This window comes from Panthera tigris, chromosome B3 (assembly GCF_018350195.1).
Source record: "Panthera tigris isolate Pti1 chromosome B3, P.tigris_Pti1_mat1.1, whole genome shotgun sequence".
Taxonomy (NCBI): Eukaryota; Metazoa; Chordata; class Mammalia; order Carnivora; family Felidae; genus Panthera; species Panthera tigris.
The window spans coordinates 57,189,929-57,262,017 of record NC_056665.1 but is presented as its reverse complement, the minus strand read 5'-3'; the positions used below and the strand labels follow the sequence as shown (position 1 = coordinate 57,262,017).

Here is a 72,089-nt window from a genome sequence, read left to right as displayed (position 1 = left end):
GAGAATGAGCCACATGTAATCCAAAATCTTCTGGAATGCAAGTGGGGATCTCAGAATCCCTACTCTGGCTGGGACCCCCACCTGCACCTCCCAGCAGCCTCCTGCATCGTCTGGGGCACTGACCTCAGGCATGCTCTTGTGTTTTTGCAGGTCTGCCTTCTAAAGCATCTTCTTCATGGAGGGAACATTCTGGTAAGGAGTGCTGGCCCACTGAAAATTGCTGTCTGATGTCCATTTTGAACAACACTTTACATTTACTCCGTGTATAGCTCTTTCCCCAGCAAGTTTCCCTGTGGGATATGAAAGAGCCCTGCACTGCCAACTCGGGAGTAGATGCTTTGATTTGTGAAGTCAGACAACATTCATCCAAACAATATTCACTTTTAAGGAGTGAGCAGCAGTACATCGTGAACATTCATGTTGTTCTCAGCAAGGAGTTACCTTGCCAGGGTGACAGAAGGGAAGGCTTACGGGCTGGTAGGCGAGAGCGGAACGCATTGATCTCTAGCTTTAACATTTTCAAACACAGTCATGCAGAATTAGGATGAAAAGGAGACACAGGTATAAGTGAGGAACAGGACATTCCATTTTGGGTCTCTGTATATGTGTTTCTTAAAATGTAGCTACATGGGGCGCCTGGGTGGCTCAGTCGGTTGGGCGGCCGACTTCGGCTCAGGTCATGATCTCGCGGTCCGTGAGTTTGAGCCCCGCGTCGGGCTCTGTGCTGATAGCTCAGAGCCTGGAGCCTGTTTCAGATTCTGTGTCTCCCTCTCTCTGACCCTCCCCCGTTCATGCTCTGTCTCTCTCTGTCTCAAAAATAAATAAACGTTAAAAAAAAAATTTAAAAAAATGTAGCTACAATGTTAGGGGAAAATGCATATATGAATCATCCATGTTAAAGAATGCTAAGTGTGGACCATTGGTTTCTTCCACAGTGGGATGTTTAAATTTATGATCCGCTAACCTTCAGAGAAGCTATGAAATGTGTCTCTGTTTACTTAGGGAAAAAGTGTGGTTGAGAACTCAGACTTCAGAGCCAGACTGCCTGGGTGGGAATTTCAGCTCTTCTAATTATTGGACAAATTACCCAACTTCTCTAACCCTCACTTTTCCTGCCGCAAAGTGGGGATAATAGTAACTACCTGATGGAGTTATGAGGAATAATGACACAATACATGTGAAACTCTCCTAACTAGTGCCTGCCGTACAGTTAGCGCTAAGAAGTCATAGCCATCACCAGTGTTGTTTTCTTTTTATTATTATTTTCAGTTATGTCTATAACCAAATGAAGTTCAGATTCACCGCTCTAGACTTAATGAAACGAAATATTAATGATGGGATTCTGTAACGTCTCCAAATTAGCAGTTGAACAAGCTAGCCTGGTAGCCAAGAGGGAAAACAATCATACCAACACTTAGTGATTTAGAGTTTACAAAAGCCTTTTGGCTATAGCTTCCTCAAATTGATCCCCATGGTTACGGTGAGATAGAGAGCATTACCCCTATTTTATATATGAAATTATTGGGCTCAGGGAAGGTGACGTGCCCAAGGCTGCACAGGGAGTTAACTGCAAAACTCAGGTCTGTTCCAATTCCAACGCAGACGTGCTTTCCTTTACCTTACACTGCCTTCCACATGCAAGAGATAAACCTTCTTATAATTAGACTATTGGCTGCATATTATAAATAGTGTAACTAATTTATCAGGGAAAGCTGAGGGATTTAACAACACCACCACAGGTCCCTGAAGCAGTATCAAGTGAACCTGTACGTGACTGCCATTCAAGCACTGTTCATGTTTGCTCTCCTCTCTCTCATTAGCTCTGAATTCCACGGAATGCTCTGTGCTGAGCCAACTGAACATGGATTGCTGTCTGGAGAGCTTTTGGAAATACATGCCTAGAGACAGTGCTCAGAGATTCATCAAAAATGGGGGACAGATGACAAACTGCAGATTCAAAGGGTTTAGTTAGGTCTTTATAACCCAAGTATGCAGCAATATGAGGCCTTGAATGGGTTGCTGTGGCCCAGCCCCCCAACTTGACCTTCAGGGTAGTCATGGAACCTGCTGCTGCCTGTAGGATTTAACCACTCCTCCCCCAAATTCCACCATATGTCCTCTGTGTTATTTTGCTTATATTTGCTGCCCAGGAAATATTCTTCATACCATCAACTATTTGAATGTTACCCATCTTTCAGATCTACCTTAAAGTTTATCTTCCCAGACAGAGCCCACATTTATAATACCTGTTTTGGGGCACCTAAAGAAAGGATTTTCTAAATTACTTAGTTTTCCTGCTGCACATTTTCTTTTTATATGTATGGACCCTTCCCTTCCCACAGAACCATTTTTTCTTGAGGTCCAGGAACACATTCTTCACTTCTTTGTACTTCTCACAGAATCCTGAATAATGCCCTATAATTACTAGAAGCACAGTAGACACTCAATTATCAATTGATTACATTAAAAGATCAATTTATACATACATACCAGCTATGTACCTGATTAAAATTGCTCAAAGCAAGCCAATGCATAAATCAGCAAAAAACAAAAACAAGTGAAAATATTGTTAAAAGCTCCTATAATGGAATAGTATTTTTTTCTCCCAAGGCTTCACTGATTTTGCTAGCACCCAAGATCTGAATCTTGGCCCTTTTTGAGGGTCTAAACGTGCCCAGGGTTTATTTACCTGTAACCCCTACCTCCAAGGGCCATCATTTAAAAGGAAAGCTAAGGAAAGGGCCAAAAAAGATATGTAATTGTCACTGTTATAACTTTTTCAGATTCCTCTTCTGGAAGTAATTGTTGATGGTTACGGTGAGAAAGGAGACTAGAGAAGTTGCTAACTAGGGGGAGGGAGTCCAATCAGAGGTTCATCCAGTTGGTGGGGAAGGTGGGACAGAGGCATCCCATGGAGACCACTGGTCCTCAGGAAGAGGACTTGATGGAGGATAAGCTTTCATATACTAGGGGTGAGAGGAAGTTGAGATAGCTTCTCAATAATGAGAGAAAACTGGGTCTGGGCAGTGGCTGCTCTCTGTGCTAAGGGGAGGGAAGTTTTGCCTGACTTGAAGCTTCTGACATGAACACAAATCACACTCCCAGACCTGGGAGTATCTGGGGTTTCAAGCTTTCTGAAATTGGTATATTCTTTCTTTCCCATTAGATTGTACTTACTTCATGGGTAGGGACTGTATTTCCTGTTTCTTTTTTTTTTAAACAGAGAGCTTTATTTTTTATTTTTATTTTTTATTTGTTAATGTTTGTTTATTTTCGAGAGAGAGCGAGAGAGAGCATGAGTGGGGGAGGAGCAGAGAGAGAGGGACATAGACAGAGGATCTAAAGCGAGCTCTGTGCTGATAGCAGAGAGCTCAATGCTGGGCTCGAACTCATGAGTCCTAAGATCATGACCTGAACTGAAGTTGGGTGCTTAACCGACTGAGCCACCCAGGCAGCCCTAGGGACTGTATTTTTTATGCCTCACTTTTTGCCTCACCTGGACCACTGTGTGTGTGTGTGTGTATCTGTGTGTGCATATACATACACTGCCATAATTTTGATCGGCATATGAGTATAACGCCTCAAAGGTCATTGCTAGGAGCCATTTCTGTCAACGACAATGCGTTGTAGGTGGCTGCACGTATAGTGGAGATTGGCATCTAAAACACAAAACTTCAGGCAACAGAGAATATTATTTCATAGTTGTATGCTTACAATGAAGCTGTACAGTAAAAATCAAAGGCAGCAGGACCAGCACACCTCAGCATTCCTGCTGGTCCCCTACATGACTGTTTTACATACTGGATCACAACCCATTAGTGAGTCATGAAATCAATTTAGAGGGCTATATCCATATTTAAAGAAAGAAAGACAATAGCATATTCATTTAAAATATATGCTTAAAATTAAATAGAAAATATCAGAACACATTGCACATTCTTAAGAGTATTACTTTGGGAACCTTTGTTCATATAAAAATATGTCCTGACTCATGATAAAAAAACATGTTTCTTAATATAGGTCATGGTCAAAAAGAGTTTAAAGCCCACTTCCCTAAAGCGTTGTGAAGCTTTCCTTGATTTAATTGGGTAATACAGGATGAGGGATATGCTCTAATGGATTGTGAATGCCTACTTTCACCTTGTAGAAAAAAGCATAAAAACTACTAAGCAAAAGAGAAAGTACTCTCTTAGAAGAAAAAAGTGGAAGTGCGAGGGGTCCAAGGCACGTCCTGGGAGAAGCTGTAGGAAAATAGATGGAAACACACAAATAAGCAATTAGCCTATGGGTCTAGCCATTACAGGGTTGCTTATAATAGCAAACTATGGTAAGCAGCTTAAATGACCCTCATACAGAGGCTTGGATAAACAAATGAGAGTAGGTATTTATAATCACACATTATACATGAAGATATGGGTCTACATTTACTGGCTTGGAGAGATGGGAGTGATATACTGTTGAGTAAAAAAATGAGTAGATTATAAAAATAGTACAGTTGATAATGGTCCTACTTATATAAAATTACACAATAGCATGTGTGTTTGTGGAAAAGTAAATAATTGTGTGGTAAGATGTTTGTGAAAATATTAAAGATGTTTCTCTCTTCAGGTGGAGTTTCAATGTATTGTCCTTAATGTCCGTTTTTTTAAAGTTTATATATTTTGAGAGAGACAAAGACAGTGTCAGTGGGGAGGGGCAGAGAGAGAGGGAGTGAGAGAATCCCAATCGGGGTCTGTGCTGACTGTGCAGAGGGCTTGAACCCATGAAACTGTGAGATGATGACCTGAGCTGAAACCAAGAGTTGGATGCTTAACTGACTGAGCCACCAGGCATCTCCTTAATTTTTCTTTTTTGTTTTATTTAACAAGTATCAATTTTATAATTATACATACATATATGTTTTGGAAAAATACAAAAGAAGACAGGTGTAATGGAGCATACATAATGTGCAGTGGGAGCATATAGAGGTGACTGCTGGAAAAGAATTGGGGAGGCGAGATCTCATGAACCGAGTCTTGCAGGAGGAGATATGTTTGCCAGGCCTAATGAGGGAGGGTAACCTTGCACAAACAGGGGAGTGGAGGTGTGAGAGAGGGTGACATAGTCAGTGTGTGTGGCTGACTGGGAATCATAGCTAGAGGATAATTTTCACAGAGGCTGTGAGCTAAGAGAAGAAACTTGGATAAATCATGGAAAACTGCAATAAAGATTTTAAGCAGAGGAGTACCAGAGGACGGTGTTAAAGTCCCGCCCCCTTCCCACTGCCATCTCCATTCTCTACATGCCGATGGCACCTGCCACTCTGAGGCTCTCTCAGGCTACAAGAGAGTGTTTGGCCCACGTACAGAACAGGTCAGACTTCCAGGGAGTTAACTTCTCAGAAGCTGACCTTAGCTAAAAATTTAAAAAATGAGTTGGTGGATAAACACCCTAGCCTTCTTGCTCCTGGGGTGAAGCAACTCAAACATGTTCTATATGGTGCCTTCCATCGCTGGTGGAATGGAGCCCCAGTGCCCATGCCAGTAATTTGTTCCTTAACAGTACCCATTCTGGCTCTGTTTTTTTCCCCTGGCTCACATTCCCTGGCTCATGCTGGTGCTTCTTGGAATCTCTACTTAAATAAAATACTCCTTCTCAAATCTTTCGCTCAGAGTAAACTTGTGTGGTAATTCAACCGAAGGCACCATCTTGTGTTGTATATATCTCTTTCTGTATGACCATTAAAATAGCTAGTGGTTGTTTCTGTGTGGTAGAATATTAAGTGGTTTTTCTGTTTCACTTTTAATCTTTTTTTTCTTGTAACAAGAGTAAAATCAAAAGTTATTCTTTTTAAAGAAATATTTCTATATAGTATGGATCTCATTGAGGCAGCCAGTGAATTAGTTGAGGTGAGAGATAACAAAAATAAAAACTTAACACCATGAAAGTAGGAATAGAGGTGAAGGTTTAGATTTGAGAATTCTAGAGACGGAAATGGGAAAGATGTCCCAAAAGGGTCAAAACCCCACATACTTTGAGGAACAAATAATTTAGCAAATACTGATGACAAAAAAGAAGAAACGTGTTAATGGAAGAGATAATTTTAGTTTGGACAAACTAATTTAGTCATTTTGAAATGATTCAGGTGGGGGGCAGCTGGGTGGCTCAGTTGCTTGAGTGTCTGACTTTGGCTCAGGTCATGATCTCACAGTTCGTAAGTTCAAGTCCTGTATCAGGCTCTCTGTTGTCCACGCGGAGCCTGCTTCAGATCCTCTATCCCCCTCTCTCTGCCCCTCCCCTGCTCATGACCTCTGTCTCTCTCTCTCAAAAATAAATGATAAAATAAAATAAATAAAAAATAAAATGATTCAGGTGGAAAAAATGATTCAGTCGACTAGGAATGAGAAATATGATTCTGGATAGAAACTTGAGAGACATAGAATTGAGAGGTACAGGTGGATTCATGATAGAACAATCCCTGAGGCATTTAAGATTGTCTTGAGAAGTGTACACAGTGAAAAAGAAGAAACATGAGAACACCACTCTGGGGATATCAATGTTGGCGTTCTGGGAAAAAAAGATGAGCAACCATTAAAGAAGACTGACAAGAAGTGGTCAGAGCTGTAGGAAAAGAGCCAGGGATGAGAGGTGGCATAAAAATTAAAGGAGAGGGGCTCCCGGGTGGCTCACTTAAGCATCTGATTCTTGACTTTGGCTCAGGTCACGATCTCACAGTTTGTGGGTTTGATCCCTGTGTCGAACTCTGTACCAAGTATAGCGTCTGCATGGGGTTCTCTCTCTCTTCTTCTTTCTGGCCCTCCTCAACTTGTGCATGCTCCCTCCCTCTCTCTCTCCTTCAAAAATAAAGAAATAAACATTAAAAAAAAATAGAGGAGAAGCGGAAACACCCTCCTCTGACAGATGACTTAGCCAGGGCAAATGCGAGACTGACCTGCCCCAAGCTGCCTACTCTGTCTTCTCCTTCCCCATCATCACTGGTTCTGTTTCATCTGTTTCCACATAGGCTTGGTCCCTCTTGGTTCACCTTGGTTGGATAATTCCAAAAGCAAAGGAAGGCGAGGCATTCTAATAGAACAAATTTCATGCTATTTTAAAAAAGATATTTTTTTCCAATTACTGAAAAATAGACACAACAAGCATCCCTGAGCTTCATATCATCTCTACATAGTTTTTAAGTAATTAAACAGGGAGACTGTTAGACTGAGGGAGTTCTAATGAGGCCTTGGTAATATAGCCTGAGTAAGCACACCAAAAATCCAGCCAGCATCATGCACTTAAGAACAGTCACTCACAAACAGCCAGCTGGGCTTTCCCAGATAAGGCAACTGATGAAGCTATTGCCAGTCAAACAATTTCCTTGCTTCTCCCAGGTCTTCTCTACAGAAACCTTTCCCTTAGCTCCGCTGGTGGAGCACTCCTCACCACTTTCAGTTTGGTGGCTACCCAATTCGCATCAGTGCATGCTCAAATCAGCTCTTGACAATTTTAATTGCCTCAGTTTATCTTTTAACACTAGGATGAGGAAGGAATGAGCATATCTGTTTAAAGTAACTGAGCATTAAATAATTTCTATTTTTGAATCACCGTGTCTCTACATGGTTGACTACAAGTGGACTCATCAGCATGAAAGGCACCCTTCCAAACCTCCGAGTGGGATATCCTTCTGTGGTTGTCCAGCTCACCTTGTGGCTCTACAATGGTCTTCAGTCCATTACCCTCCAGAATAGCTCACCCCCCAGAAGCTCCCAAGCCCTGTACTCTTCTTACAGGCAATCCTAACTCCAGCCTACTTTGGTTTACAGCTGAGACTCAGTCACAGTTAATGTGGGGAGTAAAGGCAGCCTCTGAGCCTCGGGGAGGAAAGTTAGAGAGGCAAAGAGGCAGAGATGGCTTAAGGCTTTCCCTCTACTTGAAGTAGAAAATTGCTCTTAGTATTTAAGACTCCCCAACTCCTGAAGGTGTATATTTAGTCCAATATAGCTTAAAAACTACAAAACCAGATGAAACAGTTTTGAATTAATATAACCTGGGTGACTTTAAGAAATTATTTTACTCAGAACACTCAGAAAAATAAATCATTTAAAAAAGTGTAAGGAACCAGGGTTTTCTAAATTTGAAGTTGCTCCTAATGATTTAACTGGGCTGGAGGGAAAACGGAGTTTTCCTGTCACCTATAGATTGTTCAGCCAGGAAAGGTAAAAAGACACACACACACAGAAAGAACAAAGTCTGATGTTCATGAGAAATGATGGTCTTTCCTAAAACGAAGTTCCAGCTGAAATGTAAGAAGTCAGCCAGAGGCAATGAGTCCAAGAGTTTTTGAAGAAGGCATCAGAGAGGAGTGATAGAGATGCAAATTTCTGGCTGCCTGTACAGCTTCAACTCAGCAGAGATCTAGAGTGAAGAGAAACTATTTCTGCAGGACTTTCATGCCTATCCATCTGGAATTAAAAAAAAAAAAAGTTGGCAGGAAAGACAGAGCCAGCCCAATGTGGTGGCTAGTTTGAGCCATGGCCAGAGAAAGTTCAGCTAACTCTATCTTCCCTGTTCAAATGCACCAAAGTTTCTCCTTGCACCTTAAACCCACCTCCATCTTCTTCTGGTAAGTCAAGTCAAGTCCTCAGACAGGATCACCAACCACTCCTTGGTCTGTGAAGCTAGGCGTTAACTAAGGGATTCTCTTAACCACTAGACAGTGTGCAAAGTAGATAAAAAATGCACCATTCTCTCTCTCTTCGCTTATATGTTTGAAATAAACACCCTGTCGTTTTTCTTTTAAGGATTTTATTGCAAAACACTACAGAAAAACAGCTGGGGAGTAACAAAAATAACCACACTGGTAAAGTTAATCTTCAAGAAATCTTCAAATCCTTATTGTCTTTGTCCCTGTTCTGCAATGGAAAGCAGAGGGAGCTAGCCAGCTTTGAGCCGTCAAATACATGCTAAGTTGTGCTGTTAAGAATCGGTGTCATTAAACTCTACCTGCTAGACAGATGGTTCCCATCCAGCGTTCTGCACCATTGCAACTACTGATTATTGGCTCTAATGTCCACCAGCAACGTGGCCTCGCCTGTTGTTTGTCAGCTGTTGGGGACCTGCTGCTTTGCCAGAATCTCAAAGTAGCAATCCAGGCATGCTCTGGAGTGGAGTCGAAGGTTAGAGCACTGTCTCCAATGTGAAGACAGCCCCAGGGAGGAGGTGGGAAGCGAATCTGTTCAGCCCTAGAAGGAAAAATTTAAATATATACTCACATACGTGTGTGTGTGCACACGCGCTTATGTGTGTGTGCAGTAAGAGGACAGAAAAGAAAGAAAACTGCAGTTTTTCTGTTTTCTTCTCCTGGACTTTCTCCTAGTCCGAGGTCACACCTGGGGCCATTTGCAAATGTCTGTTAATATGTCAGCCTACATTCCAGGAACTCTGACCCGTGCTTCTGTCCAACTGCTATTTCCTTTGGGTTCTTACAAATATCATAACCCTACAGCCCAGTTTTATTTACATGTCAAGTGACTTCCTGGTGCTGTGACCTCTGGTCTTCCTCACTGAGAGAAAAATTGTGTGGAGTCCTATGGTTAAGCCATCAACGTTAGCTAGCGCTTATTGAGCACTTACTGTATACCAGCCATTCTGTGAAGCATTTCATCCATAATAATCTAATGAAGTAGATTTTGCTTTCTCTGTTTTATAAGGGTTAACTGCCTGAAAGTAGCTGACAGTTGGCCAAAGTAAAATTTAGACACAGGAATTCTGAGGCCACAGTTCTGTTCTTCAGCCCTACACTCATGCCCTTCTGCATGTGATCTGTTCTGAGTTTCAGTTTGCCCACCTGTCTGGCATTTCCCTCCCTCCCCGGCCCTTGAGGATCTGCTGACTCCAGCCCGGGCCCTGTTTGGTGCGTTCTCTTTATTTTTTCCTGTAATATATCCACTACATGGCTATTTTTCTTGGCATCAGTTTCTAGTGTTCTAAGTCAATATTTTAGTCAAATACCACACACTGCCCGTGCTTTAAAAAGTGCCTCCATAGCCAGTCATGCTAGTCTTTCTATCTGTAAAGTGGGACAAGGGTGGCACTCACCTGCCTACCTCCGGTGGATACTACGAAGATTGAAAGATGAAATGCATGTCACGCTCAGCACAGTGCCTGACACAATATGAGTGCTAACTAGTTTTACTCTTTGCTTACTGGAATAGCCCAGAGGTAATATTATATTCATTTGGCGGCTGGAAAAGATGGAGCACAATGGCTAAATGACTCGGCATGAGGAAAGCCGGGTAGCCGGCAAGGCTGGTAGAGCCTTAGGATTCATCTCCTCCCTCAGCCCCCTGAGGGAGGCTCCCTGCAGGGGCTCCCTGCAGACCTCATCAACTTCCCATGATGTTGGGTATCCCACTGCCTTTCCGTTTATGGTTTTGGGGTCACTCCATATTCTCAGTTAATTCCAAGAGCAGAGATCATTTGTATTCCATCGAGGATGCTTTCACCCTAAGATCATTTAAGGGCCATTGGACTTGGGAGTGGGATAGCAGAGAGAGGGGAGCGACGGAGGCTCGCTTCTGGCTCCCGGGATGGAATATCATCATCAAATAGGGCAACAAAGATTCTAAATGCGGGAAATGTTTGGGGATGTTCAGTCAGCTGTGGGGTTCACTTGGGTGAGACGGGAACCCAGCTGCACAGGAAGTAAAACAGCAAGAGGGAAACCTAGAAGGCTCCAGTCGCTCTGTGTGACAGGCCATTCCAGGATGAGGGACAGCTGTAATGGACAAGAATTATAGGGGAGGAGCATTGTGGAGCAGAGTGGAAAAGAGCAAGGTGAAGTGCACTTCTTCCCTCCCTTCTGCGAGTGTACCCTGGGGAAAAAGCTCTAACTGAATTTAAATAGTGCTTGTTCCTAGAAGCGGCTTGGAATCAGGAGGGTTTTGCCCTAGGAGACCCTTTGTTTTTACCTTAAAAATAACTAGCAGCATTTCCATGCAAGGAAGAAAACGTGATACTGCTTCATATAAGATTCTCTAAGGGGTAGGATACTTTTTTTTAAAGATGAAAAAAAGCAAATTGCTTTCTTATTTACATTTCTGCTGTCACCCATTCACCCAGCAGTAGCTTAAATGTAAGAGGAACTCAGAATAATAGAACAAAAATCTGATGGCAATGCCTGATTAAAAATGCAAATTTGAACTTGCCAGCGATCTTCTAGGTAAGCAGAGTAAACACAGGGAAGGAGAAAAGGCAGCTAGATAATTGAAATGATCGTGTGTGCTGAAGGAGGTAAGAAACGTGGAGTCTGGTCTCTGAAGAATAAGGAAAGACCGAGTAAGCCCTAGTGAATCTGGGGGAGGAGGGGGAAGTTCCCCATAAGGATGCTTAGCAGAGTTTAGTTTTATTTCCATGGATTGAGTCAGCGATGCTTGGAGGAAATCCAATCAGCAAATTTTAACCGAACCCCCGCTACGTGGTATTTCTAGGGTAATAATGATGTATAAAGAAGGTAAGATAACCTTGCAGTATAACAACTAAACACACAAACAGTTAAGATAGAGAATGCACACAGCTTGCAGAAAAGAAAACTGTAGCATATTCACGCAAAATAATGGTACACAAGAAAAGCGCTGGGGGACCCTAAGAGAGAAGTGGGGCAGTCAGGAAGTCTTTTGGGAAAGGATGGTGATGATGTTGAGTGGGATAGAAATGAACGATGGGGAAGACGGCGGCTGAGGTGACAGAAAATTGCTTTCATAGACTCAGAACCAACGTTAGTGGCGACAACAGTGTCAGAAAACCCTGTCGTGTCCCTCATTAGTGTGACTCCATGTGTCTCCCCTGCCCAAACCCTCCACCGTCTAGGTCTGCCCGTGGAATAGGGGAACTGGCTGCGGGGCAAAGGCATGCTCCTTGGAGTGCCCGCGGCTTCCCTGACTTGGCCTGAGACTGCACTGCTGGGATGGAGGGAGGAGCCACTTATCCTCTGTGAGGTGACATTGAAGATAGTGTGCAAACACCTAATGCTGTGACAGGCTGGGCAAGTACAGAGGGAACAGGCTCAGGCCTGAGCAAAATGCCCCATCATCGGGTGGTTCAGCAACTGGTCTGCAAATCAAAGGTAATTACCAAGACGCTCTTTTATGTGTGTGTGTTAGTGGGGAGGTCAGCTAGGGACAGCTTCTTAATAAAAACAAAAACAAAACAAAGATTAGGAAATTGTCTACAAATGATAGATATGTCATTCAATATATTCCATCTTATGACCCAGGTTTCAGTTCCCAATCGTCTCACGCTTTACAGTCTAACAAGGAGGCTCTCAATACCGGAATCACGGAAGGAGGTTATTACCAGTATTAGGAATCAGGGTGGCCCTCAGAGATTCTTATTTAGTTGGACTCTTGTGGGACCCAGAGAACAATCCTGATATGCTTCCAGTGAGGACTAGGAACTGGGACTGATTTAGCCAAACTGGGATTCTCATTCTCCTTTAATTAGGCTCCAAGTTTTCCCTCTCTATGCTTGGTCTTGTGATTTTCAGTCTGTTAGGGATGTTCTCCTTTGATTTGTCTGTTGAAATCCTTATTTAAAAAAAAAACATTGATAAAGGTAGTAGGTTCCCAGTTCATCTTACTAGTTGGATCCACTTCCTAGGGGGTCTCAGATCATTCAGGGTCTGTGAACCTGGATTGGTTTGGGCCCTCCAGGGGTTGAAGCGCGCAGTGCTAGAGGACGCCAGGAGAGGGCAGCAGAGAGCTGGGAAGCCCTTTGATAGAGGCCAGAGGAAGCAGGCAGAGCGGGAGAACCAGAAGCAGGTGAAGGAGGAAATACTTGATCCTTTATGAGGCGCAGGGTATGCCGGTTGTCTGTGCTCCATAAATTAACCAAAGACCAGAGTCGTTATTCAGACGAGAAACTGAAATCAATAGGGGATGCAATAGGGAGTGGCAGTTTTAAACCAGGAAGAGATGAAAATAGGCTCTGAGATATTGCAGGCAGCCTACAAAGCCATGGCAGCCTGTGGGGTGATGGTGGATCCATGGCTGCTCATGAGACCCAGGGCCCTGGTGGGTTTAGGTCTAGATACAAATCCAAATCAAGAGAAAAAGACTTTATTTAAAGGCTGAGCATACCCTTAACAGCCTTGGGTTGCACGTAAGCCAGACAGAGAAGACAATTTGGGGATAAAGATTCCAGGGAACTGGAGAAGTCCTGACATTTAAGAAGGGCATAGAGATCCCTGCAAGGCCAGTACTCACACCCTAAGGAAAGAATCTTTAGAAGGGCAGGACAGGATAGGGGTATTATGTGGATAGAGGCATACGAGGAGAATTTAATGTTCAGGGCAGGACCAGGGCAGGTAAGCTTGAGCAACACATTTAGGGAAGGTGTTTCACAGTCAGTTCTGCAAGGGCTAGAAGATGCACAAGATTTTGTTATTGGTAATGCCAGTTTGAATCCACCTTAGGCCCAAACGTCCAGAATGTAGTTTAGCACCTTATTCCTTAAAGTGTGGTCTGCAGACCAGCAGCATTGACATCGCTTGGGAGCTTATTAGAATTTAGAATTTCAGATCCCACCTCAGACCTGAATCAGAATTTGCATTTTAACAAGACTTTAACAAGATTTAACAAGGTGATTCCTATGCATATTATGCATATATTAAAGTTTGAGAAATACCAATCTAGCAGAAGTCCAGGCAGGGCTGGGTGGCATTGATGCCTATAGAAGATTAATAAGGGCATCCTGTAATAAGGAAGTGAGGGGGAATGCCTGCATTTGAATGAGAGGAGGTGCACCTCTTAGGTGCATGTTAGGTAATGGTATAGTGGTACTTTCTTTGGGCTTATTTTTCTTAAACCCAATAGATTCCTTATAGTTACACGCAAAGTCAACCAAGCAATATCTTTTTTCAGGACAAATAGTATCCTCTTGCAGACTGAAAAAGCATGTGAATCAAAGTTGAAGACATTGCTGAGATGGGCAAGAGGTTTCCAGAAGATTTTTGCTATATATAGCCCAGGGACTAAATGCCCAGAGACTAGGTTTGTTTTTAATTATTTTTTTTAAGGTAACTAAAAGCCATTTGACTTTTAGACAAGGAATCACTAATACAAATATTACAAGAGGGTTTATGTTTGTGTTAGATTCTTATTGCCACTGTAACAAATTGCCACAAATTCGGTCACTTAACACAACATAAATGTATTCTCTTACAATTCTGGAGGTCAGAAGCCCAAACTCATTCTTACGGGGCCACAGTCAAGGTTTCAGCAGGGCTGGTTTTTTCTGGAGGATCCAGAGGAGAATCTGTTCTTAGTCTCTTCCAGCCTCCAGAGACCGCCACTGGCATCCATTGCTCTCTCTGGCTTATAACCCTTTCCTCCATCTTTGAAGCCAGCAGCATAGCATCTTGCTTCTGTCGTTATCACGTTGCCTTCCTCTTCTGTGTCAAACCTTTCTCTGTTTCCCTCTTATAAGTACACTTGTAGTGACATTTAGGTCCCACACAGATAACGAAGGATCATCTCCTCATCTCAATATCCTTAGCTGAGTCACATCTGCAAGGCCACTTTTTTTTTCTTTCATAGAAAGTAACATTCCCGGGTTCCAGGGATCAGGGTCTGGATATTTTGGGGGTCCATTATTCAGCTTACCACAGTGTTTAAATCAGGATGTCAATTAACAGATGACATAAAATATGCTTTTCAATTGACTAGAGCAGACTACCCTCTTTCTTGGTATTGAAAAGTCAAATTCACGTCAGAAGATGACTTGGAAAACAGAGAACGAATGCACAAGTGAGCCACGGTGAGCCTTGAGGAAGCACTCCTGACCCCCAGCATCCTCTCACTGCACCAGATCGCTCAAGTGAAGCACAGCCACTCTCCTCTGCTCTGGCCTAGCTTACACGGCCATTAGGTGCTCTCATTGAATATCATCTCATTATGATATTCATGTTCTACACTGGTCCCCTCCTGCACCTGGCAAATTCTTTCTTTGGCAAATTTGTTTCTATAATATTATAGAAAAAGCCTCAGGTTTGGGGGCTCATGAACCATTTAAGAGTATCGTCTACTCTGGTCTAGGGAAGATAGCAGCTCTGGCAGAAAAACAGATACTACAGGTAAAACGCTAGTGGCATTATCTTTGGAGATTTTGGAACGTTGGAACTTAGAAATTACCTAGTTTGACCCCTCATTTATTGATGAGAGAAAAGTCCCAGGGAGACAGTAGCATGTCCAGGGCCATACTTTGATTTGTTACTTAGCTGCCATGTGCAAGAGTTACGAAGAGAAATAGAATGTGAAAGAAGGAAATAAAGGGTGGAAAGCATGGATCTAATGGAAGGAAGCCCCAACATGTCCACTGGAAACCAGGCTTTCAGAATTTCTGAATTCAGACTCCTGTGCTCCCCAGTTCACAGACAAGCCTAGAAACCTGGTGCTATCAGTCCATCATTGATAAGGTAGGAATCGCAGCATTTGTTCTCCAGCACAAATCAGAAAAGTGGATCTCTCTTTTTCAAACTAGAGAACGAGCTTGCTTACCTCCCCAGAGGCAAGCTCTCATGGCTAGGTAGCAAGTTGCCCAGCCCTCCGGGAAGCAGCAAAATTGCAATAGGCCAGTCCTTTCTACGCCCATGGGCATCCTACAAGGACATGTATGGGAGCTGGTGGATGTGATTGCTATAGCAACATGGATCAGGGTGGAAAAAGCCCTTCTTCCTTCACACCAAACACCTATGTGCCTGAGATGAAAGGAGAACTGAACTGTTCTCTAAGCAGTCTGAGGCTGAAAAAATGATGCCATCAACTCTCTCCATATGCACCATACATATATCTGTACCATATGCCTTGGAAGCCCAAAGTTTGTTACCATAGATCAAACACAGTCAAAATCTTTTTCGCAGCTCTCAGAATAATATTCTTGGGTACAATATGATCATGGTGGCAAAAAGCTGTGAAGTTCTGAGTTGTCTTTCTCATGTTAATTAAAGTCATAATCTAGTGATCTGAGGTCTATGCATATATTTCAAAATATCTCAGATAGAAAGGGACTCCTTAGGATCTGTTTTTCTGAGTGACTCAAAGATTTATAGTCTTTTCATAGTAACAGCAAGGACATCCAGGTAGCCTAACAAAAACCACCATCAAATATGAAAATGTAAGTTATTTACCCTTGTTGGGGGTTGAAAATACAGGCTTCCCCTGTTTCATTTTGGGGCTCCTGTTGGTTAGCTAGCCTGCTTTCCACTGTGATTGGGAGGCCCTCTCTCAAGTTACAAGACTAGCTAACAGGTCTCCTCCGCAAAGATGATGAATGATAACTGCTCAGAAGGACAGTGGACCTTGCCTCAGTTTCTCACAGATGCTGGAATACGAGGGCTGTCAGCAGCCCCTCGGTCTTCACATGACTGCCCTGCATGTGATCCCTCCCATCTGCTCACCTGCTCACCATCCTACCCCAGCCATGGCTTGTCCCAGCTCAAAGTGGCCCCACTCCCTGGTGACCCCCAAACAGTCTCCCAAGGGGTGGTAAACTCAGATGTCCTGTTCTCTCCTCCCCCAATCTAGTATCTTGCAATAAATTCTACACCTGGTTTCCCTTTGGGTCTTCTGCTTTCATTGTAATTGCCACTTCTGTAGGTCAAGCAGACTAAAGTTTGCTAGTTTACTGTCGTTTTGCCTACCTGCTGTAGGAGTCCCAATTCTGCTGGAGGCCATGTGGATTTCTCAGATTCAGGGAAGCCTCAAAATTAGAAAGCATAGAAAAAGAAAGCTTAAGATATTTATCTAAAGACAAAGAAAAAAATTACTGGGAGGCCATATGTCACAATATTAACAGCAGTTATTGCTGAGTGTTGATCCTTTCCCACATGATTCTCTGCATTTTTCAAATTTATTTGATCACAAACAATAAATCAGAAAGACAATGACACATGCTGTCTGTGAGAATAACTGCTTCTCCCTGCAACTGTAAGGTAGAGTGTGGAGAGATAAACCATAGGGACCTCTTTGGTCATTACAATGGGTCACAATCAGGTGAGATGAGTAACGGAAGAAAATTGCTCAGATACCATTTTGAAGAAAGCATGAAAGTAAACTAAATTTGATTTGGTAAATAAGATCTACTTAGGGTTACTGTATATTACTTCACACAGGCATGTCTAAATGGGTCCTCTCTCACCCTCTGGACTAATTACATTTGATTAAAGACTCCCTTAAAAGCTCTTCTTTCACAGTGAATTTTAAATGACCACTAACCTCCACTGACTGATGCTATGGGATCACCCATGAATTGATTAGGTGGTGGTGCATTGTGCCTTTGGGATACCAGTTCCATGGATCCCCTGAAACCCTGACTCCATAAATCAGTGGGAAGGGATGGTAGTTACAATATTCTGCTGCTATTTCTGTGCTATAGCTCCTCTGTGCGATATAGTCACCATTTTGTCTCATCCCAAATTGGTGCATTCTCTGCTCATCTGGTTTTTCTTTACACTTCTCAAAGGTATCTTGCTCTTATCTGTTTGCTCAATTTTAGGCCATTATCTTCCCTGGGTTTTATTCCAGAGGGTTTTTATTTTACAGTTTTATGCCTACAGGATGGGATGGCGGGAGAAGTAGGGATGCCAAAAGGCAAATGGGTTGAACTATTAGAAATGTCAAGAAAAAAGAGAGAAGAGTAGATCTTCAAAGTTTTCATTACAAGAAAAAAAATGTAACTAACTAATACAATGTTAGTGTCAATTATATCTCAATTACAAAAGAGAAAAATAGATGTCAGGTGAAGTCTGTGGCTGACTACTCAGAATTTGTTTTTGAACGATATTGAAGACATATTGTGAACAGAATGGTTTTGATTTCAGAATAATCTTTCCCAGCAATCAACAATGAAGAGTGTTATATATAGTTTTAATATGCATTTGATATATACTATAAATATGTAAATACATTTATAAATATAAATATATTTATATACAAATTTATTTGTTAAATAGATTATTTATATATTTTTATATGATATTCATATATGTAAATATATAAACCTACATAAAACACATAGATTTATATAGGTTTAATGAGGTATAAATGAGGAATATACATATATTTCAAAATACTCCAGACAGAAAGGGACTCAAGATTTTGCTGAATAACTCAAAAGACATAAAAGCCTTGTCACAATAACAACAAGGACATCCAGGTAGCCTAACAAAAACCATACCCAAAAATGAAAATGTAAGTTCTTTCACCTTACATATATAAAATCCAAATGTATGTATATATGTATAATCCAAATGCATTTCAAAGTAAACAAAAGCTTCAGTCTAACAGGCTCTGCTATAAAGATGGTCACTTGTTTGGTATGTAGATCTGAATCCAAATTTAGCCTTCTCTCTCTTAGGTTTCTCAGTCTATTTGTGACTCACACAGAGCCCACGAAGAAAGAATGGAGAGGCGGGGAAAAGAAACCAAGGTTCACATCAGGAAAGCTCATAGAAACAGAAGTTTCAACTAAAGAATCCCAAAGGAAAATAGGTTATAGGAAAGACTCTTCACTTAATAAGCGTGATCTTCTGGGAAGAGGAGAAAATTTAATTTTATTTCATTGGAAGAATGGAATTATTTTAGAGGATTCGGTTGTTAGATAAGCAGACTGTGTAGTACCCATGCCTATGTTTGGATCCTGCCTCCTCTACAAACTAGTTGTATGTCCCTGGGCAAAGGTACCTAACGGACTGCGGTATTTTTCATCAGGAAAGTGGGCTGGTTATAGTAGTACTGACTCGTTATTATTATTATTATTTATTATTTATTATTATTTTCAGTAGGCTCCACGCCCAGTGTGGGGCTTGAACTCACAACCCTAAGATCAAGACCTGGATGCTCCACTGACTGAGCCGCCCAGGTGTCTCTTGACTTTATTATTATTAGGAGTCAAGAATAAATGTAAAATGCTTAGAACAGTGCCTGGTTCATACTAAGGTTGCAATAAATGCTAGATCGTATTATTTTTGTACCCTTTATCTTTAACTGACATTTTGTTAAAACTTTCATAAGGAAGGTTACGTGTTGGTATTAGACATTTTGTCTGAAGATCAAGTTTTTAAAAACTTGTCCTAGCTTTATAGCTTCCACTCAGATGTACTTGGATTTTAAGAATTCAAGGTGTTCTGGCTGTCATTGCCTCCAAATATCCAGCTCTTGCTATAGGAATAATAATAGTAATAGCAAATATTTACTGAGACCATTTTAGTCCCAGGAAGATTCTAAGTGCTTTACATGGATTAATGCTTTTGTTTTTCATAACAAACCTATAGCATTATCCCCATTTGACAGATAAAGAAATTGAGGTTCATAAAGGTTGAAGTATCTTGTCAGAGGTTTCCCAGCTAGGAAATGCCAGAGCCTTTGGCCAAACATGGCAGGGTGGCTCCAGAGAACACCTTCACACCTTCTGCTGTAACCACAACTAAACAACATCAAAGTGACTACCTTCGGTTTTGATTTGGCCAATATAAAAGGTCCAGCCGTATTAGGAGGTTGATAACTAACCAGAATTTTTGAACTACTGGCTCATTGATGATGACTCTAAGAGATTAGTAGAATTGATCAAAAGTGTGATTCTTTTCAATAATAAAATTAAGTAGAGACACCAACATTTCTCTGATAGTGGTTTTTGCTGATTTGTCTCCATGTGATTTATCTGTGAGCTGCTGTCTTTCAGTATTGATGGCTTCACACATAAGAGGGAATGTATCTCCCATTTCCAAAACCCCTTGATGCCTACTATATAGCCTTGGATGAAAATTTCTAACATTGGAACCTTCTTTATTTCTTCCATTCCTTGTTTCTCCACACTCAATTCGTTGCTGAATCTTCAGATTCATTTTCTTATTTTGTGTAGGAGAGATTTGCTAACTTGCAGGACCTAGGTAGAAAAACTGGCTGGAGTTGTGTCATTGTCAAAGATGTAAAGAAGGCCAGGTGTTAGAAATGAAAGCCTTTCTAAAGGACAAATCTCTCGGGATTTCCTTGCTTGAGTACATTTGCCTGGGGCCTCCCACTCTTGGTGGTAGAACTTCTGGAGTGAAGCCCAGCCTCAGAAGGAAGATGTGTGGTATGTTGACTACCAGAAATTGATAGCTCAATTTGTCCCAAGGGTTAACTCTAAGCTCTATAGGGCTTCATTTTTTCTATTCTTTTTAAAAGGTTGTTTTTATTAGCTTGGATTCTTTGCCCTTAAATGATCCATTTTCCTAGTGTACTCTTTTATGCAAAACTTACTTATTAAAACTTCTTTCATCTTTTTTGTTTTATTGTCTTATCTTTCTTACTGTATCTTATCTAGTCTGAATTTTTAGTTTGCTATTTTATCTTGTTTATTTTATACTGTTATCTTCTGTTATCTAAATTGTTTGTGTTTGCTTTGCACTTACGGTTTTAGTTTTATTTACACTTTATTTTATCTTCAGGGCAAGAGAAAGGCATGAGGTGGATAGCTGGAGGACAGTCCCTAACCTATGGGAAAGCCATTGGATTCCTTTGTCCTTCTAACTAACTAGTCCTTTAAATTCTCCACTCTTCTTTCTTCTTTCTTTCCAACAATGAAATTCTGACATAAAATATGTGAAGGCAATTATGTCTTTTCTCCTAGTTTACCCTATCTTTCCAGGATAATGATATTTATTTTTAGAGCCAGTGGTTTTGAGTTAGAAATGTGCTATCTCTTGGGGCATATGGGTGGCTCAGTCAGTTAAGCATCCTTTGGGATTCTCTCTGTCTCTCTCTCTCTCTGACTCTCTCTCTCTCTCTCCCTCCCTCTCTTTGCCTTACCCCCCACTGGCACTGTCTCTCTCTCTCTCAAAATAAACAAACAAACAAACAAAAAAGAAATGTGCCATCTCTTTAGAAACTTCCTGATTCCTTCCTGATCCAAAACCCAAAATTTAGTTTCTATTTTTTTTTTTTTTAACAACTGCTGGGTATTGAGGAAGCATTGCATACAAATCATGAGCTGCTGAGAAAAACACAGGTGGGGTAGGTCCTTCTCACACCATGTTTGATCCTCCTCTAAGATTGCAGCTGTTCTCTCCCTTCTCTCCCATGTCCCAACCCTATTAAAAACTCTAAGACTCGTGAAGCACTCTGATCACTGGATAAATGGTCTCCCCAGCGTGAGTCTCCTTCCCCATGTTTCTTCCTCGTGAAACGCTTTCATGTTGCTTTTCTTGAAATATATCCCACTTGGCAAATGCCTCCACAAGTGCCCCATGACCCACGCAAGGAGCCCAGACTCCTCATCCTGGAGTTCAAGGCCTTCAGATTATCTCCAGCCTGCTTTCCCAAATATATCTCTAGTTCTCTCACTCACATTAGACTAATGAACCAAACAATGGTTCATTAGTCTTCATTTATGGCTTAAATGTCTCCATGGATGTTTTTGTGCTCACACTCTTTATTAATGTATTTTTGTCCATTTGAGAATGTTAATATACCCTCCCTTAAAACCCCTTTCCAACCCCTTTCTACGCTAGGTGAAAATAGTCAACTTTTCTATGATGTTCCCTGGAGAAACACTATTTTATAGGATTAATAAGGGTTTTGGCCCTACATGGCTCTCGTTCAAATTCTGACTGTACTATGTGTTAATTATTTGACCTGGCAACTTATTTAAGTTTTTGAGCCTTGTTTCCACATCACACACACACACACACACACACACACACACACACTCACACACACGGAGTTTCAATTCCTGAAGCTAAAATTCTCATTCTATATAGTCAAGTTTCCTATGTTTTCTGATTCTCTCTAGATCTAAGAGGCTTTTTACATATGAAAATACACCTCTGTTTGAGAAATGCCCAAGTCATCCTAGACAGACCGTCTTGAAAAACAAGTCAATTTGCATAACCATCTTTATACTGTTGAGGCCTATTTGTATCTGGAGTAATTTCAAACTGTGCAAATATACTGACACGCAGTATACTAAGTAACTAAAATTAGTTAAAGACATTAAAGTAATCACCTAAAAAGCCCTTGGAAGTGTTGTTAGTTGAGCAGGAAATTCCAACACGTGCAGGGAAATTAAGGGGCAAGGGGCTTCTTATGGAAGATGAAGAGAGGGTAACAATTTGTTAGCTTGGCAATAAACACATCCATCAGCGCAAGGAAGGCAAGGGTAACTTTTACCTGATTATTCCAATTTTATGATGGGGCTATTTTGTCAAAGGAATTTAACCAATGGGGACAAATCCACATGAGGACAGGTGTACCTGGGGCAGCACAATATGCCTAAAAGTATAAAGGCAGAATGAAATTTGAAACACAACTAGAAGGAAAGAGAATGGCGTTTTAAGTGAGGAGTAGTCAGGGATGAAAGCTGTTTTTATTTATTTATTTTTTTAATGTTTGTTTATTTTTGAGAGAGAGAGAGAGAGAGAGAGAGAGAAGCAGAGAGAGAGGGAGACACACACACAGAATCTGAAGCAGGCTCCAGGCTCTGAGCTGTCAACACAGAGCCCGACACAGGGCTCAAACTCAGGACCCTGGAGATCATGACCTAAGCCAAAGTCTGACACTTAACTGACTGAGCCACCTAGGCACCCCTGAAAACTGGTTTTCAAGTGAAAAGATACCTCTCTCTGATCTTTCTTGGTTAGTATCACTTTAGTTGAATAAAAATAGACTGGAATGGGTAGTACATATGCCAAAAAATATTTACTCCTCACAGGATGTATTAAAAATGTGGAGATTTCTCTATCTCCTCTCCTCCTTCATAAGAATTGAGAGACCCAATGGACTTGCAGCTTCCTTAGTAAAGGGAACATAGAGGAAGTTACTTTGAGCTGAGTGGAGGAGGAGGAAATAAGGCAAAATGCCAGAGTGTCAGCGACTGTGGCTTTGTGGCCACAAATGTGGAAAGCCCATTGTTATATTTGAAGCATTTAAAGGGGTACCTGGGTGACTCAGTCAGTTAAGCGTCTGACTTCAGCTCAGGTCATGATATCACAGTTCATGGGTTCAAGTCTTGTGTCCCACTCTGTGCTGACAGCTCTGAGCCTGGAACCTGCTTCGGATTCTGTGTCTCCCTCTCTCTCTGCCTCTACCCCGCTCACGGGGGCTATCTCTCAAAAATAAATAAACATTAAAAATATCACCAATTATAGTATTTAGATACTATATGTGTATATGTGTACATGTATTTAGATACTATATATGTATATATATATATGTATATATATATATATTCAGAGTAATTATAAGTGTTACTTGTATGCAACACTTATATATATGGGATGCTATAGTAATTTTGGTTTTATAATACTAAATATTATCTATATACTATATATATGTAAATTATTGAGTGTCTAGCATATGCTAGTTTATTAATGTTATCTAAAGAACTTAAAGCAACTCTGAAAGGTAGATATTTTCGTTTCAGTGATATAGCAATTGTACCTCAGGGTGCTGTGACTTAATCAAGCCAGCTCAAAGTGGCAGAGTCCCGGGGCAGTGTCACTAGTCTGCAATCTCTCTGACTAAAACAAACAAACAAAAAACATGCAGTTTGTACAACAGTGAATCATCCAGAAGAGTTTAACTAGTGTAAAATTTATGTATACATAAATACTATGTATACCAGACTATTTTGTGATTCTTACTACTTGATATTTTAGGTTTCATTATCCTTATGTGGATCAAAATATTATCGGTTTATAAATTGTCTTTTATTTGTTGACTGAAACTATGCATTCTTTAATTAATGTTTTCTTTGTGAACCTAGTTCGTGCAAATGCTGGAGTCACCAGGATGCTCTATTTCCACCACCAAAGTTCCTGGCTCCTACCGGCACCTGTTGACGGCAACAGCCAAGGGGTCAGGTATTGTTTTCATTTTGGCTTCTGAAACTTTACCTAACAAGAAGCACAAAAAATGGCCAAAACAATAATAAACAATGCAGTCATTGGCCCTTGTGTTAAGCAGTGCTGAATCTTAACGACTGGGTTGAAGGCCAGAGTGTCTTGCCTGGGGACAGGTATGATGCTGGCTCAGCAGTCTCTGGCTGGCTCTGGAAGTAACCATCGGTTAATCAGGAACCAGATAGGTGATAGAAAGGGCTGTAAAAAGGAGGGCCAGCATCAGGGAAAGAAAGCTTGGGGAAGCAAAGAAGTGAAGGAGAGCAAAGACTTTGGGGAGAATAACACACTGTGTGGTAGGACCCAAGAGATTACCTTGTTCTGTGTGCAAACTGTCACGGACATACCACAGCTCCCGTGCATCCTCAAACTGGCAGGACAGTGACACGCACCTCTGAATACACTGCATGTTTTCCGAGCCTGATTTTCCTCATCTTCGTCAAATTATTTTGTGAGTAGGGACACACCCTTTATATACATACCTATGGCATGAATATATGCTACAGACTCTAAGATTGAATAATTCATCATTTTTAGGATTGGTATCATTAATTCTAATGTTTGTCTTTGATAGAACAAACATCCTTCATCTTCATTATACTGAAGTTCTCCCAACCTCTCTCAGAAACACATATCCATTTATGTTTTCAATTTACTTTGTGCTATTTTTCAAAAAGTCAGGTCAAGACCTAATTTCTAAAGCAATCTTAACAGTGCTTTATTGTTCACCAGTGACTTATATGATTAAGGAATCTATCAGGATTTTTGTTGTTGTTGTTCTTTCTATAGCATCTCCTTTGCCAATATCTCATTCTCTGTGGTTTGCAGTTCAGCATCTTGAATAAAAAATCATATAACAAATGGGTGTTATACTTTAGAAAATGGCAGCTCCATTTCAACAGCTACATAATTTCTTAGAATTTGTGCTTTCTTATTGTGAACTTCAATCATCTAAGTATAAAAAGGCATTCAGATTCAAACACTTAAATATAACATCTACCTGAGATTAATAAGGCGCTATTAATCTTTCAGCCCTAAGACTGGTACCCAAACATTTATTTTTAAAAAGAAAGTCCAAACAATTCATCAAAAAATAAATGGGACTGAAAGGTTGATACTCAAATTATTAGATTACTGAATAAGCCACTTTGTGGGAACATTATGGAAGGTACGAAGAGGTGAGGAAAGAAGACAGAGTGTGACACAGCCATAGATCCCATCTACTTTTAGATTGCCAGTAAAGAGCAACTCAGTTCAAGGCATATAAAGTAAAAATCTTTTCAAATCCTCAATTTACTGGTTGCACACATGCCTTGTGGCAGGTTTAGATAGGGAAACAGGCACTTTAAAGGGGCAGTGAATGAACAGCGGAAATGGACTTCTTATTAAATGAAATGGCATTCATTTAGCATGAATGCTAATGGCACTAGGGCATGTGGAATCTGGAATGACTGCGATATGTCTCTTGTTAGATCTTATGTGCTAAAGTAACACTGATGTGTAAAACATGAGAATATTCTCACAGTGGAATAGATAACCCCCATGATGTGTGGCTTGAAATGAACTGACTGTAAGACCTAACGATATATTAATATTTTCCTCAATTTCAGATATTGTCTTAAACCATATCATATAATAAGCCTAAACTGAGTAATATCTAAAAATTAATAGGTTAAATTTGCTGTAAATTAGGAGAAGGCTACCATACCATAAGCTGTTCCATATGTGCTCAGAATTGACCTTCATGAAGATAATATATTAGTTGAAATAATTCTATTATGTTCCTATGGAAAAGAAATATAGACTGTTGACATAGAAAAAGACTGAGTGATACATACATATACCATCCAATAGAATTTTTATCATGCCTTTTAGAATATGTTGTTCTAAGTGAAATACATAAGATAGAATGGTCTCTCTCTCTCTCTCTGTCTCTGTCTCTCTTTTAAAGAGACAGGAATAGTGTGAGTCGGGAGACGGGCAGAGAGAGAGAGAGGGAGACAGAATCCCAAGCAGGCTCCACATTGTCATTGTGGAGCCCGACATAAGGCTTGAAGACATGAACCCCAAGATCATGACCTGAGCCACACTAAGAGTTGGATGCTTAACCAAGTGAGCCACCTAGGCACCCCGATATCATAAAATGGTCTTAAATGACTAACACTCAACTAATATTAAATGAAATAAGCAGATAGGTATTTAGTATTAATAACAGTATAAATCCTATAATTTATATTGAAATATTCTTTTGGGAAATGTCTATTAAATTTGTTTGTTTTTCATTCATTCATTTATTCATGCATTAGTTTCTTTCAACTGTTTAAATCTTTCTAGCAGCTTATAAGACTGTTATAAATTATTTTTTAATGTTTGTTTATTTTGAGAGAGAGAGAGATAGAGCATAAGCAGGGGAGGGGAGGAGAGAGAGGGAGAGAGAGAGAGGATCCCAAGCAGGCTCTGCACTGTCAGTGAAGAGCCTGATGTGGGCCTTGAACCCATGAACTGGGAGATCATGACCTGAGTTGAAATCAGGAGTTGGACACTTAACCAACTGAGCCACCCAGGTGCCCCAAGACTGTTGTAAATTATAATTTGGAAAAGTATAATTAATTGCCCCAAGAAAGACAAGGAATACACACACACACACACACACACACACAGTACATATATGTATGTATATACGTACGTGTATATATATAAACATACATGTGTGTATATAGATATATACATTTATGTGTATATATACATATATACATATACATATACATATATATGTATAAAACATGGAGAAAAATACTTTCTTAAATTAATTTTTAACAAGTGACAGTCTTTTCAAGTGGCTAGAGCAAAAGAAATGACTGATTATATAATTTTATTCTTAATAAGGAAACAGTTATATCAGTTTTTGAGGAGAACGTTTTTTCCCCTTGGATTTTGGTAATTCATTTGGTCTGAATTATGTATTTTTTGAGTGCATCTTCTCAAATAATCACTGGGTCATGTATTGTAAATGTCATTAGCTATATCAACATGGTGAATGTAATACCAATTTATATAGCATGTATATATATTTATATTTGATTTGATTTCTGTGTGTTTCACCATAGTCCTGGCCTTGTAGCCACTCTTCCCTAGTGACCCTTGTCTTGTCACTCATCTTTAGAGCAAGATATCAATTACTCATCCAAACACTGTCTCCCTTCCCCTAACTCTGCCTAAAAAAAATTGTTCTTTAGACACAGGTTATATCACAATACATGAAATGCGTGCTAACTTTGCAAATGATAAAACGACATCAGAGAACTTGAAATCTCTTCCCAGATATAAAAAGGTGCTTTTAGGGGCACCTGGGTGGCTCAGTTGGTTAAGTGTTCGACTTCAGCTCAGGTCATGATCTCTCAGTTCATGAGTTCAAGTTCCTCATCGGGCTCTGTGCTGACAGTTCAGAGCCTGGAGCCTGCTTCAGATTCTGTGTCTCTCCCTCTCTCTCTGCCCCTTCCCTGCTCTCTCTTTCTCTCTCTCTCAAAAATAAATAAACATTAAAAATTTTAAAAAGGTGCCTTTACTATATAATTAAACTAAACACAATTTTACATTATTAATAGGTTCCTAGAGGAAAAGAAGTATGCTGATGGTAGAGAGTAGCTTTAGGTCAGCTGCAGGGTAGTTAGGAAGGAAAGCTGGACGTGAGGTGGAGGGACAAGGAGATGTAGGAACCCATGAGGACAAACTGGAACCCATGTTTTTCTTCACTTCCAGCCTCAGTCATGTTGGTGACCGATGGGAGAAGCTAGTATATCTTGACACAGTGTTAGACATGTGTCTAGACCAGGACTTGGAGAAACTGAGGACAAAGATCTGGGAGGAGATTGAGGAGTTGTGTTATGTGCTGCCCAGGTCAACAAAATGAGCCAGTAGGTCACTGAAAGTATACAAGGGATAGTGCTTAGACTTCTGCACTAGCCTTCAGAACACAGAAATTACTACTTCTTCACTTCTTGCCAAATCCCATGTAGATTTTTACATGAGGTAAGTAGCCAAACCTAACCCAGAATTATACAAGGAAGAAAAACATGGGACACCTAGTTCCAGTTAAGGCACACTGATACAGCCCAAAGCCACCACAGTCTACTCTTTGTCAAATTGGCATCCATATACACCTTTTATTCATATTTAACTTCCTTAATAGCCGTCTTCCAAAATAAGATACAAGTCCCTCTATCTATGCTAAGGGAATGTTCATTCCTCTTATAGCTGAGCATACTTACATTTAATTACTGAGAAACAAGCATAACTACCTCTAACTTATTTTAAGGAAAATGGAAAAGGTAAGAAAAACGGTGACTATATCCACACCTTTCTCTTTCTTCATATTAAAATAAAGAAGATCTTAATAATTATTACAGTTCTTATTTCTGTCACTGGTCACATGGTCATAGCTGGTATTTACACTGGCTTCTTCCACTATCTATTCAGTATTCCTTTTGTTTGCAGCTGATAGTGATTCCTTTCTTGGTGGGATGACCCAAGACTTAATTCCAGAATGGTATGAGCCAGTAGCAGTCCAACTTTTATTGGTTTGTGGTTTTACATTAACTTTTATCACAAGACATGGAATTATTAATACGCTCCTCAGGGTATCATGTGTATTCCAAGCATAAGCACTCATATTCTCATGGTGGAATAGCAGCTCAATTTGCCCCTTGAAAGTCAAGATCAATCATTCCACCAACAACGTAATTTGAAAGTGGCCTGGTGACAGTATCAACTTCCAAGGTTTAAAGGAACTATGGCTGCATTCTCTGGCAGGAGCATTCTTCCATTTGAAACTAAGCCCTCTGGACTAGCAGACCCAAAGTTGTGGGTTTGGGCTGAAAATATTTTGTTAGCTCATCAATGATGAGGCTAATGAAATGAAAGGCTACTTCATCTCCATCTTCAAATCACAGAGATATAATAAGATATAATTCTGCATGTTTATATCTAAGATATAAGTATTTATTTTTGTTTATTTAACTTGATAGAGGTACAGTTTGTATATAATAAAATGCATACATTAACAGTATCTTTTGATGAGTTTTCACAAATTTACGTACTGTGTATCACTCCTACAATCAAGATACAGAACATTTTCCATCATTTTTCATTTCCTGAAGAGTTCTCTATGTCTATTGCTGGCAATTCCCCCACTCCCTGGCCCCAGCCAACCACTGATCTATTTAATGCCAATACAGATTATTTTTATGTTTTCCATAATTTTATAAACATGGATCATAGAGTATTTACTTTTTGGCATCTGTACTTTTTCACTCAGGATTTTTTTTTTTCAGTTTAAGATTCATCTGGTTTTTTTGTTTGTTTATTTGTTTTTTACATATCAGAAATGAATTCTTCTTTTGAGTATTATTCTGTTATGTAAATGTATCACAACTTGTTTATCTATCCCTTGTTTTATTGACATTTATGTAGTTTCCAAGTTTTGGCTATTATAAAAAAAGTTGCTATGAATATTCTTGTATGTGTCTTTGTGTGGACATGTTTGTATTTTTCTTCAGTAAATACATAGGAAGAGAATTTCTGGATCATATTGTAAGTGTACATTTGATTTTATAAGAATTACCAAGCTTTTTAAGAATTGGTTTATTTATTTTCTCTTTTTTCCCTATTTTTCTTTTTTGTTTCAAGCTCATTTATTTATTCCAAGAGACAGAGACAGAAGGGGGCTGGCAGAGAGAGAAGGAGAGAGAGAATCTCAAGCAGACTCCATGCTGTCAGCACAGAGCCTCACTCAGGGCTCGATCTCACAAACCATGAGATCATGACCTGAGCTGAAATCAAAAGTTTGATGCTTAATGGACTGAGCCACCCAGAAGCCCCAAGAAGTGGTTTATTATTTTACATTCCTTTCAAAATGACATGAGTATTCTAGTTGTTCCATATCTTTATCAACGCTTAGTATTGTCAGTCTTTTTAGTATTATTCATTTTCATAGGTTGACATTGGTGTTTCATTGTGGTTTCAGTTTGCATTTCCATTATCACCAATGATAATAAGCATTTTCCTGTGCTTATTGGCCATCTGAATATCTTCTTTCATGAAGGGTCTGTTCTGTTCAAATATTTTTATCCATTTTTAATTTTTGGTTTTCTTAAGTTGAAAGAATTCTTTACATATTCTGGATATCAGTTCACTCATTATTTTATATATAAATGTATATATTCATAAATAAATATATTTTATAAATAAGTATATATGTATTTTATATATATGCAGTTTTATGTTACATGTAAGATCTCATAATCTCCATTCTTTGGCTTGTGTTTCTGTTACTTAGCCATCATATTCAAAGAACAGAAGTTTTTAATTTTGGTGACATTGATTTTATCAGATTTATGGTTCATGATTTTTGAGTGTTACCTAAATACTCTGCCTATTTTGATACACAGATTTTCCCCTATAATTTCTTCTATGAGAGAGTTTTAGTTTCACATTTACTTCTATTTTTAGATACTTTTTGTTTACGTTGTGAGGTAAGGGTTGATGTTCTTTTGTTACAACATCAGTTATTAAAAAGGTTCTCCTTTCCTTATTTTGTCTAATATTAATGTATCCACCTCAACATTCTTATCTTGACTGTACACACTTGTTTTCTTCCTTAATTTTCAACCTGTTGTGTCTTTGTATTTAAAGCGCATTTTTATACACAGACTATAATTGGTTTTGCTCTTTGAGCTACTCTGACAATATCTGTCTTTTGGTTGGAATATTTAGTCTAACAATTGAAATTTTAAACAAACATTTGTAATAGCATAAGCATACAAAATACTTGGGAATAAATTTAACAAAATATGTATAAAATTTGTTCAGTATGAACTATAAAACCATGCTGAGAAAAATGGAAATACTGAAATAAGTTAAAAGATGTATCATGTGCATATACATGTTCAACTGAAATCGTGTTTTGTGCACATGTTGCCTGTGCATGTATGTGCTTATGTGTGTAAAACAAACAATTTCAAAAAGAACAATTCTCCTTGTTTCACATAAGAAGTTTTTCCACTGTGTCACACAGCAATGAAATGTTAGATTTGAAATTTGAATCCAGTTTTGTCAGGCTTCCAAGCCCATATTATTTCCAATACGTGATACTACCTGTCTGTGTCTAATTAGCATGCTTAAATATCCTAATTTTCAAAAACTTCTTGCTTGTTGAGCAGAAAGAGAATGATGCATTGATCTTATAACCTGGATCAATTGATGTTGGCCCCATGCATTGACCTTTGCCTGGTTCCTTCCTAATACTATGTTAGCTAGATGGCGGATGGGTAAGGATCATCACAAATCTACCTTGGATTACACTTCACATTGCTTATATCAGATTTTAGAACAGTCCCAGGAAGTCTTCCCCGAATCACTTAATAAGAAAATTAATAATTATAAAATAGGAGGCATGAGAGCTTTGAAAACGTCAGGGATATATGTAACTTTACCACATTAGTTACATGTGGCACTCCCAGTCTATTTCTGCATAGAGTTAGTGTAAAGTGGAACATAGAGGTATCCTACCAGGCTTGTTGAATGGGTAAAGATGGAAGAAGGGATGAGAAAATGATCTCCTACTGTGAAGCCAGCCTTGGAGGGAAATAACCTAAACAATAGTGCAAACGACATCTTTAAAAAGGAGAAAATTAGCTTCAGAAAAAAGAAGAAAGAGATCCGAGATGGGACTGAGGAGATATTTTAGGTTTGGGGGAGACTCTTATCCAGAGGCAATTTATGAACACTAGAAGGCTTGAAGAAACTTCAGATTGACGAACAATAGAAATTCATGTTCCTCAGGCTAAACTCTAATTCTAAAAGACAGGAGTAAAAAAGTAGTCAAGTGGAGGGGCCCCTGGGTGGCTCAGTTGGTTTCAGCTCAGGTCATGATCTTAGCGTTTGTGAGTTTGAGGCCCGTGTCAGGCTCTACTCTAACAGCGCAGAGCCTACTTGGGATCCTCTCTCCTCATTACTCTCTGCCCCTCCTCTGCTTGCACTCTCTCTTTCTCTCCCTCAAAATTAACAAACTTAAAAAAAGTAGTCAAGTGGAGGATATTATCATGTTTCTTATGAAAATAAAGATTATTTACTTTTCATTTATTCATTCTACAAATACTATTTGACAACCTACTAAAAACTATCTTGGCAGAATACTGAGGGTAAACAAATGATTCAGACATGGTTCCTACCCTCAAGGAATGTACTGTTTATGGAAAAAAGTGAATAAACATTTATAAAGTAAGAACTGTATCAGGTTATGCAGTGGTTTAACCACAACTCCCAAACCTAAGTGGCTTTGCAAAACACAATGTTATTTCTTTTTCATGCGTTGCCTGCTGTGGGTCTGAGTGCCTCCATATGTTGGTTTATTGTTCTAGCTACTTCAATCTTCTGACAATCTCACATTAACAGGTGATTTGAGGATCATCATGACAGAGGAAGAGAGAGCTAGAGAGTGGAGCAACAGAATTAAATATCCTACCAGTATTAGTATTTCAACTTCTATTATGGCAATTCCAAGGTATCCATGTCTGTACCAACCACTTTAATAGCTTCTCATATTTCACTGCGCAAGTAAGGTGTATGGCTTAATTTTGTGGCAGGTAAATGTTAGCTATTATATGTCTACTAAGATCTATTTATTTTCAACCATTGGTGAAAAGTGCTGACTCATACAGTATGCTATGTAGAGGTAGAGTCAAAAGACCACGGGTCACTGATCGGTAGCAGAGGGGAGAGTGGCCACTGCTCCTACTTTCTTCTAGTTTTGGCATGGAAAAATAAGTTAAGTCCTGAGAGAAAAAGTAAAAGTAAAAGAGAGAAAATCATTAAAATAAGAGTCTTCCTGTACACTCCAATTTCTAACACAGATAATAAAAAAATGAATTTTGCACCCACTTTTAGAAAGTCCTATGAGAAATGCAAAATAAATAGAAGACATGATTCTGGCTCTTAAAGATCATACGATGCAATAGGAAGGTGAGGCAAAGCCAAAGAAAGGCAGTAAAAACTGATCAATCTGATAACCTCTGAACTGGAACTCTTTATTACTCCCCTACATATATAGGACAATGATAATGATAACCTTGAGACTCCGCAAAACCCTAAAGTGCTTTCAGAATCATTAAAGGAAGATTAAAGTATTTGCAGAATAGTTTAGGTTTGAGGCTATTAGTGAATTTTACTACTAGACAATTGGCCATTCAGGCACCATATATATTACATAGCTCTGGTAACTTGAAGCTGTGATGAACTAGAGTATCCCATTCTCTGATCTTTTATAAGCAAAATTAGAGAAACAGATAAACATTTGTTTCTAGCAACATCTGCACAGAATTACTTATGCATATCGAGCAATCATGGTGATTTATAATGGGAATGAGATGTAAGTGGGTTAAGTAGGAATCTATATAAAAAAGCTATCTGAAGAAGATGAGTATGTTTTGCAGCAGAGGTGAGAGGTAGTTTGATGCATAGGGAGATAAAGGTGGGGAAGCCTCTCGGAGAAAGAAATGAGGTAATTTAGAAACAGATGTGTGAGCTAGGTCATATTAATTGTGTTCTGTGGCTAGAGTGGAGTATATAATGCAAAGTAGCAGGGAGAAGAATGTTCTAGTAATCAGTAGAGTCTTAAAGCCTATGACCAGGAATTTTTGTATGGTTAAAATGCAACTTTAAATCCATTCGGGTTCTCAAAAGGCAGGCTTGGAGATTCAGTTCCTGGATTTGTTTGTAAGGTAGGTTGGATAAGGAGAAGCTATTAAAGTGGTTGGTACAGACATGGATACCTTGGAATTGCCATAATAGAAGTTGAAATACTAAAAACTATAGGGAAGAATCGACAGATTGGAGATTCCTAAGATTTCTATCCGAGGTACTTTTCTTTAACTATTTCAGTGATCATATCCACTGCAATGATGCCAATTATCATCTATATGCTTATAATTCTTATCTAGAAGTAGAAAAAATATCATATAGTGGCAAAGTGCGTCTCAGTAAATGTTAGCTATTATATGTCTACTAAGATCTATTTATTTTCAACCGAAGTTTGTATATCCATCTGCATTTTGGCTATTTCCATCTGAATACCCAAAAGAAACCTCAAACTCAACAACAGGTCTAGAATTTTCCTCTGTTTACTCTAACCCACTTTTGTGTTGTGTTTTCTTTTTATTCAGTCTATTGAATATGCTTCAACATGTTCATCACTGTATCTCCATGTTGTTTGCCACATAGCACATACTCAAATATATTAGCATGTGAATATTTCATATGAATAAAGACTAGATAAGAGCAATGAAGCTGCTGTATTTTGAGTATGACTCCATGGTCATAAACTTAGGTAGAAATGCTATTGGAATTTTAGAGAAAAGAAGGTGGGCATGAGAATTGGGTCCCAATTGTTGGCATTACTTGACAGTTGCTTTACTTAGCAAATGCTTTGTATTAACAAAGCACAAAGGCAGTTTTTTCAACAAGCCATCCTTTGTTGCTTTGAAATGTTTTCGCCCCTCACCAATTTTGTCCTCTACCTCCAAAAAAAAAAACCACAAAAAAAAAACAAACAAAAAAACCCCACAACATTGTGGCAAAGAAAGAAAAAATAAAACTCTGCCATGATGGAAACTCAGTGTCCTCTTGGCTTATGTGACTCTTAAAATATAAGAAGACACATTCTTCTCTGGAAAGATTCCTGAAGGACACAAGTCTAAATCATTTTACAGGGGGGAAAAAAAGACATGCTTTGATGGATGGATAATAAAAGTGTGAGGGAAGAAGAAGGTATTTCAGATGAAACAAATGACAGATAAAGAGGATTAGTGAAGGGTCAAAACAATGTATGAAGATATCAACATTTCTTGCCCAATCATTCAATAAAAACGTCAACAAGCAAAAGGCTGGTTGGCAATAATACAACCAAAATGGGTAATTTAAGTAGAGAAAGTAGTCTAACTGAGCTCAACGTGGCTATTAACACTTATTTACTCATCCCAGTGGAATAAAATACTGAAAGACAGGAGACTGAAGTGAATAAAATTGTATCCAACTTACAATCAAATTAAAAGATAGTGGCTTAGAGCCAAAAAATATTCCTCAATTAAGCTTCTTTTCAATGACTTTAGTTTAACTAGCTGGAATTTTATTTAGGTTTTTAAAAAACTACTCTCTTGTTCAACCTTTTGAAAAGCAGGATTTTCCTTTTAATGGGTAATCTATTTCTTTTTATAAAATGAAAGTCAGCAATAACTCGTGTTCTGCACATATGGAAACACAATAAAATTGACACAGAGAAATGGAAGGCACAGGCCGTGTTCTTAGAGACCTGACGTTCTATGAAGAAGAAATATATGGCATTTGGGATATAAGGACATATAGGTCATGGGCATGCGGCTCACTGGACCTGCCTCAGTTTCCACTTCAAAAATACTTTATTATTTGTTAATCAACTTAGGTGGTAAGTGATAACAGAGGTTCTATGCTTAATATAACCTCATGATTTTTAAGATGACTCTTCAATTAAAGTGCAGTTTAAGGCCAAAGTATTCCACTTAAGTACTTCTCTTGCTCTATACTAATATATGCAGTATAATTTATTAAAATTTTCCTTCCTAAATACATAAAAATTTTTTACAATTATGGAACTTGAAGAGGTAAGCTTTTATCACCTGGCAAATTCTCTTTCATTACGACGCTGAATAAATTAGAAGTTATTATACTAGGAAACACATTTCATCTTTCATCTTCCTTTTAAATTTTTAGATAAAATCACAATATAAATATATAAATACCAAGGTATGTGATGTTTCTGTGTTGGAATATTCAATATAAAAGGATACTTTTAATAGGTTAAAGGTCTGATTGTTTAAATGTTAAATAATCAAATGTAATGTTTTATCTCTACACACACAAACGAAGTTGACAAACTGTAAAATAGGCAGAAAGCCTAATTCAGTCAACAAATATTTGTTTCTCTGCCACTAGTGTTGAGTGCTGCAGATGCTATGGAGCAGAGTGATGTATAGTCCCTGCTCTCATAGACGTGCTCTGTGGACCACCAGTGCAAGGGCCCTTGTAGGAGATAAAATAACATACATTTATAGAGAACAAATACAAAGCAGAGGAAACTGGGAAACAAAGCAACATGGAAGCACTATTAACTGGAGAAAACTTGCAATGGCTCCATAGAGAAGATGGTATTTAAGCAGGATTTTGAAAGATAGAACGAACCTGTAAGGAGATAAGGTGGCAGGGCATTTTAGAGATTGTAAGAGTACAAGCAGGTGGGAAAGAATGAGATGGATTTGGGGGAAGTGCTGAGTAGTCCAAACTAGATAGGGACTGGTAGATAAGCTTCAGTTAGACGGATGTGTCATTGGAAGGCTCTGAATGCCAGACCTAGGTTTTTGTATACCTGTCATGTATAACATGCTTGTTTTGCCATGCAATCTGCCCTAAACAAGAGGCTATCTCAAAGTCACTTTTGAGTGCCGATGACCTTGATCTCAGAGTCTTCAGCAAAATGCATGGAGATCTGTCTGACTAGGTTTTCTTGAATTCTTAGTCTTCTTAAATGCATGTGGTAAATTGTTTTGTTTCCTTGATGATTTATGTCCTATTCAACAGATGTTCCAGCAACACTCTTTATAACTGCAAACTACTCTTTATAGCTCTTTATAACTACTCTATGAATGCAAACATTTTTATAAGTTTATTGAAATATAATTCACATACCATAAAATTTACCCTATACAATTCAGTGGGTCTTAGCTCATTTACAGAGATGTGCTACCATTACTGTGGGGAATAAGCTTAGGAATTCTCTGAGCTTGCACTGATGGGTTTACAAGGCATAAAGAATTAGAAATCCATAGAATGTATATATCCCAGTTTGGGTAAACAAGATTAGGTTAGGTAGATGGGGTAAAGACCCCCAGTATAGGACAAAGGTATAGGAAGAGGGAATCTAGGGATGAAAACATCCAAGATGAGGTAAACAAGATTAGGTATTCAGGGTGGAAATGCTCCCCAATTTAGTATAATAGCAGAAAACCGCTTTCACAAGAAGGAAGGGCTAAAACAGGTAAACAGGAAAACAGGACTTTAGACTGCAGCAAGGTGAAGTTACCCAGAGCAGAGCTAATTAGCAAAAGAAAGGTGCCTCCAAAACCCCCTTTTCCCCACACCCATGAGTTAATGTTCATGGTTTTATTGTCCCTCTGTGCATGCCTATCACACTTGTAAGCCTTCTGATCCTAATGCAAACAGAGCAAGCACCCTTACTTGGGGCCTTTCCTCCCAGACATTAGCTCTCTTGCACTTTCAATCCTGCGTTCTGCTCTCTTGCTGGACAAGAAAGAACTTCAGACCCAGAGTCTACAACACATTACCACTATCTCATTTTAAAATATTTCTATCACCCTAAAAAGAAGCCCCATACCTAGGAGCTATCATTTCCCCATTCTTCTTGCCCTCACTCCCAGGAAACTGCTAATCTGCATTCTGTCTATATAGCTTTGCCTAATCTGGACATTTCACATAAACAGAATTATACAGTATGTGGCTGTATTGGTCATTTTGTATGGGTTCTCTGGGTTCTCCAGAGAAACAGAACCAACTTTCCTGTTGAGATATGATGAAGTATTATATGAATTGACTCATGTGATTTTGGAGGCTGAGATGTCACAGAATCTGCTAGCTACAAGCTGGAGAATGAGGAAAGTCAGTGGTAAAATTCAGTCCAAGTCTGAAGGCCTGAGAACCAGGGGAGCCAATAGGGTTACTTCCAAATCCAAAGGCCCAAGAACCAGGAGCACTGATGTCCAAGGGCAGAAGAAGATGGATGTCCCCTCTCAAGAAGAGAGAATTGCCCTTTCTCCATGTTTTTGTTTCATCTGAGTTCCCAGTGGATAAAGTGATGCCTATCCACATTGGTGAGGGTGGATGTCTTCACTCAGTCTACTGAATCAAATGCTAATCTCTTTCAGAACACCCTTTAAGCCACACCCGGAAATAATGTTTTACCAGCTATCTGGGCATCCTTTAGGCCAGTCAAGTTGATGCATAAAATGAGCCATCACAGTGGCCTTTTGTGTCTGTTTTCTTCCACTTAACATAATGTTTTCAATGTTCATCCATGTTGTAGAAGTATCAGCACTTCATTCCTTTTTATGTTTGAATAATATTTTATTGACCACAATTTGCTTATCTATTCATCAGTTAATGGGTATTTGGGTTATTTTCACTTTTTTCCTATTATGCATGATGCTGTTCAAAAGATTCATGGACAGCTTTTTTTCTTTGGATGTATGTTTCATTTCTTTTGGGTATATATCTAGGAGTGGAAGTGTTGTGTCATGGTAGCTCCGTCCTTAACATTTTGAGGAACTCTCCACTATTTGCCAAAGTGGCTGCACTATTATGTAATGCCGCCAACAGTGTATGGTAAGTGAGCGTTTGATTTTCTTCATTTCTTTACCAACACTTGCTATTGCTGGTGGTTTTTATTTTAGTCAGCCTATGATATGCAAAGTGCTACCTTGTCATAGTTTTTATTGGTATCTCTTTAATGACTAATGATATTGAGTATCTTTTCATTTGTTTTTGCCATTTGTATATTCTTTCAATAAATCTTTCCAAATCATTTGTTCATTTTTAAGATTGAGTTGTCTCCTTATTTTTGTATGACTTTATACATTCTGGATATAAGTCCCTTATCAGATACATGATTTGCAGATAGTTGTCCCAGTTCTGTGGGTTATGTTCTCACTTTCTCTATGAGGTCCTTTGAAGCACAAAAGTTTTACATTTTGATGATGTCCAATGTTTCTATTTTTTTTTTTCTTGTCACTTGTGTTTTTGGTGTCATATTTAAGAAACCATTGCCTAGCCTGAGGTTAAAAAAGATTTATCCGCACATTTTCTTCTGAGAGTTTGTGCAGTTTTAACTTTTATATTTAGATCTATGACCCATTTTCATGTAAGTTTTTATACGGTATAAGGTTGGGATCCAACTTCATTCTTTTGCATGTTGATACCTAGTTTGCCCAGTACCATTTTTTGAATAGATTACTCTTTTTCCATTGAATTGTCCTGGCACCACAGACACAAATATGTTTTAATGGTTACCATACAAGTTTGAACACATACTTACCTTTTACTAAATTCTTTAGTATTAGATTAGATATACTATTTTCTCAGGTGAATTATTATGGGGAATATAGATGGATTAATTTCTTGTATATAAATTTGGTAGCCTTTGAAGTAGACATAAAAATTTGGTTTTGTCTCCAAATTATGTAAGGGATCCTTATTCAAATGCTGAGGCTAATCTTTGTTTCAGAGTCTGCTTCTCACAGAATTTGCCTGAGACATCTCTAACAAGGGGACAGGGCCTCTCAGTAGAGAGGTTTACCCATGGTAGATTGCAGTTTGGAGCCCATGATTTTTGTGGACAGATGTTTTGTTAAAAGACAAAGAGAAGAGGAAGACTAGCTATACGTGCCCAGTTTCTCCTTCCAAACTCACTAAATGAGAGTGGAGTGAATGAGGGGACAGAGGGTGACCAAGATTATAATGCTAACCCATAATGATGTATATGAAAAGAGACATAAAGAGGTGGAGAATAAGAATCCCCCCCCCCCCTCAAAACCATGTACCAAATACCCCTGGGCAAAGTGCCCTGCTCCAATAGAGAGGTCTTAATTTTTTCCTGCCTGCCTCCCCATTCCTCTTTCCCAAGTTATTCAGTGGGAAGAATCTGATATTCATTTTGCTTACTTATAGCTTTATGATGAGGGTTTACCACATACAGACTATAATTGTTTCTTGGTTGTAAGGCCTTTCATATGAACAGTGAGTCATCACAGGTGATGAATTTTTCATTTCCTTTCACGAAAAGGCCAATTGACTCAAAAACTCTGCTCAAAGCAAAGGATAAATTTGTTGGCAACCTTTTTCTTCCTTCCTTCCTTCCTTCCTTCCTTCCTTCCTTCCTTCCTTCCTTTCTTTCTTCCTTCCTATTTATTTATTTATTTATTCATAACCACTATAGGCAAAAAGGCCATTGTTGCTAGCTTTGGTCTAAATATACTCTAAATTTTGGATAGAAATTTATGGCAATTCTACTTTGGGCCAAGAATTCATTTCTGGTCCCTATAAAATGACATTTTTGGCTCTACTTTATATGGAGCCAAAGGTTCATTAACATTTGCAAGCTGTTTCTTTGTATTCATGGTCTGATGAAAATGACTTGGGAGCCAGAAAATGTGAACCAAATTTCCATTTCTGTCATTGACTCCATGTGTGACCTTGGACAGGACTCTTCATTTCCTTGAACCTATTTTCTCCATCTACAAAATGGGGATAACAATAATAGAGGATATACGCTTCATTGCTTAATTTCCCACACATAATTTTTTCACATAATTAAATAGCTCATGTGAATAAAAGCTGGAAAACAAAAATTTCGTTATAAATGCAAGTCAACGGCATGACTCATGTTAAGGAACTTAAGACATTTCTGAAAATTTGGTATAAAATATAACACATAGTATTCTTTCCCATTTTTAAAATAATGATGTAGCCATATTAAAAACTGTTGACTTTAGCATGTAATAACAACCATTAAATTATGTTTTCAGAAACATAGTTTTCTCATAAAACAGATGTGTCCTTTTCTCCAAAATTTCAGTACCACTAGTTTTCTAATAATTTCTAGGTTACAGCAGAGTTTTGTGACATGTAGTTTTGTGTCTCAGAGGACAGTATGATGCCCAAGCCTGCATATTAACAAGTTAGTTATTACACAGCTCTACAGTATTAAAAACCCTATAAAACAGACACATTCAGAGGTAGTTTTAGAAACTCTAAATATTTTTTAATGTACATGGTATGTTAACTAACTGGAATTTAAATAAAAAAACTTTAAAAAGTAAATTTTTCAATGCAAACAAAATTCATGTTTTCTTTAAATAGTGAGCTCATCAGTTCAACTACTTAAAAAATTCCAACTTTTTTTACACAACTTTTAAGAAAAACCCATCTGTCATGAGAACCGGGCACATTCTGCTCTCACATCACAAAATGAAAACAGCATTTCAGATTGCTGCCGGGTCCTCGGGAGCAGGAGGGGGCTCTTTATTTATTTAAAAGATTTTTTTTAATGTTGATTTATTTTTGAGAAAGAGAGAGTCAGCATGAGTGGAGGAGAGAGAAAGGAAGACACAGAATTCGAAGCAGGCTCCAGGCCCTGAGCTGTCAGCACAGAGCCTGATGCGAGGTTCGAACTCAAACTGTGAGATTATGACCTGAGCTGAAGTCGGGAGCTTAACCAGCTGAGCAACCCGGGTGCCCCAGGAGGGGCTCTTTAGATGCTGCATGTGGCTCTACTTATCCTAAGCAAAGTTTCATTATAAAGATGGCTAGTATATAAAAGACAAACTTTTAGTTATTTCCTAGATTATAATGTAGCATTTACCTATTGAATCTAAAGAGGTTTATTTCAGCCTCACTTTTATTTTGAGATATTCAGGGACTGAGCATATGATGGAGTTCTATAGTTCTGCATATTATTTCAGCTATGTTACTGGGTAGATGTTTAGATTAAGTGTGGTTTTGCTGAAATCATGCCGGCAAAGTTACTTCAAGGGACCTCACTGCTATCACGAGGTGGCTCACAGAGTAGGTGAAGTTCAGGTGGAGGTTCAGTCGCCTGTTTGGTCATTATCAAAAAAAGATTCATGGGTGCCATCTCTTGGATATTTTTATTGATCTGGTTGGGGAGATGATCTGGGAATATGAATTGAAAGGGAGAAAAAAAAAAACCTTCCAGGTGATTCTAAAGTCCAGCCATGTATGAGAATCACTGTCTTACAGTTTCCTGAAGGCGTCTGGGAATTCAGGGTAAATGTCACTCATGTGATTGTCACCCTGTAGTTCCATCACCACCATGTTGAATCCCCAGTCCATGCTTTATGTGGGCTTGTTTCATCCTCATGGTCCTTGGAGGCAGCTGGTATTTGGCCCCTGACTTCTATTTCACTTGTGCTCTAAACACCATGTTTATTTATTTTCCCAGTTGATGCCTTAATCTGCAATAGTTTGAGAATAAGGCCTGTATCTAAGTGGTTAGGGCATTTATTCATTTATTTTTCAACATCTGTTGGGTATGTAATATGTGCCCAGCAGACACATTTATTTCAGATGTAAGAGCACAAAGGAGGGGGACCCCCAGGCACAGCAAGTCTCTCTGAGGAAGGGGGGCATCAAATGGAGACACTCAGGTGGTTGAGGTGGAAAGGTCAAAAGCAGAACAAAACAAAAACTGCAGGATATAAAAAAGGTGAAACTTTTTTTGTCTTTTTATCCCCTTAACCCGTCACAAAATTTTGTTCCTCTCTAGGTTGTACAAATTTAGCAGCTAGTGTTGTGTTTCTCATTTAAAAAGAAAAATTACTATTACTCTGATTATTGAAGATTATTTCAAATTCCTCCTTCAAAGCTCTTTGGAAATATTAATATCAAACAGAGATTTGAAAGGCAACCCTTGAAAATCCTACCAGATTGAATAGCTCTGATTCTACTGTTATGCTCTGCTGCATCCTGTATATAATAACAATATAGGACATTAACCGAAGATTATTTTCAATCTGGGCCATCCTTTTATGTCTTCAAAATGGCACACTCATATAATAATCTTATTCTGTAATGTTGTTTCTGCCATAATAAGCCACTCTTCCTATTAACCGTGTCATGGACTGTAATAGCCCCAGCAGTGATTGAGATCCAAATGAAATGGGAATTGGCTGACTTCTGCTGGATTCTTGTTAGGTTAAATTAGCTAATACATCGACAAAGCTACCCACCATCCAGACTTCTTGGTAGCTTTTTCAACATCTCGGCGAGCACTGAAGGTGCTCAGGTCGGCAGGTGGCTCTGAGGAAGGTCTTCTATTCTTGCCTTCTAGTAGCTGTGCCCCTGCTGAATCGAACGGCATTCCCATTATTTTACGGATAATGAGATGAGATGTGTTTATCACAGCAATTTATTGAAAACAAAAAAGTCACACATTAGCAAGCTAAAATTATAATTAAAGGAAAAAGGGGGGGGGAAAGCTTCTGCATAAATCATGCCAAAATTTCAAGGGACCAATCCTTAGAGGACAGAGACGTCAGGCTTCAAATTTGATGAGTAATTTTCCTGGGCCACGCAGCACCAAATATATCATCTGACACAGTTCTTTCTTTGATTTCCACTTAGGTTTAATGGTTGAATAATCATGGCTCATAAGTTTATCTTTAATAACAGTCGCAGCAGACAGTTTATTAGCAGATTCTGCAGGCTGCAGGGCTGTCATTTGCTGTTACAGTGATTGTCTGTTTTAAATATCACAGCTGTTGGTGTTTTTATTTATTTATTCATGATTTGATTCCTGCCTCTCCCACATCTCTGACGCTCAAAGGCAGGCTATTTTCCTTTCCTCTTTGAATTGTGAAAGGCTGCTGTGACAGTCCCTAGCCCAGGCCGTGGAGTGTCACACAGGGTCCTATGGTGCCGAACAAAAAGCCGCGTCTTCCTGAATCTGGCAGAACTCTTTATGAGAGCCGAGCCTTCTTGCGCGGGGCTTTCTCTGTCAGTGAGGGGTGGGCATGAATGGAATCCTATCAGGGGCTCTGGGCCAGTGAAGACCCTTCTTCATGCATTTCTTGGCCAGGAGAGGAGAGCCACAGGAGAAATGCAAATGCCCAGGCCTCTACTTTCCCATGTGATAGCACCGTGAATAAACATAGGAAGCGCTGTGAGCTGCGGTTTCCGAATTCAGCTGAAGAGAAGGCTTGGTCCATAACACACAGCATCTTTCATTGAGTTGTGGGGGGGGGGACAGGCTTGTATTGAACAGATGACATTATTTCGTTTGTCTCCAGAAAGGCGCTGTGAGGAAGAGTTTACATAGAGCGATACAATTTTGTGAAGAGAAAAATCGGGGCCTTACGTTCTCAGCATGACCTGGAATCAGGCACGGAATTAGAGGAGGCGGCTGCTGCCATTAGGTAGGTGACTTGGGGGGAAAACGGACAGACCCCCAGATGCCAAAAGGCTCCCCCTCTCTCCTGAGGAAGTACGCTTCCTGTATCTCCTGTATCTTCCTATATCTCCTGAATAATAAGTAAAATAATGCCCCCCACCTGATAGCTGAGAGGTGGGCAAAGTACCATTCTACAACAGAAGCCTATAATGGGCACTCCCTCAACAGAGGGCACAAGAAATGTGTACAGCGAATCTCAGTTAATTTTCTGCGGGTAGGCTTGGATCCCTGGGAGGCCAGTGAAAGCAGAGAGAAGAAAGACATCACAAGAGGCACATCTTACCCATTTCTTGATCTTGGAGGGACATGTTCTGTCCTTCTGTCCCTCGCATACTCTAGAAGATATCTACCAGTTTTTTTGCCACGTTCAGAAAAAGGGAGACACGAAAGATCTCTGTGCCCCCTATTGCTTTGGGAAAGGGATTGCCACAATCTGCAAAGAGGCAATCACCTGCCCCTTTACTACCAGCAGCAGATTTTTTTTTTTTTTGGCTTCCCCTGCCTTTCAGTAAGTGCTTTTGTAAAGTAACAGTAAAAGCTAACGTGCGATAATATTTCAGAAATTAATGGTGGGTGCTGAGGATTATGGAGCACTTTAATTTTTACTGTTGCTTTGCTAATATCTTTATGAAAATAATGAGCACCAGAAAGTGGTATCGATTGGTAAGGAGAGCCAGATCCAGGATTCAGCACTGAGCCTTTCCACCTGCCTGGCTCCAGATGGACTCCCCAACATCAGGTTGAAATCAGATGACGACATTCTTTTTAACAGATCAGATACCTCTCAGGGCACCCGGGAAAAGGAAGTTCACTATCAACATCACTAGTCCTCACTTGTGTGCAGCTTAGTGGCTCTCTAACTCTGTGCCTAAAAAGCTCTTGGAGTCTGCAAGCTGGGTGCTAATATTCTAAGGCTAAAGACTTATAATAATTAGTCATTGTCAAAATAATAGAAATGTAATGCTCATAACGTTAATATAGCAGATATGGTTTTATTTTATTTTAAGCTTTTTTGTCCATAAATGTTCATTAAGACTTTGGCACTTGATGATATTTGCCTTAATGAATATCGGGCAGTATTTTTCTATTTAAATTATTTGTTGACTCCATTATGAAATCCTACTGATTCTACTTTGATATATCCAGCATTCAACTGATTTTCCTCATGGCCACACCTACTACTGTGGTCTGAGCCACCAAAGATCATGGTAATCACCTCCTAATAGGTCTGTTTGCTTCTGTCTTTGCTGCTATGTAGTCTATTCACCACACAGCAGCCAGAGTGAGCCTTTGAAAATGTAGGTCAGATGATGTGGCTCTTGTTAAAAACTCGCAGTGGTTCCGCATTTCACTGCAGGGTAAAGCCCAAGTCTCTATAATGTCCTGTGAGGCCTCACGTGGCTGGGCCCCTCCTGACTTTGCCTACCCCTCTTCCTCTAATTCACGCTGCCCCACGTCCTCTGGGCTTCTGGCTGCTTTTTGAATATGCCAGGTAGAGGGGCCTGGAAGCCATGCCCGTTTTTCTGCCTTGGATGCTTTGCCACCAACTATCTGCTTGGCTGCAACCATTACTTCATTCAAGTTTTTGCTCACAGCTCATCTTCTCAGTGCAACCAACCTGCTTAATACTGCTGTTTCCCTTTCCAACTCCCATCCCCTCTTGCCCTGCTCTACTTTTCCCCATCACATTTCTCACCTCCTAGCATTTAACCTGTTAGCATTAGCATGTCAGTACCACAAGAACAGCAATCTTGGTCTTTAACTGTATTTCACAACTTCTAGCAAGTGCTCCAGAAATATTTGAATAAATGAGTGTCTATTATGTGCCAAACTCTATGATATATAATAATTCACAAGACATATGTGCTGGCTTATAGTTCAGTATGGAAGACATACAATTAACCGGTAGATGGAGGAAAAAGAAAGAACAACATACCAAATGAATATTAGTGCAAGAAATCGTTAAGCAACAATGAAGCTGAGTCTAACAGTTTGTGTGTGTGTGTGTTTGCGTGTGTTGCATGTACTTATAGCTGTGACCTCATTCTGCATTACATTGTTATAGTTTATGCCATTAAAATGGTTCCTTTAATGCAATTCAACACATTAGTATTCATCGTGGTCTCCAAGGAGCACTATGACTTTCAGGTGCTCCACACCTGAGGAAATTTAAGAACTGCTATTTGTGTGGTGATTTTCAAAGGGTGTTCACATGTATTTTTCTCATCTAATTCTCGGAACAACCTTCAAAATATCGGTCTTCTGTATCATCTTCTTTGATAAGTCCTCCCAGTTTTGACTTTCAAGCTTCAAGCAAAGATGTTTTTAGGTAATTTCGTAATTGAATATGCCTATAGGTTCTATGAGATTTCTGTATGCTGTCATTAGTGCTTTGGCTGCTATCCTGTGTTCATTTTTCTTTCTCTTTTTCAGTTTCATCCCACTACCATGAGTCTTTCTCTCAAAATAAGATTAAATTCTTCAATGATTGCTGGGAGTGGGAAAGGGCATCTTAACATAAACTTTTGTTTTCTTACTGTTCAGTCAGCTGGGCCCCACACCTTGGGTCTCCTTCTCTTTCAATTTCATGGACATTGGATAAAAAACATGGTTTAAGTAGTTGTAATCAATATCCTTGTTTCAAGAGCTCGTATTTGGGAAAGGGTGTCAGTGGTGTCGGCACTGTGGGGATACATCGTGCATACAAGGTTCCTTTGTGTGTGTGTATAGTTTTTAAATCAACTTCCCATTTTAGAATAGATTTAGATTTACATAAAAGTCATAAATATAGTATAGAGATTTCAGATATATCCCACTCCCAGTTTTCTCTACTATAAACATCTTACATTATGGTACCTATGAAATAGCTAATGAACCAACATCGATACATTATTGACTAAATTCCATGTATATTCAAATTTCTTATTCATTTATTTTTATTTACTTATTTACTTACTTACTATCCTTTTTTAGTGTTCTAGGATCCCATACAGAATACAACATTACATTTAGCTATCATGTTGCCTTGTCTTGTTTTTGATGGGTTTGAAGGTTTTGAGGAGTACTAGTCAGGTATTTTGAAGAATGTCCCTCAGCTGGGATTTGTATGTTTTCCTCATAATTAGACTGAGGTTATGGGTTTGGGGGAAGAAGACCAAGACATATGGTACCACTTTCATCACATTATATCAAGATTATGTTCTATCAACATCACTTATTACTATTTTAAAAAGTTATTTATTTATTTATTTTGAGAGAGATTGAGAGTGAGTGGGGAAGGGGCAGAAAAAAAGAGAGAGAATCCCAAGCAGACTCCGTGCTGTCAGCAGAGTCTGATGTGGGGCTCGAACTCACGAACCATGAGATCGTGACCTGAGCTGAAACTAAGAGTCCAGATGCTTAACTGACTGAGCCACCCAGGCACCCCTCAACATGACTTATTACTATTATGTTAATCTTTATCAACTGGCTTGGATAGTGTTTTTAAGGTTTCTCCACTGTAATCCCTGTGATTTTTATGTACCCTTTATTTTAACCAAATTAGAATTGTGCAGAAGTTTCCTTGGACTTTCTGTCTTAGGTCTAGACTCTTCCATCCCTGAACCAACTCACCTTCCTCATATTTCCAAGATTTCTATAGATCTTTTTGTGGTTCAGATATTAGCTTGATGTCATCCATGGAGAAATAACAATTGTGGGAGTGGAGGGTGCTTTTGTTTATGTTTTTTTAGTGATTCAGATTAGCTATGAAATTAAATGCCTTGGTTTTTGAGCAATCAGGCTAAGGAATGCAAAAAGAAGACTAATGATTAATTTTGTGTATTTACAAAATTTTAGAATAAAAGTAGTTTAATTTCAAATTAGAGAAGTAATTCAGAGGCAGTGGAATTTAAAAAACAACAACAAATGAATAAACAAACAAAAAGCAGAATCAGACCTATAAACACAGAGAACAAACCGATGATTGCCAGAAGGGAAAGGGTTAGGGTTGGGCCGAACGGGTGAAGGGGCATGGAAGATACAGGCTTCCAGTTATGGAATGAATGTCATGGGAATAAAAGGCACAGCATAAACAATAAAGTCAGTAATTTTGTAATAGTGATGTAACAGGACAGCCAGTAGCCACACTTGTGCTGAACATAGCATAATACATAAACTTGTCAAATCACTAAATTATACACCTGAAATTTATGTAACACTGTGTGTCAACTATACTCAAATAAAAAATAAATTAAAAAACAAACAAATAAAATAAAAAGTAAAAAGACCACACACACACACACACACACACACACACACATGAAAACAGGGAAATTTAGGAAAAAGAAGAAACAAAAATCATCTTTAACTATCAAGAGATAATTACTGCTATCAATTACCTTCAATCATTTTTCTACATTTCTATATGTGTATATATTTATACAGTATCTACTTATCTTCATTTTCTTTTGATTTGGGGGACTGATCTTATATCTATAGTTTGTATTTTACTTTTTACCCAGAATTTTTTCTCATTCAGCTTTATTTTAATAGGTCTTAAAATTCTGTGACAGATTTTTTGGTCAAATTGTTTCCATTAAAAAGTACTGATTTTAGGGGCGCCTGGGTGGCTCAGTCGGTTAGGCGGCCGACTTCGGCTCAGGTCATGATCTCGCGGTCCATGAGTTCGAGCCCCGCGTCGGGCTCTGTGCTGGCAGCTCAGAGCCTGGAGCCTGTTTCAGATTCTGTGTCTCCCTCTCTCTGACCCTCCCCCGTTCATGCTCTGTCTCTCTCTGTCTCAAAAATAAAAAAAAAAAATTAAAAAAAAGGTTAAAAAAAAAGTGCTGATTTTAAAAACTAGTAATGTAAATTTGCCACAGGAAAACAACAACAACAACAAATGATCCACAAAACATCCTCTTTTCTCCCTGAAAGTTTTACATTGCATTATTATCATTAACCAGACTTTACCGTTAAACTTAATTGGCCAATGGAGATAAGCAGTTCTAGACCTTCCACCACTGATTAAGACTGGGTGGCAAGTATTGGGGATAATATTCATTTAGCCTACTGAGTTTTTTATCAGAAGACTTGGGTATCTTACCTGTCCCAACAACCTTCTTGCCCACTGATTTGATGACACACCCACAGCAACGGTCTGTTGGAAATAACAATTAGCTAGGAGCACCTGGGTAGCTCAGTTGGTCAAGTGTCTGACTTCGGCTTGGGTTATGATCTCGTGGTTCATGGGTTTGAGCCCCGTGTCAGGCTCTGTGCTGACAGCTCGGAGCCTGCTTTGGATTCTACATATCCTTCTCTCTCTCTCCCCCTCCCTGGCTTGTGCTCTGTCTCTCTCTGTCTCTCAAAATTACATAAACACTTAAAAAAATCAGCCAAATGACCCAGAGGAGATAGAGAAGCTCTCAACATACAAGCTTTCTAAGAAGTGTATCAATCATGACAGCATCACCAGATTTCAAAAATCTGAGGCCATCTTCCAGCTTCTTACCAGAATGGTGATCAATCTTCTTCAGCTCAGTAAACTTTGCAAGCAATGTGAGGTGCGTGACCAACACTCCAGCACAGGTTCATTGCTAGCACTGATTTGGTGTGGGTGGTTCAAGGTAATCACCTGAGCAGTGAAACCGGCTAGTTCATTGGTGGGTCATTTTTGCTATCACCATCCAAATTGCAATGATGAGCATCTTTGACAGACACATTCTTGACATCGAAGTCCACACCGTCCTGAAGAAGAGCTTCACTCCACCTTCATGGAACATTTCAACGGACTTTTCTTCAGTTGTAACACTGATGGTAACAAAAATGACCTCAATGCCATGTTTGAAAACACAGTCTCACAGGGATAGTATCAACACCACCAATTTGGTGGACATCCTAGAACAAACCCAAGGCTTGTCAGCTGGATGACTTGGTGACAGAATGCAATCCAGAGCTTCAAGCACTATTGTCCCACAGGCAATGCCATCTTACTGATGACTTTTCATCCCTTGAACCAAGGCATGTTTGTACTTGGTTTCAGCATGTTGTCACCATACCAACCAGAAATTGACACAAATACTGCCGGGTCCGGGTTGCAACCAGCTTTCTTAATGTACATACTGACTTCCTTAATGATTTCCTCCATACCTCTCTGGCTGAAGGGTGGTTCAGTGGAATCCATTTTGTTAACACCAACAATTAGTTGTTTCATAGCTAGTGTGTAAGCCAGAAGGGCATGCTTACGGGCCTGCCCATTTTTGGATATACTTGCTTCAAGTTCACCAATACCAGCCGCAGCAATCGAGCCTGAAAATTTTAGGCACAGCCTGAGATGTGCCTCTAATCATGTTTTTGATAAAGTCCCTATATCCTGAGGCATCAATGATAGAAACATAATACTGTCTCAAATTTCCACATGGAGATATCAATGGTGATCCCTTGCTCACATTCAGCTTTCAGTTTATCCAAGACCCAGGCATGCTTGAAGGAGCCCTCTCCCATGTCAGCAGCCTCCTTCTCAAATTCTTCAATGTTCTTTTTGTCAGTCTCCCCACATTTGTAGATCAGATGGCCAGTAGTCATGGACTTGCCTGGATCACATGTCTAATGATGCTGATGTTAATATGAGTTTTTTCTTTCCCTATTTGGCTTAGATTTAGCAGTAGTTTTCATGGCACCTGTGTTCTAGCAGCAAACTCATGGCAGAAAAAAATACACTAAAATTATATATGGAGGATTTATTTCCTTTTGTTAATTAAGTTAAAAATGGCTGACTCCAGTAGAAGCATTTAATCATACACTTAGTTTTGGCAATTTTATTTAGGGAATTTATAATTTATAATTACATAATTATAATTTATAATTCATAATTATTTCCTCTGTCTTCAATTCCATGATGAATATCTTTGATGCATCTTTGGAATAATCTTTGACTGTATTTTTTATTATTTCCTTATTATAGTATCGATGTCAAGCTCATTAGAATGCACATTCTTGAAGATGAGATGGAATGTATACTATAAGACCACAGAATCTACTTGTCCTTTTCTGGAAATCAAGGTTTAACTAGTCTGGTGCCTCTGGAGGAACAGAATCTAACATAATGTTCTTCTGCCTCTAAGATTTCATGACTCTATGATTAGCTAGTCTTAGAAATTTTTTCTTATACACACACACATACTTCAATGTGGACAGTACAACTTAGACTAGGATCCTATAGATAGTAATTAAAATTAAAATTTCATTAGCAATTGGATAGATTATTAAGCCTAATATTTTAATTGATAATGTTCAGTATAATTCACTCAGGAAAAAAAATCCGGAACACTGTTTTGGGGCAGTTAGTAGAACTTGAATATGAGCTGGTGTTATTAAGTCAGATTCTATAAACATAGTTTGATAAGGCCTTAGATTATGAGGTGACGAAGTTAATAACATGTGCTCACTATTTCAAATCAAGCTCTAAAAAGCAAGCATTGAAAATATGAAGTGGTTCTCCCAATATAGTTCATGTGGTTTTAGTCTTAACTGCTATTGTGGTGAGATTAATTTCACTCCTATTATTTATTTGAGATACAGAGAATTTGGATAGGGTCCAGAGGAAATGAGGATAAAAATGAAAATGATTAGATGGTTGAATGAGAAACACTGAACTCATTGGGATTATTGAGTTTGGAGCAGACTAAGGAGATACTTAATGACAGTTTCTGACTGTAGAGGTGACACTATGTTATGATTAACTATGTGTAACCAATTTCAACTTCTACCAAGAAAAAGGCACATTTACACAAGTATGGATTTGCTTTGGTCTTTGAGAAGATGTAATAAACTAGTGGACAGCTGCAATTTGTTATCAAGTGTAGGATGCATTGTAGCCGGGAGAAAGAAGGCTCATAGCTTACAAGGAGAGGTCCCAGGAAATGGATGAAACTGCACAACAGAACAGTGTGCAGACAGGAAGTGATATCACTTCCTATCACTTTAGTTGGTGCCTCTTTACAACTGGCTTGGGGGCTACTGAATATAGGCCATTGTCCTCTTGCTATTCTGTGCTTATTGTACATTAGCAGGAGTTGATTGACATCAATTCCCTTTGTTTATGTAAATAGCATCTGTGAACTGTAATGTGACATTTTTGGCTCATGTAATAAAAATGCAAAGTATGTATGTCTGTAAGTCACGCTGATTTAGAAAGGTCTACTTTATTCCAGTATAACAAATTATTCCCATGGAGTGTGTTAAGCACTTTTGGAAACTTATTTTGGTCATTGAATCAATAAAGCACTATTTGGAAAATTAATGCCTTAAATTATACTATGTGGTATGATCAAGTTGCTGGGTTACACAGATATGAAACTTGGGGCAGGGGTATTGTGCATTGTTCGTGAGGAATCTAGAATCGAGTATTACATGGATAAAAGAATGGTGATGACAATGCAGATTTTCTTAGTAGTCACAGGCCCATTTCATTTGGTCTTTAACTCAGGGCAGGGACAGCCCCTGATATGATCTCATGTTTACTCATTGCTCTAGGATTCCATCTATAACCCTTCCACTCAGACCCTGTTCTTGGATTCTGCTTCTGTTTCTTTCCTCCTTCAAATTTTCATTCAATTTGGTCTACTGAATTCTTGTTTTGAAACAAAATAGTATAATGCTAAGACTTTGTGCTCTTGAGTCCTTAGACCTGGGTTCGAAAGCAGCTCCATCTCTTTCCTAATTTGGAACTTTCACTAAATTTTTTAACCTCTCTGAGACTCAGTCTCCTTACCTGTGAAATTAACATAATAATATCTATAATGCACAATTAAATGCAGTAACCTTTATAACAGATTTACCCCATGTGGCACACATTAAAAGTAAAAATTTCTAGGAGAAAAATAAGCTGTGTTTTTTCCATTTGATCTTTTTCTCCAACTCTGAGACAGTACTGATTAGTCAATAAATACTTATTGAGCACTTATTATGTTACAGCTTTGTACACAATAGTGTAGAATAGTTTGTGCTGGATAGCTAATAATAATATAATGATAATGATAAAAATAGTTCTCTTATATTCATGGAGCTGACAGTAGATTATGATTCAACATTGGCTCAATAATAGCTTTACAAACAAAAAGCTACATTAAGCTATGTATTCATTTTAAGGTATACCATGATCTCAGTGATGTATAAAAGGGGACAATGTAGAAAACTTTTGTATAATTATTGTCCCACTCCAAAGGTAAAACTGAACAATTTCTGAATACTGGTCATAATCTTGGATTTGTCTTTGATTATATTTGTTCTATTCCCCAGCTAATCTATTCCTCCTCAGTAGTTCTCATAGGCTCCACCCAATCCTGTGATTGTTGATCAGGGGTATATTCAGGCCCTGCTCCTATCTTTCTCACCCATTGTTTCACTAATGCTTTGGGCTATGCCTGAAAATTCCAGTCCTGGTGAGGTGTCACAATCAAGAAAGCACAGTCAAGTGACCAAAAGTAATTTCATACAGTTCCAGTGGTCACTTCTTGCTTCCTTTCTTGCAGAACTTGAAAGAACATCCAATCCTTTACCCCTAGTGCTGCTTGTTTCCATACTCTATTCCTTATTTTCTTCTCTACCTCTCAAACATGCCCAACCTCTCCAAAACCTCTTTTTCCATTACTTATATTCTTAAAAAAATTTTTTTTAATGTTTATTTATTTTTGAGAAAGAAAGAGTTAGACTGTGAATGGGGGAGGGACAGAGAGAGAGGGAGACACAGAATCTGAAGCAGGCTCTAGGCTATGAGGTGTCAGCACAGAGCCCAGTGTGGGCCTCGAACCCACAAACTGTGAGATCATGACCTGAGCTGAAGTTAGGTGCTTAACTGAGTGAGCCACCCAGACTCCCCTCCATTACTCACATTCTTAACATTCTTCTTAATATATTTCTTCACCTCTGTGATTAAAATCAGAGAAGAAGGAGATGCCAAATAGGCAATGCCAGGATTTTTCCTAATTGGAGGAAAGAAGGAAGGTGAGGCTGCGAATTTTAATTCATAATTAATAATTTTATTTCTGTCTTTCAGTTATAACTTCTTGCTACCCTCACCTAAAGATTGAGCACTATGAAGGGCATCTGGCTAAGGGGTGAGGATAGGATCAGTTGGAAGTGGGAAGAATTGACTGACTTGGTTCTTGCAACTGCCTAACTCTTCTCGGGTGCATTTCTGTAGCTTTGGCAATGGGTACTCCTTAACTCTCTCCCAGGTAGACTTTAGGGACAATCTTGGGCTTGGGTAGGAGCAACATCTAAGCCCTATTAAAGCTGCCCATTGGTTCAATATAACTTAGTTTTGCTGTTGCTTCCCCTGATATTTGAACCCCGTTTCTCTGGTAACATTATGTTTGTCTGATACTCCAGGTAGCACTGATTGAGTTCTAAGGGCCAATTCTTAAAGAATTTTCAGGACATTTAGGGTTAGCATGGTGGCCATAAAATGATCATTTAATAATGTGCAAGGGCTAGCAAAAAAACTAAGAGTATTGATATTAAAATATCCATAACTTACTCTAATAATTTGACCTCTGCATTACTATATGGCTATCTTGTAATTTGTCATATGTGCTTATTGATCTTTAGTTATAGGACTATTTTTAATGAGGGATGTCAGCATATAGGATTCACCTTATTAGAATAAGTACTGAATTTGGGTGGAATTGGACTTCCGGGTGTGTGGTCTGGGATGGTATGCTCTAGAGAAGACTGTTTCAGATTTGTTTCATGCACCTTATATCTTCCATGGAGGAAGGAAAGTTGCACAATATATAGCAAATTAGGACAATTATATTATTGGGTTAAATCATAACTTAATTATTCAGTTACTTGAGGCTACATAATCATTGAGCCATATCTTTTGATAATGTTCCTTTAGACTCTCTGGGAGTAACCAAATTTAGAATGATGTGCTGTCATGCCACTTCTAAGAAACATTTCGTATGCTGTCCTTGGTGATTGGTTACCAATGCCTCAGAGAATACTGTTTGTGTAAATTTCATTAATTATTTCACTTCAAACATGATGAAAGTGTTTTTTAAAAATGTAGTTGAGATCTAAAACAAAACCAGATATAATTAGGGATTCAGAGCCACGGAGGATTTGTTTCAGGAGCAACACTGTTTTCATGGAATTACAAAGTATATCTGAAGTTTATAATTTAGTTAAAATTATCAAGTATTTGTAAAGTTACTGTGTTGAAAATATGCTAAACATTTTTTGTAGAGACTCTCAGACATTTGGTGCAAGAGAAAGTTGAGTTTAAAGATAGCCAAATGTTGAAAATGGAAGTGCTAGTTATTCCATAGCTGCCACTCCAAGTCTCGCTGCATAATTATGCTGGAGTTGTTATATGTTCCCTAGAGGATATGACTGAGCAACATACGTCTTACCTCTAGATTTATTTCCCCGGTCCTATAAGGCACGGCAGCCTTGGATAGTCACCTATTACTTATATTATCATGCTGTACATCCAGCCATAGCATTGGCATTGTATTATTAAGGACAATGGATATTTCCTCATAGTTTGGGGTTTTCCAGCAAACAGATATAATCATTTTTCTCTCCACAAACTATTTATGCAATCTAGATAAATCGTCAACAATTGCACAGTGATACTTCTACAATAAATTCATGGTTCAAATGAATGACTATGGTTACAGCCATGGTTAACTGAGACTGGTGTAAGAACACGTGCTTCCTCTAATTTACCATTTTTATAAATACAGTAAAAACCATGGTTTGTGAGCCTAATTCCTTATGGAAACATGCTTGTAATCCAAAACACTTGTATACCAAAGCAAATTTCAAGAACCATTGGCTCAGTTGTGATCATGTGACATTCAGTGTCATGTACTACTTGTATTGCAAGACATTGCTCATTTATCAAGTTAAAATTTATTAGAAATGTTTGTTCGCCTTGTGGAACACTTGCAGAACAAGTTACTCGCAATCCAAGGTTATACTGCACAACAAAAAATTGCATGTTAAAGCAACATATTAGAACCATGAACCAATCTATAATGAATAGCGATGGTGCTTTAAGGACAAGACTAGATGAAATAAAGACACCTAAGTACAATTGTATGCCTTCTTACTCATCATCAACATTAATAATCACTGTTTAAAATAATTCTAGTTTTATCTTGGAGGTCAGGTACAATAATTAACCCTCAAAATTTTATTAGAATAAAAAGCCATTTTATGAAGACAGCTCTGATACCTGAGGACTTCTCCATGGTTTCTTTTTTCACTCTTTTAATCATTTAACTGGGCAAATTGGTATTCAGTTCTCTCTCATGTTCTTGCTTCTCAGGAGAAAGGATCCATGTAGATTGCCCAACTTGTATCCCTTGCTTGTGGCAAAATATAAAGTGAGAGGAAACTTTACGAAGGTGTCTTTTTCAAACAAGATTAGCTTCAGTCACGTCATTCATCCTTTCCAGTTCTCCATTCTCAAAAACTAATATTGCTGTGAGCAAGGTAGTTAAATATTCAAATTTAGATCTTTATTATTAGTATTAGATGTCATTTTCCATTTCTAGCCAAAGATTTAGGAGATGCATTTGTTCTCTTCTCCATAGCACATGTTTGTCAAGAAATGAAATGTATTTTTCATATTCGAGGGCCTACTTTAGATTCCACCTGTTTCTTGCAGATTTCCCTGATAAATGTATCATGGCATACTGCCTTTCATGAAATTTTATATTTATTATTTTCATTATGTATTTGGGATCCTGGCTACCAGAAGTACTCTGCTTTCTTTATGAGTCCTTCAATGTGCATATGCAAGTTGAGTATTGAAAGTTGACTTTATGTTGAAAGGAGATGTGCTTTTGTTCCCAGATTGCTAAAAACATCATAATATCTCATTACAACTTATGGTTTAGAGATAATTTCCAATGATATATATTGCAATTTCCTTAACTCTTTAAATTTTATTCTTTTCAGCTACAATTGAATATATAATTGATAATCTAAGGCCCAACAGACATCTGACTGGGCCCTGTTATACCTATCACCATTCATATTTTGTCAGTCATATTAAAATTATGAAATAGTTGGTATCAGCATTTTAACTGCTATTCACAAACTAGTTTTATATCATATTGGTACATATTCAAGACATAATAATTCATTCTTGATTTATTAAAGTCTAAAACAAATTATTACTTTTATCCCAATCCTGATACTGCTTGAACCTTAAGACCTTTAAGCTCAATTTATTCCCTCTTGCCTTTTAAGTAATTTTTATTTAGCATTTTAGTTTTACCTGTGTTTTAACTGAAAAAGACATTGTAATTTTATATAGTTAACATTCCTTTAGAATGACCTGATAATATTTTTCTTTGTCTTTTACCTTGTCAAGATTTTAACTGGGATGATTTTCTATTTGAAGAACTCTCTTTAGATTTTCTTTTAGTTTCTTTTTTCTTTCTTCTAGCAAAAAAAAAAAAAAATATCTCTCTCTCTCTCTCTCTCTCTCTATATATATATATATATATCTTGGATTTTCATCTGAAAATGGCTTTCTTTTACCTTTATTTTTTGAAACAAATTTTTATTGCATATAGAATTTTAAGTTGGCAGCTATTTTTTTTTTTTAGCACTTAGAAATGTTATTCTATTGTTTCTGGTGTGCGTCAGTGCTGTTGAGAATTTAGTTGCCATTTTTATAGTTACTACTTTTAAAGTAATTTTTGTTTTAATTCCTGTCACTTCTTAGGACTTCCTTTTCGTCCTTGATATTCTGCATTGTTACTATGATATGCCTCGATGAGATTTCCTTTGTGTTTTTCCTCCTTTGAATTGTGTCTTTCCTCACCGGAATTCCTTGGGTTGATGCCTTTTATCAGGTTTAGAAAATAGCCACTGACTGTCTCTTCAAATATTGTTTCTGCCTCATTCTTTCACTTTTTTTTTTTTCCTTCTGGGATTCCAACTTTAAGTGCCTTTGCCATGTTCCCATGTGTCTATTTTATTTGCCCAATGTTTTCCATTTTACTAATCCTGCTGGCTGCTATCTGCTGTTAAACTCCTCTAATATAGTTATATTCAGGTATATGTATTTAAAAATTTTTAAGTTCCATTATATCCTCTCAATTAGTTTTATGGGTGCCAATTTTTGTTGAGACTCTTGACCCTTTCATTTATTAGGTGCACTTTGTCCTATTTTTTTGAACATATGAATCATAGCTATTTTCAAGTTGTTTTGTGTTAATTGCAATATCTAGAGCATATGTGGGTCTATTTATGATGGTTTTGATGTTATTTCTCTTCTGTTTCTATGATATCTCCTAGTGTCTTCTCATTTGTAATTTAAAAAAATTATGTGCTGGACATTATGTACTATAAAGAGCCTAGAGAAGCTGGGGATGTAATATTGCACCAGTGATAGTTTCTCCCTTCCTGTTTTCCACAGGTAGGATGAGGGTAGATCATCTCAACTCAACAAGAAATTGAGCTGGGTCAAAACTTGGATGCAGGGTTAGAAAGACTCAGTCTAATTCTTGTTCATCTTCTTCTTTAGGCATGTGCCTCATGGGATATGTATTAGGAGTCTTTCCAGTATGTCCGTCAGTCCTGAAGACTTTCAGGAATGTAGGTCTGCCTTTCAGAGATTCTCATCCAAGTTCTTTGGCTTTGTGCATAATGAGCCTACGGTGAAAGTCTTTAGGGATGGACCGGTGGGATTTCTCAAGAAAGCCAAACACCATGCAATAGCAGAATATTTCACTCACTCCTCTAGAAAACTTGGCACAGCTAACCAGACTCCCCCTCAGCAGTCGAACTCAGCAAATATTCTTATGGGTAAACTGGAAGCCTTTCAAGTTTTTAGTCTGTTCTTCAACTCACAGAAACATTCAGAATATAGTTTGACCAAATATCCGGGCACCCCGCGACCTAGTCAATGTGACACATATAATTAACCATCATACTATTATGATGTGTGTGTGTGTGTGTGTGTGTGTGTGTGTGTGTAATTTATTAAACACCATTATTGTGTGAACTACTTAACTTGGCATCCCAGGCTATCCAATATATTGTATGTGCTTAATTCATATTTGTTAATAATGGAAAATGTCCAATTCATATACAGTTTTATGCAGAAATATAAACACATTTTAGAATTATTTTGCCTGTGTTAAAATCCTACTTTTATCACTATTCACTGTGTGCTTTTGGGTGTCAATTACCCTATCTATAAAATGATGAAAATAATAACTATCTCATTAGGTTGCTGTGAAGATTAAATAAGGTAAAGACGAACCAGTAACTGGCACCTGATAGACAATAGCATGTGTAAAGCATCATCATCATCAATGTTATTGCTGTTATAATTATTTTTAATTTTGAGCCATATTTCTCATTCTAGTGAGATGTGTTTTGCTATTTTCAAACTTCTTAACCATATTCATGCACTTCTCTAATGACTTTAACCTAGCCTGAAATTATAGGGCTTTGAATACATGGTTTATCGCTGAACATCTAATTTTAAGGTTTTTTATTTTTTTGATCAAGGATTGTGCAATACCAATCAACATCATCACCATTGCCATCCTTGTCAGCAGCAGACTCATCACCATTTGTAGTAGCTAATACATAGCAAGCACTATTTGTTGAATAAATGAACGCATGAATGCATGAGGAATGAAATGATACTTTCTCGATCTGCTAAGAGAGTAAAATAATGCAACATACTACACAGGATATTTAGCATCTGAATTTATGTTTGTTTTAGTTTTATTCAGATTGGTATTACTCCAGTATTTATACATGACCTAATAAGAGAGATAAATGGTTGACTTAAATGATTTATTGATGCCAATGAAAACCAAATACCTTCATGGCATGAAAGAAGAAGATCAGTTTCGCATTAGTTCAAATAAAGAAGAGTGATGGAGAATTGAATCACCACAAGACACACAACAGTTTAGGCATAACAAACTCAATAGGATCTGTGTCCTTGCAGTCAATGCCATACCTGTGTCTTGAGCGGAGATTCATTTTTAGCAAAACAGTATTATCCATCACATTAATTTCTGTTAATTTGACTGTTATTGGTTCATTGCTTGTATTTATTTTATAGACTGTTGTTTAAATTGTACCCAAATTAGTAAGTGTAAAAATATATATTTAAATTCATAGCTGTAACATGAATCAATACTTAGGTAATATAATAATTAAATAATTTCCCACTTGGAGTTTATAAAACTTGTTTTCCTTTAAAAGGAGACCATGCCTTACTCGAATTTTGTAAGCACCATACGACCCAAGTACTTATTCAGTAGGACTCCATCTGAGCACAGCTTGTTAGCCTATAGATTTGGATGCATGTGCCCTCAGAAACATCACAGCAACATACCAAAGCCCAATATATCAGAGTTAATCTGTGATGCAGGCATCAGTCCAGCTGGTACATTCTACTACTGTGAGCACTTCACTCTATAAGTGGTGATTTATTTGGCATTCAGATTGAGATCTTGTGTGGAAATAACAAAATAGACTCAAGTCCTGAACTGCCTGATTCTCAGTTCTCCTCCTAAGAGTCACCCTGTGAAGATACACAGTCTTCGGCCTGAGACAGTTAGTAATTGCCTGTTTCTCTACCCCTTCTACATTTGTATAAACTCTCTTGAATAAATAATGAATCACTTTTTTTTCCCTCCTACTTCAACAACTAAGTCTCATAATTAGAATTTGCGACTTCTTTTAATACATTCAATTATCTGCTGATTCAAGCATCTTCAGGTCAAATGCATTAGAAAACAGCTAATTATGCCCTTTCCCATGGGTAGAAAAATCTTTAAATTTAATTAAAAGACCTTAACTCAACTCCTTCACATTAGGGTCTACTTCCCAATGGATTTTCTACAGGGTGACTTAAAGAACCAAGCTCAATATTAAAATTAGAAGCAGCTATTACTTGTTATTTCTTCCTCTTTAAAACAGAATTATTTTTGGATGAAGGATACTTTGATCCTTAATTTCATTTTCTCAGTTTGGTCTCAGTATTCACTCTTAAAAGCATACATTAATTGAGAAACTTGCTTGACAGTTTTAAAGATGTTTATTTTCTATATCTTGTGCCAGTAAAGCACCTTAAACATAGACTACTGTTTCTCAGTCTCAATATTCTCTTTGGCATACTGATCAACACATAAGCAAAGGTGGCAGAAAAAAAATCTTAAAAGAAGAAAAATTTTAAGTACCACATCTGAGCAATGTAAGGTTCAAATATACAGGATGTTCTGACTTTTATGAGAGAAAGTCACAAAGATATTTTCCTGTTTCCCTTTTCTAAATTGGAAAAGTGGAAGAGAGAGCTATCTTGGTTTAATATCTTCTAAGAAAGCATAAAAATCAAAGCAAATCATGTGTTTGTTTTTTGTTTTTTTTTTTTTTTTTTTTAGTTTCATGAGTTTTACTTTTTTTCTGGACTTAGAACAAACTTTTTTTTTTTTAAATTAGAAAATAGCCTTACATGAAAAGAGAAATCCAGATGTTGAAAGGAAGAAGCAATCTGGAAAGAAGCAATTATGTATTATTCTTAGGTGAGTTTCTTTTCATCTATTCTGTTTCTATCCCTTCTTTCTTCTTCCACCTTCCTTCTTTCTCTTTCTTTTCTTCTATTTTCTCTGCCTTTTCCTCTCCCTCCCATACTCTTTTTTATTTTTCTTCTTGTTTGGCCAATTACTTCTAGAAGACAGTTAAATATGTTAGCAACATATCGATACCTCAAGGTGCCTGTGATAAACCCAAACTATGTGCACTCCCATTTCTTGCTTGTTTGAATCAGAGTCATAGGAGAATAATTTAATGATACTAGTTATTCTTACTTGTTCAACAAGTAGGCACTGGGGAACCACTGGAGATTTTTGAACAGAGAAATGGCATCCAAGAAACTGATCTTTCAGGAAGCTTTATTTGTCAATGATGGGTAGCAAGAATTAGCAATGGAGGATGGTAGGCTCATTAATAGAGTTTATAATTCTCAGGCAGAAGGTGTTGAGGATTTTGAACAGCCCAGAACTGGGAATATGGAAAGGATTTCATATTGAAAGAAATTTAGGAAGAATAACTAACCAGTGATAGATCAGATATGATCAAGAATAGATGTGAGCCAAAGATTATTGTCAGCTTTCAAGCCTGAATGACTGAGGAAAATGGAAGTGTTATAAATAGATCTGACTGAGTGAAGAAGGTAAATTCAGTTTTAGGAATATTTCCATTGAATGTTATGAAGTACTTCTAGGTGGAAACAACCAAATCAATTGGGGAAATTTGGAGGAAGTTGAAGAATTTGAGAGGAAAGGAAAAAAACAAAAACAAAAACAACAACAAAAAAGTCACCTCAGGGATTTGTTGACATAAACTCCCTGAATCTCTTGTTACTCCCTGAATCTCACAGTTCATGAGTTCAAGCCCCACATTGGGCTCTGCACTGACAGGTCAGAGCCTGGAGCCTGCTTTGGATTCTGTGTCTCCCTCTGTCTCTCTGCCCCTCCCCCACTCATGCTCTCTTTCTCTCTCAAAAATAAACAAACAAAAAAGAAATATCTAATGATTAAATTTTTAGTGAAATGCTGCATATGTGTTATAATACAACTATTCCATATGTACCCCCATAACCCCTATGGATCTTGAATATGCATTTATTATTACTTCAAGCGGTATAGAGATTTTTTTGTATGTATAAAAAAGTATTGTGAGTCTTGCTCTATGCTTATGATAGAATGGGAAACATATTCTATACAGGGGGTCAGTCCTTGTGGTTGATATTTGTGTTTGTATGAAGGTGCAGGTGTGTGTGTGTGTGTGTGTGTGTGTGTGTGAGAGAGAGAGAGAGAGAGAGAGAGGGAGGATAAATTAGGAAATGAGTGTCCAGAGGGGTGATTAACTGAGGAGGATGGGTTACTGTCAATGTTGCTCAAGGAGAAGTTGGAGATCCAAGATGGGGAGTGTAGGAGGTAAAGTTGGCCTCTTTAGGAATGATAAGTGCGAGCCCTGTGGTGTAGGATGGTCATGCTGAAGAAGAGTTGAAACAATTAATGACATGGACCTCCATGATCACAAGTAAATTCTATGATCAGAAGTAGGTGAAACCACCCTACCATGTTGCTGTGCTTTTATAAAACAAATTTTGCATAAAACAAAGGAGAGCCTCGGGAATGAGAGAAAGACTGTTTTCTCATCAACCAAGAGCTTTAGCCTTATATTAATGGAAAATATATGAAAAGGAGAGAGGAACGTAAAAGTTTAAGAAATGCTAAACCTTCTTTCCTAATGCAAAAGAGTCTGAGAAAGAGATAAACCTCCAGGGAAAATCTGGGGCCCCTATCACTCACTTTACCAGAGTGTGGTTTGAATCAAGAGATTCTCTCACATTTGAAAATTCCTGGCTATGTTTTGTACTATTATGTATTCTATGTTTTGTAGTATTCTATGTATTGCAGTATTTCTGTAGATACTCAACATTCAAAATAGAAGAGATGAGACTCTGTACTGAGAGTATAGTCTTTAAAAGAAATACATATGATCCCATGGTGGTCACAAGTGCCTGGATATTACCTAAGTCACAAAGAGATTCAGCAGGGATGTTGCTGCCTCAGGGAGCCTGAGGACCTATGGCCAGGTCTATGCAGCAGAAAGTAGAAGGGGAGTTGAAAACTAATCAGTGTCTTGAGACTGTCCTTATAGCTAAACAAGGCCCAGGAAGCCCATAATATCTGAAAGAGACATTGAGATTGAGGAGTACTAACCTAGGTTAGCCAGTGCTTCAGTCTGCGAGAAGATGGGTGAGGACGGGATCAGAGAGAAGCCATGATACTCATTGCCTAAACATGTCACATGCTCTTATGCCTCCACATGGTGGGTCCCTCAATCTGGAATTTCCATTCTCCTCTTAACCACCTATGGAAAAACTTAATGCTGGCACATTTTGAATGGGGCATCCTGGCAGAAACTCCATAATGAAAGGGAGTCAGAGAAAATCTCAATAATATTACTATTTATAATACCCAATTTTTGAGTCGGAACACTATTCTTTACAACAGCTTATGAAACAGTGCGTTATTTCACTAATGAAAAATAACTTGCCAAAGTTATATGGCTGTAATTGGTAATGTCAGTATTTTAATCTAAATATCTCCGTTTTAAGTTCCTTGTTCTTGACTATTAGGCTCTTTGGAAACCACTTCTCTTCTCAAATATGTTGGTGAATATATAAAATAAGAAATGTTTAAACTAATCGCAATTATAGTGACCAGTATGTGCATTCTCTCACTTGGCTCATGCTACTGGAAACCAATGCACAGTCTGGTTGGGTGTTAGGAGAGGCTGGAGGCAAGAGCAAATAAATAGTGATGGTTTTATTATCTCACCAGACATTTAACAGTTTTTCATTCCCTTACTCAAATAATTCAAAATGTTCCACCCTATATTTAAGCTACAATTCAAGTCGGTTTATCATCCAAGAGTTTTTGGAATTTGGTTTTTCCTTATTAATCCAAATTTATTCAATTCATTTCAAAATCCATAGATTATTTATGGAGAGCTAGGAGTATGCCAAGCACTACAGTGGGGAGAAGAAACAAAGATGAAAAACACATCTCTCCACAATCCCATGGTCTTGTTGTTTGCATTTAAAGGTAACAGTCTAAACACTATATTAAAGGTATATTCCAAATATGATCAAAACAGAGGCAAAAATGATAAACTTCCTGAAAATGTAGGATAAGTTCATAAAGAATGTGAAATTTGAGTTAGGTGTTGAAATATAAGCAAAGTTTATCGAGCAGAGAAAAAGTACAAGGGCATTTCAAGGAGCAGCAGAACAAAGCATGAGAGTGTGAAATAGTATAGTGTGTTGGAAATGTGGCAAAGACAGCAACAAAAGGATTAACCAATTATGTATGTGGAGGAGAATAGCAGAAGGCTTGAAATGCAGCTTGGGGCCTATTATGAAGGTCTTTGCATGTCGTGCTAAGGATTAAACAATAACTGTGTTTATTTGTTATTTTATTCACTTTTTTTCTTAACCATTCACTCTCAGGTATGTACACGATGAAAATATAAAGAGTTTTAATTTGCCCAAGTCCAACAGCATTTGGGAAAAAATGTTTTCATTCTATGTGCAAAGTAGTAGTCTAGGCACCAAGGAACATCCAAAAGAAAGAAGCACAGATTCACTGTCTCAGAGGCAGAAAAAGTAACTCTCAAAGAATCTTAGAGAACAAACTGGTCTGGCTGGAGCAGGGAAGGAATGTCTTACTGTACCAGAGCCAGTCTTTACTCCACCCAGATCCTTTAGAATTCCTTTTACCCGTCCACTCTGTGCATCTGTAGAGAGCAATCCACATTGCATTAAGGGCCAGAAAGAAATTTTCTCCTCTCTATCTCCTAAAATGATTTATTCTGCACATCTTTAAACTTGACATGCATACTTATGATTTTATCTCTCAGGTTTTCTGGGAGGAAAATAAACAAATTAAATCATGACTTCCGGGTAGGGGAATTTTGTTTTTAAGAAGCTCGCTCTTACAGGGAGCGTAAAGATGAAGTGAAGGGACGCCTCCTCCCTTTCCTTATACAGTATTTTAATCCAGCCATAACATTCTCCTTCATTGTACTCCAACACATCATCATGCCAGTCCCTGACTCCAGCCTGGTCCTTTCCTCATGTTGTTCATTCCGATACAGAACAAGTCCCTCTTGACATGGAATTACTTCTCCCTCTTCACTTCCAAATCCAATACTATCTCTCCTTCAGGCAGAAGCAAGTATTGACTTCTCAATACGGTGTATTGGGTCAGATTCCTCACAAGCAAGCCCTGTGACAAGGATTCCTGAACAAGTATTAAAAAGCGTTCTTAGAAAAGAATGTAGAGAGTAGGGGAAGCAGGACAAGGAAGAGGAAAAAGCCAAATAAGGGTTCAAGCCTCGGTTCAATCCTATGGGGAGCTCTGAAGTACAAATTATACCTCAGGTTTGTTCTGTCTCCAGGAGGCTAGACTTTCATACTCTCACATAAGTCAATAATTGGTTGTTGGCTTCTTCTAGAAGGGAGGTGTTGGCCATACAAAGTACTGGGGACTTCTGATTCTCTACCTGCAGGCAAATCTGCTCTAGTAGCCCAAAGCTGTTCCTCCGAAGACAATTGCAGGTGGTAACCATTAGAAGGAAAGCACAGAGAGGCTAGAGTTGGGATCTTGGGTTTCTAGTAAGAATTTCAAACTAATTCACCTCCTTGAGATTCCTTCATATCTGAAGAACCAAGCAAAATCCAGGGAAGATCCTCACAGTACAAGAATCTGCGTAAGTGGACCCTGAGGCCTATTTCACTGCTAGTAGGAGCCCTGGGCTATTCCTCAGAGGCTATTACACTCCTAGAGTTCAAGAGTGTGAGGTAATGCATCTACCCATCCAAGTGTAAAACCATAGGCAAGGAGACTAATTTAGTCAGCTGATAATAAAGCATCAGGAGACCCTTGGTGATTCCAAAATGCAGTTTGCCAGCATGGAACCTGTTCAAATGTAATAGCTCTCCCAGGTTAATGCATGGAAATTGGCTCTATGAGAACATTTTAAAAGGAAAAGAGTAGTAGAGAATCGTCAGCCATTTGCAGAGACAGTAGGCCTTTTCCTGCATTTGTTTCTTTATTTTTCATAGATAGATAGCAATCTAAGACATTTACATGTGGAACGAGGCCTGGGAAATTGCTTAACGAAAGCACCTTTCAGCCTAGGCTGGTGGGAACAAAATGATGCTCAAATTTTGAATCCAGACCTAAAATGAATATTGTATTTATATATGTATTTCCTCCTTTACATCACTTTTACCCCCTTTTTTTTGAAAGGAAAGAAATAGGTTTAGAGAAAAGTGTGTTGCTAATATGTATAATTTCCCATTTGTCTGCTGTCAAGATTAAAGCAGGAACAATAATAACAACTTCCTTTTTGTGAAACAAAAAGCTAATCAATGGCTATCTAGGCATCTGCTGTTGACTGCAGAGCAAAAGAGCAGGTCAGCATATATCCTGTAGCCCAACTCCATTCACATTCCCTATTAACCTTGTCTTTTTACCTTGATCTCTTCTGGGCTACATATCTGAGAAGCTGGCCTCTTAACGTGCATCCAAGTTTTACTGATTGGAATACTGAGAAGGGCTGCTGGAGCCATTAGATATATTGGATGAAATTTGCTTGATTATCAATCATTACACTTAAAAGACAAGGATATCCTGCATGTAAATATCAACTCTCAATAATTTATACATAATATCTTTACTTTCTTTTCGTTCTGTTACTATCATGAATTCCTGTATTTTTTTTTAAAGTTGTTTTACTTTTCTGGAAATCTCAGAGGCAGAGTTGAAGTACTAACGGCTTTCGATGCCAGCCATATTTTGCACTAACTGCTATACAATTTGGAGTGAGTCACTGTTCTTCAGTTGATGGAGGTTATAGGCTGAATAATTAGTAAAAATTTCCAATGTTGGCAGCAGGAAACAGTAGGCAGCTGAGAGCATAATGAGGGCAACTATCTTAGCACCAGGCTAAGGGGAAAAAAACACAACTGAATAGATATCAAGTGTTCTTTTCTTAATACAAGTCTAACATGAAATGATTATCTAAAATAAAATGGCAGTGGTCCCATTTATAATATTTATTGCTCCCATTTATAATTTTTACATTGTAATAATTATAATATTTACTATTAAGATCATATTAGCATCTTAATGCTGTTCTAGTTTTAATATATTTGTTATTATTTTAATTACTTGGATCTCATTTTTCAGGCAAATATATTTCTCACAACCACATCTCTTCATTTATTCGCACAACAAGCAGCATTTATTGAGCACTTCCTGCCTTCCAGGTCCAGGGTTATGCATTCTGGATTCTGTGATAAGAGGCAGAGTCCTTCTTCTTAAGTTGTTCACAGTCTAGTTGACTGTGACTGTCAGGGCTCTTGGTTACAAGCTACAGAAGTTACGATCTCTGAGTTAAGCAGGTAAAGAATTTCATTAAAGGACATGCAGTAGCTAAAAAAATCACCCAGAAAGCAAAAGAATCAGAGTTAAGTCTAGACAGTCAGAAACAAGGTCCAAAATGACACCATAATAGAAGCAGTGAAGGTGTCTATGCTGCAGGCACAAGCATTGGACCCTGTTTGCAGCTTGCCCTGGAAACACATCTGGGAACAGGCACTGGAAGCTGCCACTTTCACCTCTGTCCCTGATGCCCACTCCAGGTGACCCGATCTTATTGCAATTGCTGTCATCATCACCTGGAAGACTTTCTCCTGGCCTCTGCTTCTTTGCATCAATCATTTTGGTTTAAAAACTCCTATGGGTCTGTAAACTGGTGAGCCTCGGTTAGGTGCCCAAGTCGAGGAAAAAGAGAAGCCAGGAAGTGAATTTCTGACATTTTCAGCTTCTATGATGGAATTCCCCAAATTTAAGAATGGCGTTGGTATACAGGACAACCACAGTGACAAATGTTCACTATAGTCCCTCCTTTTGGTTACCTCAAATGAATGTGTACTCTTCTTTCCTTACTTATACAGCCTACTCTGATAATGTGTGTGTCTATAAAGAAATGAGCTTACAAGATTTGTTGACAAGGGAATGATGTCAATATAACACTGACGTTGTGTTGGTCCATTTATGATTTTTTTCAGTACACAAATATTTTGTGCCCTCAAGTAACAACTAGTGAACACAGGTGAACACAGAAAGCTGTGGAGGAGCACAGTATTATACGTGGTGCCCATTCACATTCTCCTTCCTGTTTTATTCTGGGCATGTGCTCTGCCCAACAGGGGCTCACTGTGTGATTCTGCCTCCTCTTTGTATATTTTGCCTGTGTCTGCATAGATCAGCAAACTCAACCCTCAAATGTTTGCCTTGATCTACTTTTTCTGGTAAGCTCTATAGTCATTTATAAGCGATTTTCCAGGATGTGGGGTTTCTAGGAACATGTCGACCAGTTATAGTAGAAACACTTAAACTTAAAAAAAAAAAAAGGTGTTTTATTAGCATGATACAAAAATCTCTTATACTACCACAAGCACTCTTCCTTCCTTCCCAAGAGGAGTAAAACTCACAATTTTTGGTGTTGCCAAAAGTTCCTTTAGTTCTGTCACAGGTGCAGCTGTAATGTATGGACTAGATTGGAAGTTTCACCACCACCTACCATAGCTATACAAGATAGTGGGGGAAGGGAGATTTAAAAAAAGACAAAAATAAGTTAACATTTTTAATTGCATAAAATATAGAAGAAAAAAAGAAGCATGGATAAGAGCCATGGTTTTTATCTCTGAAGGTGGTTTAGAGGCAATAATTGGTCACGATTTCCTTCTTTTATGAACAGTTCTGTGTGCCCTTTGCTTTCAGCCATCACATCTCTTGGTTAGGGTTCTCTGACCAAGCTCTTATCATGGAAGGATCTGGGTGCTTTATGGCACTCCTGTACAGATTTGCTATTATCTTCCATTAAATTTTACCACTTGGAAAGAGAATTATGGGGCAATCTACAGGCCCTATCCATTCCCTTTCCTTCCCTTGCAGCAGCAAACCAAGGTAAGAGCTCCATGTGCTGCTGGAAACATCCCATCACTAGAGATTGAGAACTAAACACCAATGTTACAGGGCAAAGGAAGCAAACATTCTCAAGTGGGTCGTTCAACACTAGGTCTAATACTAACAGGAGATTCTCCCACTTCCAACCTTTGGTTCCAAGACCCATATGTTTGTTTTGGTGATAGGAAAAATAGCATTATAGTTTGGAATATAGTTCAGAGAATTTGCTGCTGGTACAGTGCCTGGGTCTTTAATAGACCATCCCATCATTTTACATGTCTAAATGCTTTTAAAGAATGTGGTTATAAGCCCATTGTCTTTGCCTCTTTTTTTAAAGTGAGTATTCCTTAGTTAGAAGTATGTTTGTAGCTCACTGCAGTGTTTAATAAGGCATTCTGTGATTCCTCAGTTGCTGATGCTGCTATAAACATGGTAAGCAGAGAATGCAAAACCATCGCCAGATAAAAATATCCAATTGTCATTTACTCCTTGATGATAAGGATCCAGTGTAACTGAAGTTCAACTGGATGGCTGGTTCCCCTGAGATATTATCCTATATTGGGAGAGAATGTCACTCAATGTTGGTTCCTGCTGCTTATCGACTGATCGGTCACCAATGATGTAAGTAGGTCAGCCTTGGAAAGGTGTGCTTCATAATGTTGAGTTCCTACAAAACTTCATCCTTGATACCAAGGTTACTTTGTTTTTGAGCCTATTGAACAAAGGTTGGAATGACCATGGAATGAGGCTTAACAACATTCATTCACAGAGAGATCCACTTTGTCCACTTCATTGCTGAAAATCTTCCTTACCAAGGAGGACTTTTGATAAATGTTGACACTAAAAACAAGGTGCTCCTATTTTGAGACCGTTCCAAGAGGTCTATCGATGCTTCTCGGAAACTCCTTTACACCAATATTCCAATTTGTTATCTTAGAATAAAGAGCTTTAACTCAGGTCATATTTCCTTCAAGGTAAAGCGAACAGTCAGATACACAGCTTAAAGTTCTGCGTCACCAGGAGGATTTTTTAATCTTTTAAGGAAGGATTAGTTGTCTCATCTGTCATCAGACAGGCTCCATCTGTGAGCTCCTACAGGGTTTGCTTCCTTTGCAAAAGCCACCTTGCCAAAGGGCAAAACTTTCCCAAGGCAGCAAATACCAAACGACTGATTGAGGTGAAAGTATAAAGGCCTGGGCATTTGGGCTCAGAGCAGGACAGTGCTGAAGACTATGTTCTAGAGTTCTCTCTGGGGTTGAACAAGTTTTATTGGTCCTCCAACACCATTCAGCTTCCTCTTCTGCTCAATATGCCTTTATCCCCTTCTTTTTCCAGGTATTGATTCCTAATAAATATTCTCCATTTCAAACTCCATCTCAGTATCGATTTCCAGAGAACCTAACCTGTGACACCATGTACAAAATAGGATGGGATGTTTTCCTCCTCAGCCAACTAGTCTAGGAACTGATCCATAGGTAGTGGTTAAAGGAAGTTTGACTATGTGGCAAGTGTTAGCTGCACTGAAACGAAAGCTTCATATCCATGTAAAATAATTGTGCTTTCGGACTTCTTAAGCCAGATATTCTACGTACCACTTCCACCTGATGATGGAGTGATTAAAGGCCTGCCTGATTTTATGGCTAGTGTATTAGATAAAACCCAGTTAACAATGAACTGTTCATCTCATATGGTCAGCAATTAATCCATGATCAGGCATTTAGTTACAAGAGTAATAGGTAGCTCTAAAAAAGAGTCTGCTACCTTTCCCAAATAGGTGTGACTTCGTTCCCAAATCCTGAGGAACTTCCCTGAAATTTTATTTTCAGGAAAACTTGCTCCAGGCATATCCAAATCTTCCAAAGACAGTGCGAGCACAGCTGATCTACTATATAAGAAAGAAATCAGCTCTAATTTCCACCAAGTCTTATAAGGTGAAACATTTCCTAAATATGGAGAGAACATAGATACAGGTGACAAATGACCACTACTAGACCTTCTAACTATTGCATTTCAGAACTGTATGATAGGCTTTGGAATAGAGCAAAACATATTGGGTTAAGGATGCCTATGGTGGTGATGGTACCTTATCTAAGCCATCTTGAGTTAGAGGATGATTCAGGTAAGGATGCCTGAAAGCAGTGACATCTTGAATGGGATTTGAGGAAGGAATGATCCTGAATAAAGGGACAAAAAAAAAAAAATGCAAGGGCATCCCCAGTCAAGGGATCAGAATTTAGCAAAGCAGTAAGGTGAAAGAGTACAAGGCATATTAGCAGTACTGCAAGTTTTGAAATCAATCTGGTATCTCATCTAATTTTCAGGAACTCTATCTGGGGAAAATGCAAACTGTGAAGATCAGTATGGTTTAACATTAGTGGGAGAGACTCCAGGAAAATGTCCAAGGGTTACAAATAAATATTTTTTAAATGTTTATTTATTTATTTTGTGAGAGAGGGAGAGAGCAAGTGGGGGG

The 72,089-nt window shown here is 38.4% G+C and overlaps 1 pseudogene; it reads right to left on the bottom strand.

The window, feature by feature from the left end:
* Window positions 1–41,569: 41,569 nt before the first annotated feature.
* On the bottom strand, window positions 41,570–68,365 carry LOC102951495 (annotated as a pseudogene).
* Window positions 68,366–72,089: the final 3,724 nt, after the last annotated feature.